At 45.8% G+C, this 72,089-nt stretch overlaps 2 protein-coding genes across 2 annotated transcripts; both read left to right on the top strand.

The window, feature by feature from the left end:
• The first annotated feature begins 21,290 nt into the window (after positions 1 to 21,290).
• Positions 21,291 to 56,909, top strand: oprl1 (opiate receptor-like 1). The gene is made up of 6 exons (XM_068306349.1): positions 21,291 to 21,491; positions 26,632 to 26,842; positions 47,119 to 47,206; positions 47,302 to 47,484; positions 47,576 to 47,666; positions 56,362 to 56,909. The coding sequence occupies exons 2-6, from the start codon at positions 26,634 to 26,636 to the stop codon at positions 56,907 to 56,909; spliced, it is 1,119 nt and encodes a 372-aa protein (XP_068162450.1). The 5' UTR covers positions 21,291 to 21,491; positions 26,632 to 26,633.
• An 11,017-nt stretch (positions 56,910 to 67,926) lies between these two features.
• On the top strand, positions 67,927 to 71,509 carry LOC137601879 (Ig-like V-type domain-containing protein FAM187A). Its single transcript, XM_068324340.1, has 5 exons — positions 67,927 to 68,115; positions 69,226 to 69,490; positions 69,740 to 70,100; positions 70,921 to 71,159; positions 71,259 to 71,509. Exons 1-5 carry the CDS (start codon positions 67,927 to 67,929, stop codon positions 71,483 to 71,485), a joined length of 1,281 nt encoding a protein of 426 aa, XP_068180441.1. The 3' UTR covers positions 71,486 to 71,509.
• The last annotated feature ends 580 nt before the right edge of the window (positions 71,510 to 72,089 follow it).

Consider the following 72,089-nt stretch of genomic DNA (forward strand, 5'->3'; position numbering starts at 1 on the left):
CAATACCGTCAATCGGCTGCACCGCAAACACAAGAAACGCACAAACGGACACACAAACATGGAGACATTTAACCACCGTCGCACACGGACACGCACAAATGATGCTCCCATGAGACGCCGGTGATAGATGGCTTAACAGTGTCACTCCAAGGTCTTTAACACACACACACACACACACACACACACACACACACACACACACACACACACACACACACACACACACACACACACACACACACACACACAAGCTCGATGCTATCGTCTGACCGGAGGAAATCCGTTTCAGACGTTAATCTTTTGTGACCAGCAGTCATCCGTCAGAGACAATCCGCTCCGGGACGTCCCCATCCAACTTTTCACCTTTCTGGCCTCCTTATCGCTCGGATATCATCAGTAAACAATGCGATCAGGAGCAGAGGAGCAGCGGGACCTCCTCCGATCAATCACTCTTTGGTTGGTCATCTTTACCTCTCGGTTAAATCTCAGTTAGTCTTCCTAACAGGATGCAACTGCAAGACTGAAGAAAGTGTCCGAAAAGATGCAATTAAGCCCCTCCTCCTGGAAGAGTCATGTGATTAACAAATGTCTCTTTACTTATGGTCACTGTACCATGGACTTACCCAGTGTAATCCAATCAATTTTTAAAAAAATATCGATCAAACTATGACAGCAATGGGATCTACATTCTAGGGGCAGGTTTCCTATCCAGGAGTCACATGACGACGGTCAGCCAATGAGGGGCCTTTGAGCTGCGGCGGTGGATCAAATCCAGACAAAGCATATGCAGTGTGCATCATCGCATCATACAACACATACATGAACACGGACGTGTGGACCCGTCTCATGAGAGCGCTCCATCAGCAGCTGTGTTGTTGGACCGACATGAAGCTAAACATATTAGCTGCTGAGTCAGAGGTGTAACAGCCAATCAGATTAGACCAGACTGTTTTTCTGCAAACACCTGTGTTCATCCTCCTGCTGCCAGCATCATCATCATCATCATGGTGGAGAAAATGACAGACGCTCAGCTCATATGTCAGAAATATACAGATAAACAAATAACAACATTCAGTGGCAGCAGGTAAACAGGAAGGAATCTTAGATTACGTAATGGAGACTTCCTGCTCCTATTCCTGATCATGTTTCTGTTCCTATCGCTACTCCGACTCCTGTTCCTATACCTGTTCCTACTCCTGCTCCTGTTCCTGTTCCTGCTCTTGTTCCTGTTCTTACTCCTGCTCCTGTTTCTGTTGCTATTCTTGCTCCTGTTCCTATACCTGTTACTGTTCCTGTTCTTACTCCTGTTCCTACTCCTAGTCATAGTCATAGTCAACTTTACAGTCAAATGAGCCATATATGCACGACGTACAGCTCCTGTTCCTGTTCCTACCCCTGCTCCTGTTCCTGTTCGGAGCCTTGTGGAATCCACAGCCTGAATGCCACACGGGGGGAGTGGCGGCTAATGCTAACGCTAACACTAACACTAACACACACAGTGAACAGGCTGAACGATGAAGGAAGTCAACGCTGTTCTCCTGCTGCTCCCTAATTCATGTTGATGGATGAGTAATCAGCTAATGATGTAAGCGTGGGAGCAGGAAGGACGAGTCGCGGGAGGCTGATGGAGGCTGACGGTGACGTATCGATCCGCTGACACGGCGTCGCGGATAACATATCGCTTCTCGTAAAGGCAGCGCTAATCTTCCTAATGCAGTTCAGCTTATTGTGATTCGACCTTTATCGTATGGATGAAGTATGTTTTTTTTTTGGAAAAGTTACGGATGCGGAGGAGACAGATGAAACGGCGTGGTACCATCGGACATGTTGGGGGTGGGGGGTCAGCAACAAATCAGACAAAAAAGGGAAGAAGAAGAAAAAGTGAAAAGACAAAAACTCTCATTTTAAGTTTTCTTATTTTTATCTAATTTTCTCAAAATCAAATCAACAAACAATTGATTCGTTGGTTCGGTCCTGTGTGACCTTGACGGACCAGAACCCATCCTGTAGATTATGGAGGCAGGAAGCATGAGAAGCTCCACTTTATTTAATTTGCGACTTGAGCTTCGGCGTTCTACATTCACAGCCCCGCTGCTGCTGAGGGGGGAATAAAAAGATTCAATGTTAATGTTCAAAACCTTCTCAAGCTATCAATTACTAGGATTAAAATGAAACAGGAAGCACCACTTCCTCTAATGTCTGTGTAGGTTCCCCAATTATCCAGGGTCATGGTTATCCAAAGCTGTTTAAATCAATCCACTGGACTTTAAGAAAGTTTCACCTCTCATCCGAGAAGCTTCTTCAATTCCAGTTCTTTACTAGAACTGAAGAAGACACTTCCTCTAATCCGATTCAAACCTGACCAATCGGGAAAGAGCGTTCAGACCACGATAAGAACTTAAATGTTCGGACGAAAACCACTTTTGAACTTTCGTCCATGTAACAGAATTATTAATGTTGAAAACGTATCCGTTCAACTAATAAGTTGTTCCCCGATATTCTGTTTCCTGATTGATAATCAATAAGTTTCTCATTTCTAACAACAGAAGCGAAAATAGAAACTTTTCTCTATTAGTTTATGAAACCAAAGACATGTGGAGCCAAACCAGCCTGTAGTCACATGACCTCGACATATGACCTCATCACACGACCTTGACACATGACCTTGTGACAAGATAATGTCACATGACCTCATCACATGACCTTGAGACATGACCTCATCATGACATGACCATGTCAAATGACCATATCACACTGTCTCGTCACATGACCTCCGCTTAAATCCATTGGCAGATGAAATGGCCCAACCCTAAATCGAAGTTTGAGACACTGATGATGACGATGACGATGACGATGACGATGACGACGACGATGATGACGACACAGTGATAGAGGAGGGAGGAGCTTTGTAGTCAGAGGAGAAACAACGATGTTAGCGAGGCCCAAGTCCTTCAACACGGTTCATGATTCAACTCAGGAAGCATGAGGAGGAAGAGGAGGAAGGAGGATGAAGAGGAGCAACTAATGAAAAGATGTCTCCCAACTTCCCCTGCCATGGAGGAGATGAACGCTGGAGTAGAGAATCCGGCGTCTCAGCGAGAACTCGTCCAGCAGCTGAAGTCCTTCCTCTTGAATGTCAAGGGCGATCCCACTCCAGGAGAAGGAATCTCACCTCCGGATTGGGATGATGAAGTGCTGTCGGAGCGCTGAGGAGAATGACTCACTCTCAATCAGCTAACCTTCCATCCCCTGATGAAATCATTCTCCATTTTCTTCCTCTCTCTTCTGATTAGTCTTCATCCACATGTCTCGCTCTCCTCCTCGGCGACTCGGCCTCCGGACGGCGGGATGAAGCCAGTAATTTGCTCTCCTGCAGCGGCGTGGCGGCGTTTCTGCAGAGATGAAAGGCTCTGAAAGGTTTTTCTTTAAGATGAGAGGATAGAGGAGGTGTGGGGGGAGGAGAAAGAGGAGGAGGAGAGGTCAGGAGCGACTGAAGGGCGGAGGAGAAGCTCCTCGCCAGAGGATCCAAAGACAGAATCAATCCCAACGACAGCTTGGACCCCCCCTCCCCATCGTCCGACTGTTTGATCCAGATCTTGATGGTGGGGTTTCACACCTACAACTTTGATCTGGATCAAACTGGAACGCGTGACAGTCCGGATGAAGAGGAGCAGGTACGATCAAAACCAGAAAGGAAGGTGAGGTGATCAAATGAAGCAGGAAGAGGAGGAGTGAGAAGAGGAGCTAATGGATTGATGAAGGGCGGCTGAGCCGACGGAGCATAACAGGATCTCTCTTTTACCTTTTATCCGGAAAAATTAGAGCAAAAGCTTTTCCTAGATTGCCGTCGTCTCCTTTAAACCCTCCATCATCAGAGCTGATAATTTCTCCTGATGGGAACGCCAAGGAGGCGAGCAGCGGGATGTGAGACAACAGGTCCGGTTGGAGTTTTGATGAACGGACGTAGCTTCTTGATTTCTGTGCATCTGTTCCTGGAATTCCCGGAAACATTCCAAACCAAGGCAGTCAGAGACTACAACATCCCTCCTGAATTCAACATTTTTTCCCTTGACCTACACATTTTTGTGCCACTGGCTTCCTGAAAATGTTGCTTTTTGTTTTGTGATTATATCTCATCAGGTTTCAGAGATATGTACCTAAAAAGGTATGAAAGTGAAAATTTGACCTTGACCCCGTCTTTCAGGGTCAAGGTTGTGATCTAATTTTCATCCCCTTGCCTCCCTGACAATAACGCCTTTTGTTTCGTCTTTCTATCTTATCTGCTTCCTGAGATATGTGCAAAAAAATGTACGAAAGTCGAAATTTGACCTTGACCCAGTTTTCTCAAGGTCAAGGTCATCATCTCATTTTTAACCCCTTTGCTGCCCGAGTAATGTGCTGTTTCTCTCATCTTTCTATCCGCAACGGTTGTGAAGATATTTGGTGGACGGGCGGACGGACGAACACAAAAAGTACCCTCAATGGAAAGGTGACGACTGGAGGGCACGCTGGGAATAACTTTCGCCCCTCGGTGGTCATGTGACCTGTCAAGACACGCGTGTCTGCTGTCAACACGCGGGAAGTGATTCCATTCATCCGTGTTGGATTTTCCCTGGAGGTCGACAGAGCTGGATGCAGATTTGTTTCTTTACCATCGTGGGACAAAGACTTCATGGATCCAGGAGTCACGTGATCAGAATCAACCAATCAGGAGACTGATGGGTTCAGGTTCATTAAGACAGAGGATGTTCAAATGATAATGTGTGTGTGTGTGTTCATACTGAATGTGTGTGTGTTGACACTGAATGTGTGTGTGTGTGTGTGTGTGTGTGTGTGTATGTGTGTGTGTGTGTGTGTGTGTGTGTGTGTGTGTGTGTGTGTGTGTGTGTGTGTGTGTGTGTGTTCAGTGTGTTTAGGAAAATGTTTATTCAGTTTGATGGAAAACAGAAGGATCAAATAGCTTGAGCTGTCAGACACACACACACACACACACACACACACACACACACACACACACACACACACACACACACACACACACACACACATTGGAGGCAGGGTTTACAGATGACATCACATCCTTGTTGGAGAACAGGTATTAGTTCATCATGAATTCTTTGTCTTGACATCCTTAAATAAAAATAAATAAATAGATTTCTTGTTATTACTTTATTTTTTTCCCCCAACAGAAACCCTGACTCAGCAATCTGTCGCAAATTTTCTTCGCAAAAATTTGAAGAACAGACGTCTTGAGCGTTCAACTCCTTAAACTTCAGAGAATGGAAAGATGTCTGAAGCTGTTTTGTCCTTCTCTTCTCATCTCCATCCCACCCTGATATTTGTCTCCGGTTGTTGCCATGGCGACACATGAATACCAGGAGACACTGCCAGTTAGCAGTAAATTGACTCTCGCACACACACATACACACACACACACACACACACACACACACACACACAAACATCAAACACGTGATGCCTTCACGTCTGTCGGTGACATCTGACAGGAAGGGATTCCAGAGGAAACAGATTTTTCCCTGGGGAGAGCAGCTTCCTGTTCTTGGCTCCGCCTCCTTAGTGACGTGTGGAACTCCAATTCACACTCTTGTTCACACCTGCGGGGAATTTTTGGTGGATATTTTCCGACTGTGGATTTTCCAGAATCTTTAGCTTTTAAATTTAGCCTCCAGCTAAAACTTGTTCATCTCACCGGCTGATCAACTATTTACTGTAATCAATAATCAGCTGTTGGACCGCATGACGTTTTTTTTTTTTACCACCTCAAAGAGAAGGATGACAATCCTGAAGGGAAATGCATAGAAAAGAGTTGTCATTCCAATCGTGTGCAGATTTTTCTACATACAATTTCCAAATTATGAGAGGAAAAAAAAAAAAAATCAAAATTAATTATCAGGAATTTCAATACAGATTTTTTTTTTTTTTTTGTGGGGGGGGGTGCTATCAGGATGATTTTCAGGCAATGACGCATTCAGGGAACCACCTGACATCTGTCTGAAACCGTCCAATACCTGCGTGTGGGAGGCAGCGGGTGAAAATGGATGTGTGTGATTCCGAGTGTTTCTGTGGGCGAACGGGGGGAAATCGATGTTCCTCGCTGTGGGATCGCTCGACGCGAGCTGAGACGGCAAAATTTGTGTGTCTGTACCCGCGGTGAGCAGGAAATCACTTCGGCTTTATGAGATCCGTGGGCGTCCAATGAGCTGAGAGAGCAGATTTATTAGCCTGTAGTTAATGGCGGCGGCGTGGGCGTGCGTTCGTTTGTGCGTTTGTAAGCACCTGTGTGTGTCAGGCGTGTCATTAACCGCATCTCCAACACGCCGCTCTGATATTTACATCCCTCGACCTCAGAGCGAACCTGTCCAACGCAACTGTTTTTGTGTTTGCTGGCGTATCGATGGCGTTTCTGTGTCAACACCGTCCTCCCGCCACGACTCCCCGCCGGCCCCTTTGATGAAGCCAATTTGCAGCCAATTAGAGCCCCTCATGTGTCACAGCTAATTGTGTGAGCCGCGGCTCGACTGACAGTTGAAGCACAAAGACTATAATTATTTTGTTTTTAAAATTTCACCGTTGTTGATGCTATTTAATGGGCCGGATTTTGATGCCGCGGCAAAAACAATCGTTTTATCCGACTGTCAGGATATCGGGACCGAGAAGACGAGAGTCTTCAAACATTTGATCGCATTTTATCCAAACATGCAACATGAAGCACGACAAGAATTATCATATATAAATCTATTAACTCAGCGCACACGTCACTTCCCCTACGGCATTAAAGAGTGTACAGAGACGTTTACCATCCCTTGTGTCTCGTCTCATACTTTGTGCTGTACTGTCTGTGTTGTACTGCCTGTGTTGTACTGCCTGTGTTGTACTACCTGTGTTGTACTACCTGTGTTTTACTACCTGTGTTGTCCTGCCTGTGTTGTACTGCCTGTGTTGTACTGCCTGTGTTGTACTGCCTGTTGTTCTGCCTGTGTTGTACTGCCTGTGTTGTACTGCCTGTTGTTCTGCCTGTGTTGTACTGCCTGTTTACTGTGGGTCAGAGAGGACTGCAATTTCATCTGTGCTGTATGTCTTGCATATATGGTAGACTTGACGATAAAACTGACTTTTGACTTTGACTATCAATAGTTGGAATAGTTGAATAGTTGGAATAGTTGACCTAAATGATCCGTTTGGTTTGGAAACACTCCCGTTTACCCGTTTTTCTTCACTGTGCTCACTCAAGAGGCTAGTTGAAGACGCTAGCCAAGGGCGCTAGCCGAAGACATGAGTACAAGACATGCTGAGCCTGAGGAGACTATACAAGAGTGTAAATATGAAACCTTTATTGATCAAATGATGAAAACGTCGTGTGAAGAAGGATGACCTCATGGGATGGATTACACCATCCGTCCTCTCCACCCTTAAAAGGTGTTGAAATCAATTCCCTTCTCTGGAGTTCATGCTAGCGGAGCCAACTCCTGGTTTGATTTGTGGAATAATGAAAGCGTCCAAAGTTCAGTCAACCCGATTAGCTCGGTTAGCTTAGCCTCGGTAAGGCGGTAGAGCTGGAGTATAATTTCTGAGTGTTTATTCTGGTGTTGAGACGTGAATCCAAACAGAACGGAGGGAATGTGTGTCTCCAGGCTTCACTTCCATCACTCCTCACCTTCTAACTCCGACAGTCGATTTTGGGATTAGGTCCAGTTGATGCTGCTAAAAACCAGAACCTCCAGCTTCTTCTGCTGCTGTCCAGATCCACCACATGTCCACGGCTTTAATATCCTTTGTGATTCATGCACACAGTTATGATATATATTCTCTCTCTCTCTCTCGAATCGGATGGAGTGGAAGCATAAATCAGCCACAGGCCGAGTGTTGTAATGAAATATACACGATTGGAGCATTTAAATTATTGATTTGAGTTCCTGATAGACAATATTGATTTTTCAGGTTTGGTGCAGACGTTTCTCCGCCTCCAGCCGGATCATCCTGACGGATGAGGCCTTGATAACGCTGAGCCCGATGGACCGGCCCCCGCCGGTACGAAGAGGGTAGAGAGGAACCTGCAGCGCCTGGTGGCCCTACCCCCCCCCCCACTGTCCCGCCCGGCGGCTGCCACGTCTCCGTCCCCGTCGGGGGTCGTGCCTCCACTAATGTCCTCGACGGATGACCCTGAATCTGCCCCGGTGGTATAGTGGGGGAAGCGGCGGGTAATGGGCGGAGCTGCTGCTGCAGGGGGGGAAGCGAACAGCAGCGCTCATTTCGCCTCCAGCAGGGAGGAGTAACTACTCCCGCATCAGGAGGGCGATGTCGCTGGGGGGTCATATCTGCTGAGCGGGTCTGTGTGTGTGTGTGTGTGTGTTGCACATGAGTGTGTCAGAAAAACACTAAAAACGCACAGCACTAAAAACGACGCCTTCACACATGAGCACCAATGGGTTTGCATCAGAACCTTCTCGACCAATCAGGAGGTGCAAAAGCATGTTAGGCGCTCTAAAGCCTCCATGAAGCTCCATCACTTCATCTCAATACACCAATCCAGCCCAAGGAAGAATGCAATCTCCATAAAGTTTGATCGAAACCCCGCCCCCTGCTAACCTCCTTAGCGATACGACTGATAGCGTTAGCTGTAGCCATCCACCAGGACCACAATCGGACCGACGTGACCCATGGGAACCTGGGAGACGAGTAAAACGGATCAGACAAGGCTGGATTCCTCCTTCACGTTCCTCGGGGAACTTTCCTCCACGCCGAACAGGAATGTTTCTCTGATAGAGAGAACTGAACTCGACCTTTTCTTCCGTCATCTCTCTCCGTCTACATTATTTATTTATTTTTTGCACGTTACATCGTGTCACGCTTGAAGACATTCTCTCTCTGTTTCTTCTCGTCTCTTCCAGGGCATCATCAGGAACGCAGTCCTGACAAGTTTGTCCAGTAATTGACTTGCGGAGGCATACAGGGACTTGTTAGCAGGGCCTCATTAGAATGAACAAGTGGATGATTTCTTTGTTTACTGAGTAACACCGCTGCCGTCGACCAGCTCATTACCTCTGCAGCGTTTTCAAGTTGGCTAGGAAACGTCAACCTTTGACCCCTTGCGTGAAGGAAAAAAAACTCGACGTGAAGATTCTTGAGCTCAGAGAGAAGGAAGTGATGCTAAAACAACAGCTGTCAAACTTGGTGGGAGAAATCAGCGGGTTTGGAATGATGGTGATCAAATCCAGGAAATGAACACCTAGATAAGACAGAGAAGAAAATCAAAGGCTCAGAAGGGCGGAGAGGCACAGGGGAGGAGCTTATTAGGGACACAGGTGCAACCGATCAATCAAGACAATCAAGCAAACGGCAAAGAAACAGAGGAGATGAACACTCATTTTTGTTTAGCAAAGTTTTATAAGCTGGATGCCCTCCCTGCCGCAACCCTCTGCATCTATCCAGGCTCGTAAGTAGATATTTTAAAGAAGATTAAAACGTGGAAGAATAAAAGATCAAACGTAAACGATTGTCAGATTGTCGGGTGTCGGATCCGAATTAAAAGATCAGGAAAAGACTTCGTGAAATAGTAAATGAGACGATGAGGAAATTCTAAATGAGCATTAATAATTAGAAATAAAAAGTTTTTCATCCCACAGCGAATTCCACTCTGTCTTAGATTACGTTTCAATAAGCTTCAAATTACTGCAGGCGTGTATTAATAGATGACACCTTCAGACGGAGAACCGGATCCGTCCGTCGGTTCTGATTTAAGGAACAACCTGTTGGCTGCGTTTCACCGATCAACACACCAACGCCGTCTGGATCAGATATCCATTACCGCGGCGGCAACGAGCGCAGAGTTCATGCATTTAATGAAATCGCTTTTCATCCCCCGGAGGGGAGGGGCCAATTGGTTGCTTCAGGAAGTTAAAATCTTTGCTGCATTGATTACCTTCTCTTACCTCCTCCAGCTGATGTGTGCTCATGCATATTTCATGTGTTCCTTGTCAAATGGTACGGCAGCAGCTTAGTCCCCCCCCCCCCCCCCTCCGATCCCAGCTTCCTCCTGCCTCCCCCCTCCGGCATTTGGTAGCAGATCGACCCCTGTAGGCCCAGGAGCGCCCCGGCGATACTGTGCATAGCATTTAAAAATTTTATGCAACAACCCCCGAGAGCGCCGGCAACCGCGATGAAGACAAAACACGACGGGCGAGCTGTTAAACAGACGTCATGTGATTCCAGTGGAGATCCGTGCTCAAGAGCGTTCGAGGCTACCCCTCCTGCAGGACGGACTAGTCAAACCAACTAACCAACTAACTAGGTTTAGAATAAACTAGGTTCTAAATCAACCGGGTTTTGAAATATTATTTAACATAAGCATTGTATTTATATTTATATTTGTAATTATTTAATTATTATTTATCTTTATTGTTCATGTTTACATTGTATGTTTGTACTTTACACCAATCCTGCTTTATGTGCTTTCAATTAGTCCCCCTTGGGGATTAATAAAGTTTTTTGAATTTGAATTTGAACTTGTACGTGTGTGATTAGCCTGAATTAGACTCCATAGCTCCTGGTGTCTTTTTATTTTCCATTTAGGGGTCAAAAACAGACTGATTATCATGACTTCCTGCTTGCCAGCATCCTGATTGGTGATTTGTATTCATGGCCACGCCCCTCACACAGCTTATCCAAACTCTTTTGGACCCACTTTTGAGTTGCTATCTGTTTATTTCCCAAGATGGGGTGAAATTTAGGTATCGACGCAATAACAAGGCGTTTGGATTGGAATCTGCAAAAGATGCAGGAAAAGCTTGGTTCTCGTTTGCCGGGCTGAGAAGCAGCGCAGCCTGTTGGTGTCATCGTGTCTGTCTGTAATACCTTGAGGATGCAAACACACACCTTTAATGAAAGCTCACGCATGCGTGCACACGGACACACCTGGACAAATTAACCCGACCAACCTTCAGCCGCACGCCGGGGATTCCTGGAAACCCTCCAGTCCTCTTTTATGCATCCTCCCCTGTCTTCCCCTTGCTGACCGCGATGCATCCCATCCTTCACCCCCCTCCACCGCCTCCTTCTGATGCAACACTCGCTCCAACCTCCCCTCCTGGACTCCCGTATCTCATTTTCTCTTTCTCTATTTTGCTCCTCCGTCACGTCGTTCTCCTTCATCCACCTCTGCTCTCCCGCTGCTTGTCTTCCTGTCGCTTCATACTAAAAAAACAGGGCGATTAGCGTTGACCCTGTGGACCGACGGATGCTTCACCAGCCGTTCCAAGTGCTTTATTTTCCTGGTGGAGGCTGGAGAAATCCCACGTCGGCACCGGAGCGTTCTGGTTTCCTCTCGGATCAGAAACAGCCGATCGTTGTGTCGCCGGGTCGACGGAACCGCAAACCAGGTCCTGGTTCGCTTTGGAAAGGAAAGGATTCACAGGCTTGACCTTTAACCCCTGCCAGACCTTTGGCTTTTGCTTTTGTTTGGTCGCCAGAGAATAGTTTTCTGTCATTCTTCTGTCAGCTCCAGATTAATGCAACGTGGCGTGGTGGACATCAGCAGAGGAATCCTCTTCCTGACTCCTCAGTCGGGCTTCTTCCAGGTCGTTTTTTTCCCGAGCTTCGGTTTTTAACCCTTTCAGGTACCGCGAAGCTTTCCGGTCTGACACCGTCTGACACCGGCTGAGGCGCCAGGTGACACGGGAGACGCGCTAACAAAAGCAGACATGTGTAAGATCACACGTATCCTACACTTAAATAAAGTTATGAAGAAGAATTACTTGTAGGCCACGCCCCCAGCGGGATCATCAGGATGGCGGTCGAAACGGGATAAACGTTTGATCCAAACCATCCCGGTAACCAGGAAGTCGACCCTGCAGCGTTTTGCCCCAGAGGGCGACGATGCAACACAAAGATATAGAGATAAAAAAGTAGTGATGGAGGGGGGAGACGGAGGGGAGGAAGGAGGGAGAGAGGAAGGGAGGACAGCCGGGGTGAGGCTCTGTAATCTTCATGCTGTCCAGCGCTTCAAATAGAGGACGGATCTAATATAGAAAGAGAGCAGGATCAAATCACACGGGACACTAAATGGATTACTGCAATATTTTTCAAAGGCAGGTTGCAGAACTTTAGTCCCACCCCCGACCGCCGCCGGGCCCCCCGGTTGGCAGACGACCAAATCCAGCCGGAGCGTCGGTCCCGTTTCATCCCGCTACGACGACTCCGCCGCCGCCGGTCTCAGAACAACACCGGTGATAGGGAGGAGATTTAGTGATACCATGTGACCTTCCTGAGGACCGCCTCCTTAATGAAGTGTTTATGTCGCCGTCTAAGTCGTCTCTAGACTGAATCAGAATCAGGACAGGCGCCGTCAGGAGGTTAGAGGCTGTCGGCTCACATTTCCAGCTCTCTGACAGGAGCTCTCCTGAATGCTGATTCGGGACTACGGAGATAAAACAAACTCAATCTTTATGAATAATTTTGACATGTTTTCTCCACTTAAAAGCTCCTGGAGGAGTCGCTTACGCCTCCTCTCTGAGACAGGCTGTCTGGATTGAATACTGTTATTTAGAGACACTTTGAATGCTGGGATACGATGTGGAAAATTTCTTGCTGCCTCACTGCTAACGCCATAACACTTGTGTAGCACATGCTAAAAGCTACCAGTGTGAAAGCACGTCTATGAGCGCTAACAGTTAAGCCACGCTTCAACACCTCCCGGCTCCTCCTGGGGCGTCCTGAGGCCAGAACCCCAATCAGTCTAACCTGGCGTCTCCTCCAGGATGTAGGGATGTATAACCCAGGGAAAAACCACTTGATCACTTCCAACCAAAAACCAGGGATGCTAAAGCATCAACTCCTTGATCGATTTAGCTGTACTTCAGAAAAACGTAACTTTTGGATCAAACTGTTGGGTTCAGTGATGACTTCCTGCAGAACTTTTCTCCCCATTGTTCTGGAGCAACAGATGAAGATTCATAAGTAAGTAATTCTGCACTATAACATTATTGTCCACGTCAAGGGCGAATAAAACACACTTCTTTGAATCTCTGTCACGCCGTGAGTCGAGTGAAACTGTGCGGCGACGTGGAGTCTTTACAAGAGTCTTCAGATTCCAGCTGTATTAAAACACATTTCTATAACGTTGACGCTCCAAGGAATGAACGGAAAACCTCGAACAGGTGACCTCATGACGTTGATTAGATGGATGCATTAACGGGCGAGGGTGCTGATGATCATGATGAAGAATTAGCTCTATGAACAATGAGTTCAGGGACTTCACTCCGCGCTGAAGAGCCGGACTCACGTTGATCAGGCGGAGGAGGGCTGGGATGTAAAATCCAACCTCTGCTTTGCTTGTTATGAGATTTTACGGAGCTCCTGTGAGGCTCCTGGAGGAGCTGAGGGCTCTCCAGCCAATGACATCAACAGGAGTGTCGTTACCTTAAATGTCTGTTGCTGGCGTTCTAATTTCCTGAATGGGATAAACAGCACTTCACATTTTACAGACTTGAGGTGTGGTTCTGAAGGAGGAAGAGGTTTTATCCTTGTTTGGATGTTCTTAGAAACACTTCCTGTATCCGGATCTGGATCCTGGTTGTCACCACAAGTCAGTCGCCTCCAGAATACTCTAGGCTCTGTTTTTAGTCAACAAAAACCAATCCATCTGTTATTTATTTGCCGTAAACCATGTTTGAAATGTCTGACGTTCGTCTTCTCTTTCTCAGTCTCAAGTTTCTCTTCTCAGAGACTCTGAGAGCGTCTCAGTTCTTCTTCAGTTTGGGTTGAGTCGTGTTTGTGCCTTATCACCGGAATTTGTTCCTGACTATCACTCCTCTCGTTGGGCGTCATGATCTCTCGCGTCTGTTTTCAGGAGTGTTGTCGGCAATATGACAGCGCTGGGTTTTAATAACCTGCTTGTCAGAATCGATCCCAATCTCAGCAGCCCGAATGAGAAGGGGCGGAGGGAACCGGGAGCTGTCCCGTGTCGGCTTTCACCTCATTGGTTCTCCTTGCTCCAGACGGTTCTATCTCTGTCGCTCTGTGAGCACGCTCCAGACCAAAATATTCCAGTCCTCATTTCACCTTTTCTGAGTGGAGGTGAGGAGAATGTTCCTGCTCAAGCAGAACAAATGATTCAGCATCGCCCGTTTCTACTGCCATGTGTACTGATTTATGTCCAAGAGACTCCCATGATGCTTTGCAGAGCTGTGCGCCAAGTTGCTTCTATTATCTATCCATCGCACAACAACGTGGCTCAATAGGTAGGTTGAGTATCCGCACGCGTAACCTTCCAGGATGATGGAGGATCGTTCCCGTCTGGTTCACAGGAATCTTTTCTCCGGTTCTAATCGTGCCGGTTCTCCTGGGTCTCATATAATCAGTCAGTCGCGTTCCAGTCTGGAGGATGGTGGTCATCCATCTTCCGCAGGTAACGCAACTTTTCCAATAATTAAAAAAAAAAAAAAGGCTTTTCAGCTTTTCAGTTTGTCTTTGTAACCTCAGCAGTTATCCTCTATTGGACCATCTCTGTTGGACCATCTCTGTTGGACCGTCTCTATTTGACTGTCTCTGTTGGACTGTCTCTGTTGGACTGTCTCTGTTGGACCGTCTCTGTTGGACCGTTTCTGTTGGACCATCTCTATTGGACCGTCTCTATTTGACTGTCTCTGTTGGACTGTCTCTGTTGGACCGTCTCCATTGGACCGTCTCTGTTGGACCGTCTCTGTTGGACCATGTCTGTTGGACCGTCTCTGTTGGATGTCAGCAAGGGAGTCGTTAACAACGGTTGTTAGGAGAGAACGCCTTTTTTCTCAGAAAAACAACTTAAAGTCTGGCAACAGTGTTTTTAGGAGCAGGTGGGAGTTGTCTTTTCTCCTGAAACAGCGTTAGATTCACTTAAAACTGGCCTGATACCAGTTTTTCCCCCCGTCGGGATCCTTTAAACAAATGTCTTCCAGATGTTTGGAGGAACTTGAAGTCTTTGACTTTTGTTGCTTCACGCCATGTGACCTGAGTTGGATGGAACCACCAGAAATTTCCACCAAGAAGCCAGAGAGGATGTTTTTGGGCCATGCCTTTACTCACTGTTTGTCGTTTTTGTAACACTTTATAGTAATACGTATATTCACCATCAGATGAAAGTTCCTGTGATGCATCCACTGATACCCTGCCGGCGGAAACGGGGTAATAAATCCTTCCCTTTCCACTAAAATCAACTGCTGTTAAGCTGATGGATGGATACCAGTCAAACCAGTCCAGATCATCCTGTCCGCAGCCTGTTTTTAACATCTACAATGGTTGGACTTGAAGTACATCTTCAGTTTTATTAACTTACTATAAATAAATGGAGATGTGCTTCTTAAAAAACACTCATCTTAATGAAAAGTGACACTCATGACAAGAATCCCCCTGATGCTTCTGCATCCTGTCAACCTGTGGTGGAAAATGTGTGCTCTCCTGCTGTCGCCGCCTGGTCTGATATGAACCCTGATTCTTGTCGCTCATGTTGATGAGCTGTCAACCAGGCGAACGCCGAAGCGCCATCGTTCAGAAACCTCTGTAGACTCAGGATGCATCTAATCAGCTGGAAGGAAGAAAAGATGGTGCTGATGCTGGGGAGGAATAAGTTGCTCCTCCTATAAGTGAAATTAAAATAAAAATGAAGGTCAAAAACTGTCTCCTGCATTATTTATTAGTCTTTGTGTCAGACACTGTCGTTTATAATGTGCTGTATTTCTACATAAATCAGTCTCCCTGTCGCACACCTTGCTTTTCTAAACAAGTATGTAATGGAGCGCCTCTTCACAGCAATCCAGCGCCCTCTGTTGGTAGGTAGGAGAACTACAGTGACAGCCATGCCTCCCTCTCCAACATACATTCTTCTACCTCTCTCTCACCCCAAACCAGTTCTATCAAAGGATTGCCCACCTTCATTGTTGGACCTGGGGGAGATTTCTTCCTGCAAAGGCAGGTATGTTTTCCTCATTTGGGGGGGTCTTGTCGGCACGTCTCAGATCTGGTCCACACATCTAAGCTTATCAGGGATCAGATCTGGGTCCGACCAGCAGGAGTCAGGAAAGCCTCGTCGCTGCTGAGTGTTTTGTGCCTCTTTTCTTGTTAGCGGTTGAGTCCCTGCTTGTTTTCAGGGAACGGTACAACCAAACGGGAGGAGGACGGCGCTTGTGGGAGGCAGGCTGTTGATGCAGCTGCAGATTGGACTTGGTTTCCATGGTAACCAATCAAAAGTGGGACTTCCATTGGAACTGTGGGAAAGTTTAAAATAATAACTGCAATAACGTGTTCTTTACATCCAACCGGTCCGAGTCCCTGTGGTCATTTATACGCCTGTAGGACTCTATAAGGATTAATTTAACTTCCCGCGGTCTACTGGAGACTCTCTCCAAAGGGGTGGGGTCTCAGGTCGATAAAGCATTTTTCTGCACCCTTAACCTTATTGAACTGCTTCTATTTCGGGGTGAAGTGTTCCTTTAACTACGCTGCGTTCTGCATCTGATCCGTCGATTTTTTTTTCCAGCCTCATTAGATTTCAAAGCGCTTCAGATTAACATGTATTAAAAAGCCATAAATGTGTTATCAGCAAACGTGCATCAGTGTCTAAGTGTACGCTTAATGCACTCCCTCTCACTCTGCTTTCGGTGTAATGACAGGACATTAACATAAAGCCTGGATTCGGATGCTGAGCACTTACAGTTCAGTCATTTGATCGCTGTCAGTGAATCAAATCAAATCCTGTTCAAACCCTGGATGGAGTGTGAAGCGACACGGCCAGGTTCCGCCGCTGCATCGCCATGCCAACGGGTCAACAGCAACTAATCAAAACCCATGACACCACATCCTTTGTCCAGGTCACTCTTTGTTTACCTACACTGACATAAACACAGATTAATGTCCCACGGGGAGGGAGGCGGGCCCCCCCAACACCGATATGAACGTGTCATCATCACTTCTGTCGCCTAGCAACAATGACATCTGGAGTTGATCATTAATTGTAGCTGAAGTCGTTGATAATGCGATCAAAGCGGTGCTGGTGGGACCGGTGAAACGTGTTGGGGTAGAGGTGGCTGCCGTAGCAACAAGGATGGAGCCTTCACCTTCGCCCCTCGTCTACCTGAGCGGTCATCCGACCCGGTCCAATTTGGACGGCAGAAATTGATCGCAGTGAAAAATAAAATCTACTCTACGACCACCAGATAATAAGGCTGGGTCTCTCAGTCCCTCTTCCGTTCCCTTATTATTAACTTCCATTTAAATTCCACGTCTCCAGACGCTCCCTGAAGGCATCACTTCACACCGCTGGGACGAAAGTGTTAAGACGCAGGAATTCATTGATTCTAATTCTAATTAATTAACTTCATTTGTCCATGAAGCGATGCGGTGTGTACCGGGGGCACAGAAGGAGGGACCTTGTTTTAGTGGCTCTGGACATAAATGAGCGCGTAATCAGCTGCCTCATGTCAGAAGCTGGTTTTTTTGATCACATGATGATTTCACATAAAACAGTGGTTTTATCTGTGAACTTGTGAAGCTTTACACAGGCCTATAAAGCTTCATAAGACTCCATAATGCTTTAAAATGCTATAAAATGCTTCATTGGTACATATATCAAACATAAGTCTCTATAAAATACGTATTGCAAGACTTTATAAAGCCATTTGAAGCGTTATAAGGCTACATAAAGTATTACTGGGTTGAATAAAGGATTATTGCATTATTACTGGACCTGACCAGAGGTCAACTTCACTGACTGCTTCTTCTGCTTCTTCTTCTTCTTCTTAAGATATGTGCAATTTCCTCCTGGATTAATAAAGTATTTATCTATTTTCTTCGCACCAGATGTGTGTTTGGTACCAGCAGACACCAGCATCAGCCTCATGTCTTACTCCTCCTCCATGCTGTTGAACCATCTGTCTGCTCCTCTTTGGTTAGCTAAACCTAGGCTAAACCCAACGCTAACCCTTTGATCGCTCCACGTGACCTTTCCCTTCCAAACGTTCCTCCTGGATCCGCCTCTGTGCTCCGAGTGTCTCTCAATAATTCATCAAAGACAGACGCAGCTCACAAACACACCAACAACCCTCCTTGACCTGCTCCTCCAAGATTAGCGTGAACGTTAGCGCCCTCTGTGGCCGGTTTGGGTCCGCACATCGTTCTCCTCAGGATGACTCCTCCACCTGTCTCAACACATATGAGCTAAAAACTGAGCCCCAGAGAGTGAGAATAAACAATAAAGACATAAGTTTTAACAAGAAAACTTCTGCCAAGGAAGTGATGGTGAGGCTCAGCCAATCAGGGGGCTGAAGGTTTTATTTACAGTATTTTCATTTAAATTTAGCCTCTTCATGGGGTGTTTTGGGATGTCGCCCGGCAGTATTTAACCAGCTGCAGCGAGTGGAAGTTTAATTCAGTGGCTGTCGACGGGTAGATTTACTCAGCTGTGGCTGATTCCACTGCGAGACGCTGTTTTCTACATCCTGTTTGGTTTTCCTGCACGCTGAACAAAGAGGATTTAACACGGTTTAAATAATGATTACAAAAATGATCTGGTTCTGATTCATAGGTGTGGTTTTTTTCTTTGTTACAGGAGGATTTTTTTTTTTTTAGTTCTTATCTTTATTGCCATCCATCCTTGATCCTAGATCCTGATCCTGGATCCTGATTCCTAACCCCCACCCAATTTAAATACATCCTTTGTTTAATATGACACAACATGATGATCACCGGTTCAGGGATGTATGGATGTCCAGCGGTGGACGGGACGCCCCTGGCCTGAAGAGGCATCCACAGCGGCGGTCGGTGTTTCTACTGATGATAGTGGTGTGCGCGTACACACACACACACACACACACACACGCGCACACACACACACACACACACACACACACACACCAATGAACACAGCACTCAGTACACTCTACGCGATGCAGCTGTGTCAGCAGCTCGCCGCCCGTTAAAGGAATATTTATGACAGGTGACTGCCGGGGGAGGAGCTGTAGGAACACTTTTATCTTCTTTTCAATACAAGTCGTATTTTACATTAGTGTAGAGGAACTCGTCTTCATCATGTGGACTCTATTAAAGTCTATTGTCATTTACTGAAGACTCTAAATCAGGACTGAGACTGAAGCGGTTCAGGCAGATCCTGGACCCAAATCAGAACCAACGTTTGGCCTCCAGTAACACAACTGTTAACAGATTCAGTACCAAACTTCCAAACTCTGGTTAGTATCGGATTAATGTGATATTTGATCCTTTAAACACTATTGTACTTCACCAGAATCTAAAATTCATCAGTCCCAGCAGAGCCATCAGCCGCCGCCACCACCATTCTCTGGAATCCAAATGCCTTCAACCACAATCTTTAGGAGAAGTCAACGAAATTTTCTGCTGCAATAAACAAACATGTTGTGATTGGCTCCCATACAATGACGTGCCCACGTTACAATAAACCGAATCACGTTTTATGGAAAACAGATGAGTTGAGCTTCCAAATATTCTGAATCATCACGCACAACTGAGAAAACAAGCAGGAGACGGTTGTTTTGTGAGTCAGACGACTAATACATGAATCTGATGCCAAGACGCGCACCTAGGAGAGACGCCCGTGGAGTCCTGACAGCACTGCTCCACCAGGCGTGAAGGTGAGACCTGCTGCTTTGAGGCTCGACCACACACAAACACAGAAGTTCATTAGCAGCAATTTGGCTGATCGGATCAGCCCAGGCCGTGAAGTAAAAGAAAAGTACCTCCAAGAGGCTCTTGACTCACTCCATTTGGCCCCCAACCGGCGGCAGGCTTCATTTGATGCTCTCAAGTTAGCCAAACCAAATTAGTTGAGCTCCAGGTTTCAGATGTTAGCATTAAAAAAAACCCCCAAAAAACCAAACTGAGATATTTTTAGATTTCTTTGATGTGCATGTTTAGTCTGAGCGAAGGAAGATGAACCTGTGTCTGATTATTAGACCGAGACCTCGTTTGATCCAGCAGTCAGGATGGAGTGTGTTGGACGACGAGGACTTTATTTATATCCTGTTTATCTATTTATACCCCACTCATTGTGCACATCGCTGGAACTCGATGGGGCATCTTCTGGCCCTCATTAGGCCTCAGGGAGCGGCAGGATGGGTAGACGATCATCTATAAAACCGTACCGGTCTGATCTGTGATGTTTTCTGCTCCAACGACACCCAGGATTTCTTTCTGTTTTGTGTCTGTGATTTAACCTCCAGACCGTCTGAAGGAGTTCGTCTCCCTGGAAAATTCAAACCTTTGAAAACAAACTGTCGACCCGAAGAGAGGAAATACTTCCCACAAGCCGGGTCTGGAGCTCTGGTGATGAGATTTGTTTGCAGACTTAAGCAATTAGCCCGCGAGTCACGTTGGCGTTAATGGTTCATTAATAGCAGAGAGGGTTGTCCTTCTGCTGTTCTGTTTTGCTGGGCTGACCAGGGATTGGTGGAGAAGGTTCATGAAATGATCAGCTAATTGCTAAAAGCTAAGGAAGAGGAAGTTGTGCCGAGAAAGGATGGACCAATTACTGGCCACCCATTTCTGGATTAAGAAATGCTAAATAATTATAAAAATAACCCGACAAGCTTCAAACTAGAACTAAGAACAAACGGAATAAGAAGACTCGTCCAGAGGTGAAGGGCAAAGTTTCTTGGAGTCACGTGGTTAAGGGTTAGCCTATCAGGGGACCGGGTTTGACAGGGAGAGTAATGAGGTTACAGTAACAGGTGGGACGTCACGTGACCCGCAGGTTACCTGCAGGTTCCTTTTTCACGCTTCAGTAAAACACGTGTGAGCGCACGTATGTCAGAGGTGGCTACACACACACACACACACACACACACACACACACACACACACACACACACACACACACACACACACACACACACACAATGGAGCATTACGATCCAAATGCGCATAAAGAACGTGGAGAAATAGCGGAGAGACGAGGGAGGGGAAGATGGGGGGGGGCTCATCGATCTGTGAGAGAGAGAGAGAGAGAGAGAGAGAGAGAGAGAGAGAGAGAGAGAGAGAGAGAGAGAGAGAGAGAGAGAGAGAGAGAGAGAGAGAGAGAGAGAGAGAGAGAGAGAGAGAGAGAGAGAGAGAGAGAGAGAGAGAGAGAGAGAGAGAGAGAGAGAGAGAGAGAGAGAGAGAGAGGAGCTTCTGGCTGCATCTTCATCCCGGCAGACCCCTCCTCTCCTCTCTCACCGTCTCCCTGCCAGCTGATGCTGACTGGAGCTCCAGCGGCTTCTCCCCGAACGGACGGACGGACGGACGGACGGACCGCGGGGTTCTGGGTGTCGGTAACACCTGGAGGAAACATCTGAAGGTGAAGGAAACGAGCCAACAGGACGCGGACGGAGAGCGACGCGGTGCGCAGCGACGCGGGGCGAAACGCAACAACTTCCAGCGGCTGCGTCCTCGGGGCGGTTTGCGGGGAGCGACGCGGAGCTGCCGCCGTCACGGAGGTAGGGTGTCCGCCCGCTGCTGCGGCGCTACCGTTCGGGGACGTGCGCACACGTAGAGGCGCGGATGCGTCCCGGGCCACCCCGGTGCGCACCGCCCGACCGTCTGCAGGCTGTCACCGGGGATCCGATGACAGGTCGGCACCGCGCAGACATGGCGCGTGGCGTTTGCGTGACGTACCTGTCGTTTAAAGTGTTGTGCGGTGTGCGGTGTGCGTTTGGAGCGGCGCGTTTAAGTCTGTTTGTACACAACACACTTGCTTCATCCCCCTGGTGCGTTTGCGTGACAGGTTGCCTGGGAAAAAAAGATGTTTGACAGTTTGGTGCATTCGAGTGTGATTGGATTGAAACAGCTGATTCAGTCTGTCTCTCTCTCTCTCTCTCTCTCTCTCTCTCTCTCTCTCTCTCTCTCTCTCTCCCTCTCTCTGTGGCTTAGGTGTTACTAATGTCATACTTTGCATCAGGTCTGTAGTGATGTGAGTTACTGCCACAATGTACAGGAGAATTCACAGACCAGTAGACACAGACCAGTAAACACAGACCAGTAGACACAGACCAGTAAACACAGACCAGTAAACACAGACCAGTAAACACAGACCAGTAAACAGACCAGTAAACACAGACCAGTAAACACAGACCAGTAAACAGACCAGTAAACACAGACCAGTAAACACAGACCAGTAAACATAGACCAGTAAACATAGACCAGTAAACACAGACCAGTAAACACAGACCAGTAAACAGACCAGTAAACACAGACCAGTAAACACAGACCAGTAAACACATACCAGTAAACATAGACCAGTAAACACAGACCAGTAAACACAGACCAGTAAACAGACCAGTAAACACAGACCAGTAAACATAGACCAGTAAACACAGACCAGTAAACACAGACCAGTAAACAGACCAGTAAACACAGACCAGTAAACACAGACCAGTAAACACAGACCAGTAAACACAGACCAGTAAACACAGACCAGTAAACATAGACCAGTAAACAGACCAGTAAACACATACCAGTAAACACAGACCAGTAAACACAGACCAGTAAACAGACCAGTAAACACAGACCAGTAAACAGACCAGTAAACACAGACCAGTAAACAGACCAGTAAACATAGACCAGTAAACACAGACCAGTAAACACAGACCAGTAAACACAGACCAGTAAACACAGACCAGTAAACATAGACCAGTAAACAGACCAGTAAACACATACCAGTAAACACAGACCAGTAAACACAGACCAGTAAACAGACCAGTAAACACAGACCAGTAAACACAGACCAGTAAACAGACCAGTAAACAGACCAGTAAACACAGACCAGTAAACACAGACCAGTAAACACAGACCAGTAAACACAGACCAGTAAACACATACCAGTAAACACAGACCAGTAGACACAGACCAGTAAACACAGACCAGTAAACACAGACCAGTAGACACAGACCAGTAAACACAGACCAGTAAACACAGACCAGTAAACACAGACCAGTAAACACAGACCAGTAAACAGACCAGTAGATGTTCTGGTCCTGGACTCTGGGTTCAGGTTCTTACTGGTCCAGTATAAACACGGCGTTAGCTGTTAACATGCTGGCGGCGGTTGTTGACATCCAACACGGAGACAGGAAGTGGTTAATCCCTGTTCTCCAGTGGGGCTCATGATTAAAACAGGAAGCCTCCCGTCTGCAGGGAGCTCGCCGTCATGAACGCCGACCTGCGGATTGGTGGAAACACCTGATGACGGGCGGAGGTGTGTCCCAACGCACCTCCAACAGGAGCGCCACGGCGAATCTGTGTGGGGGAGAGGTTTACGTCAGCCAGCACTCAGAGGCCTTTAGAGGGAACTGATGAAACACGTGTGAGGATGACAGGTGACAGAACCCCCCCCAACAACCCCCCCTCCAACACCCCCCTCCCGTCAGTATGTCACATGATCAGTGGGCGAGCGTGGAGGACGCTGCTGGATGGAGGTGGACGGGTTGTGTAGAGTTTAGCAGGTAGGACCAGCCCACAGGAAATACTGTGTTGCCGTGGCAACCACATCAGATAGATTCTATGCATTTCAGAATATTCGGACGCGCTACAAGGTGTGATCGATGAATGTGCGATACCTGCTTATGCATCAATGGAAACACGAGTGTAGCTAACGATGCTAACAATGCCAACCAGTGTTGGATTCTGTTGTTATTCATCAAGGGGGATCAAAACAGGAAGTTCGCTGATGTCACCACTCTGATTTGTTTCAACCACATTCGCTCCCCTTTTCCGAGCAGTACCTTCAGAAACAGTTAGGGGGCGGCGTAGCTACAAACCCGACGAACGCTGCCGTTTCTTCACAAACCATGATCTGTTGATGCGTTTTTAGATTCTGGTGTCGGCGTGAACCCATGACCTGATGTCCATGTGGACCGTCAGACGCCACAGAATCCAGTTCTTTACGTCACTGTTAGCATTTGGACGACCACCAACAATCTGAAGGCTTGAGGAAGAGCAGAGGCTTCATGTCCCCCAACAGTTTACCTGAACTCTATGGACTTATTAACTGTTTGCGTTACACTTCCTGCGCGGCGGCGCTCCCTCCGCCTCGGTCTGAGCGCAGCGCGTCCTTCTCCTGCCTCCATATTTAGTGAGCAGCATCCAACATGAACTCGTCCTCTCTGAAGATTCCAACGTATTTGTTTTTCATGACTGCTGGAATTCCTCCTGATTGGTTGTCACCGAGGCGCCGACGGCTTCAATAAGATTGACTTCTTTCACGCATGAAAAAGAAAACATTCAGGTTGTTAATCTCAGAGCGTCCTGAGCTGTAACTTCATACTGACGTTCCCAGTGAGGAGAGAACGTTCCGAGCTCGACGTCTTCTTGACGTGACGTAGAAGTCGCGTTTCCACACGCTGACGCGGATCTATTTTGATTCCATCCATCAGATGAACCCCAAAAAAGCAGCTGAACCGGGCTCTGAACCCGATGAGTCACATTTGCCGCTGGTCGTTCCTCCTTCCTGTCGAGTTGGTCGACATGTTAGCAGCGAATGCGCCGTTTCATTCCTTTGGGTGGACATCACCAGTGGAAACGCACAATCGCCGTGTTTCCATCAGTAGCGTCAAACACATCATCGCCGCCTCAACGCGTCATGAGAGTGGTACGGCGGCCCACCCAGAGTGGCATCGCAGCCTTACATGGACACACACTTCACAGTTGTGTAACGGCATGTTTCTTCAAAGCCTAGGAAGACAAAGCACACACAAACACACACACACACACACACACACACACACACACACACACACACTGCAGCAGAGATCTGACTCGGTTAAACAAAAGCCTGTGTTTTGATGGCGAGGGTGTAGGAGCGGAGGAACGTAGGAAGAGAGAGAAGAGAGATATTAGTGCGTAGATAACCCGTGTGCATGGAGCCTGGCAGCGACCCCGGGGACGTTCAGGAGCGCAGCAGTTCTTTTACTGCTTTGATTTGATGAATATTCATGATTAGAGAGGAGGGAAGGAGTTCACAGGAGTCGCTGCTGCAGCTGGAAGGCTGTTGCAGAACCGCAGTCTGGTGTCGATGGAGGCCGGGCGGTAGATCTGTAGCCACCGATTCAGGTCCACGTCTGGGTTCAGAACTGTCCCCGGGCCGGATGGGGTTTGTTCCTCCATCCTCCACTCCTCTCAGCCGCTTGCAGAAGAATCTGATGATTATGGATGAGGGTCAGGAGGTAGATCGACAGCTGCATCGAGTGCCTCGTTGAGGATGTGGCGCCTCTTCACCGCCACAGACGCCGCATCCACCACTCGTCGTTCATTTTCTGTCCTCGTGTACGAGATCCCAGATGCTTCTCCTCCTCCACCGTGCATCAAGTCATTCCCAACCTGGAGTCTCGTAAGAGGAGGTACCGACTCCCGCCTCCGGACTCCTCACCGTGTCTCCGAAGCTGGAATCACTGCGAGAGTTTTAAAAGTCGAACTGATGGAATGACGTGGTGAACAGTGCTGCACAGATAATCGCTGTGATTCCATTACGCAGACGACATCGGCATCGCCTCGCTTCATCTCTGAAGGAGTGACCGAAGGCGTTGCCGTAGCGATCGGCCTACTTTACAGTGAGAAACAGGAGGGACGACTGAGGAGGAGGGAAAGGTCATGAAGATGAGATCAACACCTTTTAGTGACTATCGATCTGTCCATCCTTCACAACTGGAGGTGTGATATGTTCACAAACGTTAGCCTAAAAGGCTAAAATGTTCTTGCCTGGGGTGCTGCCAGCTGCTCTCTCATTGGCTAGCGTGGTGATGGATATAATAACATAAACATCCACATTTAAATTCATTCACTGCTGATAAAAAGCTTTTATTCCCAGAGCATCCGATGAACATGAATATTAAATTAAAGCCTTCGTCTGGACGCTAACATCTTCTTCACGAGGCGCAGTAACACCATATCTCTTCCTTTCTCTACCTTCATTCCCTCAACCTTTCCCTTCCTTCTTCTCCATCAACCCACTTTTTCCTCTTCCTCTACTTCCTGGCTCCTTCTCGCTTCTTTTTTGTCTGTTGATCCTCCTCTCCTCATGTTTTTCTTTATCCTTTGTTATTTCCATCCCCTAACCTGTTTCTTTACCTCCCCCTTCCCCACCGGCCGTATTTCTACCCACCCCCCCTCCTTTACCTTTATTCCCATCTGTCGTTCCTGCTTCCTCGATCCACCCCGCTGTTGCTGAAAGCAACCTTTGTCTGTAGCAGCAGGAAGTGGCGCAATGTCATTTACACGTTAGCATGATGGGCACAAGTGTGTCTTTACTGTAAATTATGGCCCCATTTAGGGTAACATAAGCGATGATGCTTCAGGGCAGGTGGTTGCCTCAGGAACAGTATGGAGGTGTAGCAGTGTGCTTCTTTTGGCGCCAAGAAAATCTAAGGAAACTATGACCAAAATTCCAAACTCAAGATTTCACGACAGGAGGCCAAGAACCGACGAGTGACGACACAAATTTCTCTGTGTTGCTAAAAAGTTGTGCAGATTATTAGGTTTACAATTAATTGACCATTTGAATATTGAAAATCTACAGTTTAGCGATGTCACGTCAAACCTTCATCTAACCACACGTCTCTCTCCTTGTTCCTCGCTCTCGGCTAGAGATGGACTACCCGGAGGACTTACTGCTGGCTGAGCTCAGCCACCTGCAGTTCTACAACAGCTCGTTTTTCCAGAGCAACTTCAGCGGCGGCAACAACGAGACCGACGCCCTGCTGCCGACGGGGGTGAAGGTCACCATCGTGGTCGTCTACATGATCGTCTGCGTCATCGGCCTGGTGGGGAATTTCCTGGTCATGTATGTCATCATAAGGTGAGAAACCTATAATGTTTGTAGGACCGAGTACGAGCAAGGCCGGTACTCAACACTAGTGTCTAGAAAAGTCCTTAAGCAAGGGGGTTTTCCCCGGAGACAATCTTGCGTAAGCCATGCTTCCAGGTTTTCCGCATCTTCTGAGGCTTCATATTGTGAAACGGTTCCTCTGTTGCCATAGCAATAAAATACTTAAATAATGTTTTTATTAATTATGCAGTCTAAACCTACAAAAATCACCACAGCTGCTCCATATTACTCCGTCTGTTACTTCAGTCCCTGACCAGCATCAGTTCCATATCCCTAAGTCTTCCTGAAACTTGTGTGAAATGTTGGAAAAATTGGGTTTATTGGTAAGAATGTCCCAACAGGCGGCTTTTTGTAACCTGCTAACATCATTTCTGTGTTTTAGCTGTTAGCATAACATAATGCTAGCGTGTGTTTCTGTTGCTATGAGAGCCAGACAGCTGTTAGATGGTCCAAACCTCCAGTAGGTAGCTCAATTTGTCCGTGAAGCATTTCTCTTCATGCTTCCATCTCCCTGTGGCACTCCTTAACCTTTCTAAACAAATCCGTAATGGAGCCGTCCTCTCCAGGTAGGAGACCTGAAGGTACAGCTCTTCTCTGTTATTGACCTGTACCTCATCGGGTAAAGCATAGAGTGTAAATCCCTGCGGGAGACTTGAGGCTTAACTTATATAGACGTTGAACCAAACTTCAATCATGCATTTAAAATCCGAGCCGACTGTGATGGTTGTAAATCCTTTAAAGCATTAAAGAATCATCTCAGACTCGGGTCACAGCATCTACTAAGTGCCCAATACTTAACGAATTAGGCCCAATGGGACTCTGAGAGGCTCCACATTAAGCTGATAGATTGTGGGTAATTACAAGGAGGGTAGTAACAGGTTTAGGAGTTCAAGTCGTCCTGCAGTGGGATGGCTGCCCAACCGTTCAGACTCTGCAGGAGGAGGAAGGAGGAGAAACCAAGTCTGAGCAGCAGATTTAACGTTGACAAAATACTCACACTGTTGTAAAGCAGATGGATGGAAGGACATTAGCACAAACCCACACACATCGCACTTCCAGCCCATTGTGTTCACATAATAACTAAAACACCACACAACTCCCCGAGGAAGGAAACACACTCATAGTTGTGTCGCGCACACAAACACACACACACACACACACAGAAAGAAAAACCTCCGCAAGAAACGCGTAGTAACCTCGAGTCGCACACGTATTTGTCACGTGTGACGACGACTGATGGATTGCGACAACTCGCTTTAGTCACGCAGCAACAGCAGCGCACGGGCGGGGTGAGCCTTTGTCACCGTCGGTGAAAGTTCACCAGCTAGCGTTAGCGGCTAATGTAAAGTTAGATTGTTTTCCGTTGCTAGGCAGCGGGAGGGACGCGTCCCAATCAGGAATTGAATTTGGACAGTCCGGTCAAGTCGGTCTGTGGCGTCCCGGGAGAGCCGAGGGCAATCACGCCTGAGCAATTCAAACAGATGGTCGAATGCAAAACACGAGGGACGCAACAGGAGCGCGATGGTCGTTTGTCTTGGAACGCGATGTGTGTTCTATCAAACGACGCCGGTCAGCAGTTTGTCTTGGCGTTGGATCCCTCAAAACCAAAACGACCGGATCCTCGTCGGCGGAGCTGAGGGTCATTTTGCGACCATCTGTGGAGAAAATCTGGCTTTTGAACAGCTTCTGGCACCGGAGGTAATGAGGTTGCGTCCTCAGAAACTCTTCACACTAATCTGTCTGGGTTATTTGGCATAGCGAGGAATCCACTCGGAATCGGGAAGCGAGCGTCTTAACAGCTGTGATGTTTCTGCCTGATCATTTTACAGTGCCTTGTGAAAGTATTGGCCCTGCCAAGCCGTTTTGACATTTCGCAACACTCCAGGCTTCAAACTTAAAGATAACAAACTGAAAATATTTTTTCAAGAATCAACAACATGTGAGACACAATCGGGAAGTGGAACCAAATGTATTTCAACATTTTAGCTGAGAGAACAGGGGCCAAATACTTTTGCCATTGTTTGTTAGGATCGATTGCGTGATGTCATCGGTAGGAACCACAAAACCAATGGTGGCAGAGTTTACCGTAGACGACAGACGACGTTCCTCTACGCCAGAAGGGGAGGAGTAATCCTCTGCTATGGGGGCGGAGCATCAGACGCCACCCAAGAAACGTCACAAATGACCAAGAAATGTGGCGCCAATCGCTGCAGCGACCACGCCCATTTGTGAGACGAGGAAGAATTTGTGTTTGATGCGACAATGGGGGCTCGTAATTGAACGTAATTAGGATGAGGTCGCCATAGCGATCACCAGGATACACCAGAAGCTAGCCGTTACAGTCGCTAGGATTTCGGTGTTTCATATCCAGATTTTTGTGATTTTTAAAAAAAAAATTCTTTATTTATTTTTTCTTCCCAGTATTGTAAGTAAAAGCCTGCTCGCCGTGTTCTCGGTGACATCAACCTCTTTCAGCACATCGAGCCAAAACGTCCATGAGTAGTCAGACAAAAATGAAATATTCATGTTTGGCTCACAGACATAAATGGACTGAATGGGTAATTATGCACAGATGGTCTGAGCGAGAGTGTTTGGAGTCACAGCAAACAAACACACACACACACACACACACACACACTGATTCTGACCTCCTATTTGTCAGCTCTTGAATGGATTTCAAACTAAACAATCATGGTGTCGCCCTCGTCATCGGAGGTCGGGTCCGACTTCTTTTGTGATCTTCATTTATTTACATTTTTTTTCCCGAGGATAAAATGTCAGTTGGACGTAAAGGTGGAGCCTGTAGGCATGCTGCCGTGCGAAGGTTACGCTTACTGGTTTTATTTTATGAAAACAGACGGGATAAATACGAACAAAGACAACAACGAAGAGAGGTGAATAAACGGAGAATGATAGAAATGAAGGGCAAAGACAAAGAAATGTGGAATGAAAGAGGAGAAGGGAGAGAGAGGGGGTATCCATCACATTATCTGATCATCTTTCATCTCCTCTTTCCTGCTCACAACGTTCGTGTGTCATCCCTATTCATCCAGAGCCGTTCTCATTATGCCGATGATGACTGTTTATTAGTTAGTTTGTGTCTCCGTCCGTCAAACCGGTTCGTCTCCGACGTCACGGTTTTGATTTCGACGCCCACCCGATCGCACTCACGCAGCGAGGCGGCGAATGCGCCACCGGGTGTCTGGGAGAATAAACGCCGCAGATTCCCGACAGCGAGGGGAAGTCAGGCGTCGTTATTTTCCCTGTCAGTTATCCCTCAACTGCTGGAAAACCCGATGGCGTGGAAAGAAACTCCAACGTGTGACCGTCGCTTCAGAAGCTTGGTAGGGCGGCCTGGAATTTCAAAGGCGATTTGAAATCCATCCAACGCCGGATCATTTCAGGCCACGTTGTAAAGACCTACAGACAGGAAACAGATAAATGGTCCACGACATGGATGTATGTACTTCCTGTACAACCACTGTACTTCCTCTACAAGTGTTATTGTATGTTTTTAGCTGGTTTGATCGTTTCGACGATGTTTGTCGGGTAAACTCTCCTCTATAGATTCGAAGGTACTTGTTGCTAGCTGCCGTTTAGGTCTTCAGGTTGAAACAGTCGACCGATAATCTGCCTCTGCAGGTGGAATAATGACCTAATGAGAACATGCTAATGCATCTACCTGCTAATGGATCCATCTGTACCTATGTGTGTGTGTGTGTGTGTGTGTGTGTGTGTGTCCGCGCTGCAGGCTAATGACGCCGCCTTCCTCCTGCCTAACGATGGCGGTGAATTATGATTCCGTTTGCTCTGCACAGCAAATTAGTCCGCTGCACTGACAGCAGAGACTGTCCAAACACGGCCGCCGATCACATGACCTCTCCGTCTCCGTGAGATGGGCGAACTTTCATCTGCGTATTTTACAAGACTCGCTCCGTTTAGCGCTCTCGTTGCGAGCGAAGCCGCACCTGGTGGTGAGGTGGACAGATGTTGGTGAGATGACTTGGATGGCCTCCAACAGTGACCAGAGTCGACTCACCTGTTGAGCAGTGATACAACCTTACATGACATCCGGGGGAAGCAAAACCCCAATGCCTCCTGGTCCGAAGGAACTCCGAAGGTTTCAAGAATCTGTCCAGCAGACATGACAAAGACAGTATTCATGGTCCCCAGAGGATCTAACAGAACGTCTTTGTTGGTTCTGCTCCCCAACCACCAAATCATTCCAAGGATGTTTCTGGTATCCGGCTAATCGACCTTCCCTACAGTCCCAAACACACCTCTGGCGTTTCCGGGCGTCCAGTTGATTGGATATCTAACCGCGTGGCTAGCTAAGCTAACAGCAGCTACCACTGGTGGTTATTATGGGATGCTTTCGTCCATCTGGAGTGTGAATTTGACGGGTGTTGACCCGGCAACGCTGTGAACTCTTGCTGTTTCTCTACATTAAGAGCGTTTCCCGAGCCGACCTTTCGGAGGACGGAGGAACGCCATTGGATGAACCGTTATGGATTTCTTGGGGATGTCAGCCAATTCGAGTGTTTGTGCGTCTTTGTCTCCTGGACCTGCTGAGCTTCAAACGTCTCATTCATCGACCCGGTCTGACCGTATGTTAAAATGTGATGAAATGTGCTCGTCCTCAGATGCACGGCAGCAAATGAGCGTTAAAATGTAAACCCTGATGCGAACGAGGCGCCAGATGGGCTCAGAAGGACATCCAAGGTCAGATGATTTTGTTTTTCACCTTCTTGCTGCGCGTTCAGTTTTTCAGACGAGCATTTGGGCGGAAATCATGTTGTTTTATTAGGATAGCGGATGTTACTCGAGTCGACCCAGCTGTTTGTTTTCTCTCTTATAATAAATTGAACGCCGCTTGTTTTCACCTCCTCTCCCGTCCTTTATGTCTTTAATCGAGGATAATAAACGGAGTCAGGACTGGTGAATGTGTTTTGCTTTCCCTTCGTTCTCTAATCCCTCTCGGCCTGTTTTTTTTTTTTAATCTCGGGCTGGTTCAACAGTCGTAATGAGATCAGGTTCATTATCTAAAACTGTGTCCAAGTCAATTACGACTGCAGCGGTTCCACGTTCAGACGGCGAGCATCCGGACGGCGCCAATGTCAGCAGGGTTGAGCGTCGCTGCCGAAGGGTCTCGAATCCCAACACCTTCATTTAGATCCGTCCCGATCCCGTAAGGTCCGTCAGACGGTGTTCCGGGAGAGTCCGATGAGGGTCCCATTTAAATGTGGACATATCCTCTAAATGGAATGGTTCCTGAACCTCCCAGTGATCAGTCAGCTGGTTGAAACATCATCGACCAGTTCGGCGTGATTGTCTCTGGGTTTTACCTCTCCGCTGTGTTTCCATGTGGAACCAGCTGTGTGAGCAACTCAACGATTCCTAATTAGAAATAATTGAAGCATTTTTATGCTTGTCTGCTTGAATCTTGAAGCATTTATTAAAGTCTGCAGGTTCTAATTTCTTCATTTTTATCCACCAACTGACTGAAAGATTGGACAGGATGAAGGAAGTTGGTTCTAAAAATCCAAAGCCCAGCATATATATATCATCAAGCCCAAAGACTCCTGTGGTTTCCACTTGTTCCCACTGCTTAATGGACCGAGTTTGACCTCCAAACTCGGCAGCGAATGTGAGAACAGTCTGACTCGCTCCTCGCCGAACGAGGGGAAGGTCGAACATTCTTCGCAAGATTTTTGTTGCTCCGTCGGGGAAATGTTTTAGTCCTGACCAGAGCAGCTCTGATACCTTTTCCATTCTTTTGGCGCTCCGATGTAAGAACAACAGATTTAATGAACCCACGCCGCATCTGACACAAGATCCTGTTTGGAAGTTTACCGACAGCGAAAGAAAGATCCAAAAGATTTGTTGTTCTCTGGATTCCTCCCAAATTCAATCAGATTTCCCATCTCTGATGCCAGTTTGGGATAGAACCAGTGTAACTGGTTGTGAATCCAGTCTTCTGTCTGGATCTGCTCCAGAATTCTCAGTTCCTTCTCGACCCTGAGTCCATGTCACGCTTCTTAGCGTTGGGACACCATGGGCGAGTCGTGGTCGAATAAACCGAAAGGAAGTCACAAACAGAACCGATGACTGACACCAGAAAACTGTCCCACTGTTTTTCCGTCGCTGCTGACAGACGTTTGACGAGACGATGAATCGGTTACGTAATCTGCAGCGACACCCGGAGACGTTGGGAGCGACTTCCCCGCCGCGCAATGGAAAGACATGTGGTTCGGAAGAAATGCATCATTTCTTCTCACCGGCAACAGATTAGATTTAGCTGGAAGGCTGATCCATCACACACACACACACACACACACACACACACACACACACACACACACACACACACACACACACACACACACAAAGGGTAACGGCGTATGCAATCATCCCTGCCTCTGCCAGCCTCCCCCCATAATGAGGGTCTCATATGGTGAAAAGCAGCCACACCATTTACCATCAGCGGGGCTAATTTCTGCCCGGACGGCATCAACGCGGCGCCCTTTCTACCCCTGATTGCACCACTTAGCCTAAAGGCAGAACCCGGGTGTGATTTTTTTAACAGCGGCCTGTCGGGTTGATTGTGAACGGATGGAAGTAATCAGATGTAAAACTACAGCAGCGAGCGACCGGTTAGCGAACGAGTGGACCGCCGACTCAAAAACATGCTAGCAGGCAGGGGGGAGGGGGGTATTATGAAACCCACCTGATGACTTGGGACTCTTCTATGTGTGTATGTGTGGGGGGGGGGGTCTGTGTTCTTGCAGTGGATTCATTGAGTTTACCAGCTCTGAAATGTGATTGGTTGGTCCAGGATGTTTCCAATCTGGATGGATGGATGATGAATGGATGGATGAATGATGGATGATGGATGAATAATGGATGAATGATGGATTAATGAATGGATGATGGATGGATGGATGATGGGTGGATGGATGATGGGTGGATGGATGATGGGTGGATGGATGACAGATGGATGGATGATGGATTTGTGGATGGATGGATGGATGATGGATGGATGGATGGATGGACAGGTGATGGATTGATGGATGATGGGTGGATGGATGATAGGTGGATGGATGATGGATGGATGAATGGATGATGGGTGAATGGATGATGGGTGGATGGATGGATGGATGATGGATGGATGGATGATGGATGGATGGATAGATGATGGATTTGTGGATGGATGGCTGTATGGATGGATGGATGGATTTGTGGATGTATGGACAGATGATGGATGGATGGATTATGGATGGATGCATGGATGAATTTGTGGATGGATGGATGGATGGATGATCCGGGACCCTCGTTTGACCTGATATTCAAAACAAAATCAGCTGTTCCATCCTAACACACGATTTTGCTTTTCAGATATTGTCAAGACACACACACACACACACACACACACACATACACCTACACACATACATCTACACACACACACCTACACACACACACCTACACACACACACACACATTGGGTTCCGTCCCATTAAACCCAACGGGTGTGTCTCCACATGACGGCCGCAGCGACGTCTCGGTGACCTCCTGGGCGTCCCTCCGTGACGTTTCCTTTCACCCTCAGCTGAGTCTAATTAGAAAAATATTGGAATTCATTAAAATCCCATCAGTGGTGTTTGTGTGGCCGCATGCCATTAAGAGGCAGACAAACAAACAAACAGATTAAACCACCGTCCGTCTGCACCCGGGACAAAGAGAGAGGACGGCAGAAAGAGGTGGAATGAAGGTAAAGACTCCACCGTTAATGAAAGGTCTAAGGGGGGGGGGGGGCTTTAATCAGGTACTTGTTGCTGTGAACAGGTGAGTTGAAGAGGGAGGAGTGACCCGACAGACGATGGCTGGACCCGATTTGTTGGCAATGACAGGAAAAAAAATATGACAAAAACGGAATTGGGTTTCCAGCTGAGGCAGAATTAGATCATTAAAATGAAGGAGAGGGTGTGAATATAAATGTAACGCCAGGCTTTAATGAGACGGCAAAGAAAGGGAAGGAGCTGGAAGAGGAAGGGAGACGCAAACCACAGCAAAGATATGAGACGCTAATTAAAAGGTTTCCCCTTTGACAGTCGCTGTTTAGCGTTCCTGAGCGTGGAGAAACCCGCGATGAGGTCATCAATGGCTAATTAATACGATCGATCACTTTGTGGGAGATTTCAGACCCGAGATCAACGAGAACCGCAATTTGTAGGGGATGGATGGATGGATGGATGGATGGATGGATGGGTGGGTGGGTGGGTGCAAAAGAAAAAAAGCCTCAATAAATATCCTATTAATGTTGTTCTTCTCTCTTCTCTCTCTCTTTCTTTAAAATCTGCATTTAAATTAGCGCCATTACTCATCCTTTTAATACCTTATATACAATTTATGACTCGTGTTCCCATAGCGATAAAGTAGACCCACGGATCGCAGGAAACCAGCCGCTGGTTGAAATACTGCTGCGTGAGATGAACGCTCATCCATTCGCCGCTAAACGAGATCAGAGGAAAACAGTTTGCAAACATGACGAAGGAAGAGCGAGTACGAGGGAGACGAAATGTAGCGGCGCGGCATGCTGGGTAATTTAATAGTTGATGCTGGAATGCTGAGGGGGAGGACGGGATGAAACGAGAGTGTGGAAGGGGAGCTGGGGAGGACGGAGGCAGAGATGAAGGAAGTGGGGAGGGCGGGCGGAGGTGAAGGGGTTAATTGGTAGTTGTTGGCGTGGAGGGGCAGAAGGAGAATTGATTTTTGAAACCGCCGGCATTCACGCCTCCTCTACACAACAACGCCTTTTACATCTCTGTCGATCTACAGGACGTAAAGAGACTGATGGCTCTGAGTTGAGACTGCATTCTGGTGCCATATAAGGTCACAGGAAGTATTAGGTACCTGAATAAAGGTGCTGGATGGATAGGCCCACCCACTCAGTGTGGGAATGTTTCCCATTGGATATTTTTTTAGACCATCTTCCACGCCAATATGTAAAAAACCACTGTTGTGTGTCCACCAGGGCAGCAGGGGGCGCTGTGACTTTTCACAATCCGACGCCAAGGAACAAAAATCACAGCAAAAATCCACATCAGAGGTGGCGAGCAGACTTGAAAGTCTTCTTCTTCTTTTATCATTTGGTGATGAGATGCAACCAAACAACCTCCCAGGACGAGTTGACATAATCCAGAACAAGATGTCTCCACTTCTGTCTGTCGCAATTCTCGTTGCCATGGAGGTGGTCGCATCCATTCCAATGGGAGCAGAAAACGGGAGCGCAAAACGTGATTGATCATCCTTCACCCGCGTATTGGACCCATTTTTCAGGAGCTGCGTTCCATTTTTGACACCAAACTGGCGACTCATAAATCAAAGTTTTAAACTCGGTGGAGAAATTTCCCGCCTCTGGAACGAGATCTGGATCTCGTATCAGGCGTGTTAAGCTAGGAGATCAAAACAAGGTCGTATCGCCTCTTATTATAGAACGTCTTTACGGCTCTGCTCTGATTTCTTTGTTGGTCTGATTAGCGACGGAACCGTCGGGTACCGTTTATCGCTACAGGAAGCCCGACTAGCAATCAGGCTAACGCTTAAAGACGTACGTCTCGTTTTAAAGCGTGACCCGAAAAAAGTATGACTTGGCACGAAAAGACAGTTTTGACAACTGCCTCCTCGTAGATAGATGTTCCTGATTATCAGTAGATAAACGGGCCATACCCGCCCCCACCCCACCCCCATCAACCCCCCTCCCCCCGCCCCCACCTGCTCCAGTATGTAATTAGAAGGGCTTTGAATTTATCCATGGAGACACGGAGCGCTATCAAACCATATCCAAACTAATTTCACACTTGATTACAGCCGTGCCCTCAGAACAACACTGAGCTGATAGGTATGATGGCGGCTGTGAGGGAATGATGAGTCAGATGGGGGTGGGGTGGGGTGGGGTGGGGTGCTAAAGACAGGATGACCCCCTGAAATATGAGCTCGGGGACAACAGATAAACAAACAACACAAACATCTCGCGCCGCACTCAACAGTTGATTGTTTATTTTGTGCGTTTCCACAGCGACGGGCCCATAAATCGCGAACCCAACGCGTCTGTATTTGGTTTTACATGACGGCATCTTTTAAAATGCGAGCTGTTCCTTTTAACGTCCGTCCAAATGCATTGTGGGTAAAGGTAAACTTCTACAGAAAATTGGACGAGTAAATGAAGCGAACAAGGATGTATGAAATGGATGTGACGCTGCTGGACCTCTTAAACTATATGATTGAACGTTGCCATGGCGACAGGCTTTGGAGAGTGATGCATTCAGTAAACTAAGTCAGTTTGTTCACTTCCTCTTCTGCCGGATGTAACTTTGAACAAACTCCAGCCGTATGTTTCAGAGAGGATCCATGAATACTCATCACAGAACATCACCCCCCCCCCCCCACACACACACACCAAACCCCCCAGGTGGGAAACCATGAACATGAAGCTCAGTCAGATCCGGATGCTCATCCAGGTGTCCTCATGAATAACTGGGAATACAGAAACAAGCTGCTGGAAGTTTCTGAAGAAAATTTGAAAACTCACCAGAAACTTCCAAAAAGTGTGACATTACCTTACACACACACACACACACACACACGCATGAACTTAGATCGACGTTTCCCGACTGACAATTTCGGCACATGGATGCATCCGTGAGGGTGTTTCTTACTTTTTGCATAATTGCGAGACGACACAGCTGGAAGCTCAAAGGTTTCTTTCAATTGACTGAAACTGGACTAAAAACTGAATGAAGTGGCTTCAAGCGATGAAGACGATCCTGTGAAGGACCTCTGACTGGGGGGGGGGGGGGGGGCGACGCTAGATAAAAACCGAGCCGGACCGCTTCCAGCTACATCCCTCATTACATCCCCTTCTCACACATGAACCTACGCTTAGCTTGTTGATCAAGAAACCAGAGCGACATCCAGCTAAGAGAAGCGCAGCAGCACTAATGACCGTCTGAGGGCTACAAAACTAATTAGCTGCTCTGCTGCAGCGCATTAAACAGCATGCAAAATGTCGCTCTGGCCGGTTTGATGCCGACACAGTCGGCGATCTTTAGCACAGCTAACAGGTCGAGGCACCAAGAAGGTTTTCACCCCCGCTGTCAGTCAAACGACGCTCCCCTCACCTGGATAAGACCAACACCTGATGAAGACCTTTCATTTTCTATTAATAACGTAGAGAAAGTGTTAATAATAAATGTGGAAATTATCATTATTAATCCGTGTCCCCGTCTAAAAACATGAACGCGGCCGGGTGTCAAAAGACGTTTTTGCGTAAAATGTGCAAATTGATAAAATAAGCAAACAGATGGAATTTGACTGAGCTAACACTCGAAAATGCTTAGATTTGAAATAATGGAATCTTATAACTTTGATTATTTAGACATATAAAAATTGATTAAATTATGCATATTATAATTAATTTTAAATGCATAAATTTAAAACGAATGTTTGCTTTAAAATAAAATCAAATAGATGTGAAATGCATAAAAATGAACTCTGTTCCTGTGAGTGAGGTCTTCTTGGATGGTTCACGTCCCATTTAGAAACGCAAACAAACAGGACTTGGATTGGCCAGTTTCACTTGAAGTTTCTCCACCTCCGTGGATGTTTTCGGTGTAGCTAAGGCGGGTGGAAGCAGGTGTTGTTGTTGTTGAAGTGAAAGCCGTGATGCACCTAATGGCTTCGCCGACCACCGAGTGCATCGTTACCTCCGCTTTGCAACCGGAGCTGAGCGCGCGGAAGAGGAAAAAGAGGGGTTGAGGGGCGGATAAGTACTGAGCTGAGGAGAGAAGGTGATTTACTGGGTACACGTTCCCCTGCAGCGACCAGGTCTTCAACAGTCACCTCATTGAAGATAGTTTACCTGCTGGTGGCAAAAAGCCTCCCCTGTAATTTCACATGGAGTCCAAAGGTTTCACGATGATGCGCCGCTTTGGCCGGGTGACAGCCGCAATCACGAGGCCAACGCCGTAATCCGTCTGATGGAGCTGAGAGGAGGGTCGGCCTCTCGGCCGCCGCGATGAAAAGGCTGTCAAGTGAGGACCTGCTGGCTGACCAAGCACACGCCGGACCCAGATTCATAGAAAAACCATTCATTATTTACAGGCTGCTGAGAAGCGCCGGAGCGGAGGGGGAGGCGTGTGTGTGTGTGTGTGTGTGTGTGTGTGTGTGTGTGTGTGTGTGTGTGTGTGTGTGTGTGTGTGTGTGTGTGTGTGTGTGTGTGTGTGTGCGCATCGCTGACAGTGGCAGAACCTGTGACAGAATGGCAGGTGAGGCGCTAATTAACACCTCATCCCAGGGTACAGCCTCCATCGCTATGGAATGACTTTCACGCCGATGAGGCGCCGTCGCATTGACTCATGGGAGGTCTTCCCGTAAAAACGCTGGGTTTAACCCTTCCTGTTGATCTTTACATGTCAATAGACTTTGGGAACCTGGCGGCACAGCACTTTTTCGTTCGACTTTATGTAACCCTTTCACCATCGTCTCTTGACATGTGAAACCCTTTATTTTACTATAAATAATGACTTGAACCTATTCAAACTCAAACGTATACTCATATGGTGAAAGAGACATCTTAATGTAACAGTCTAGGATAAAATTATGATTCTCACTTACTTAAAAATATATCTAGAGGCTAACGGGAATACTTCTGGAATTTAACCCTTAATAATAATATAAACTACTCAAAAACACCATTAACAGGAAGCAAAAACACACAAAGACTTGATATCAGTTTCGAAAACATATTAAAAAATAGTTCAATACAAATACCAACCCTTATAGTGAAAAATAAATAAAATAGAATATAAATATAAACACAAGTACCCGTGCTTTTTGTGTTAAGTAATTAGTTTTAATTTTTGAGTGCACTCTTTAGTTAAAGTTACTTTCGCAAGCTTGCATTTCTATGATCGTTGGCGCTTTATAGTTGGAGCTCAAGAAGACTCGCGAGCAGAAGGTGTGAGCAAAGGTTGCACGATGTTAAATATGCTTTTAATAGTGTTCAAATACAAAGTTGGCTTTGACTGTTGGCTTTAGCTGTTTTGATCATGTATTGATCACAGATGCAACCTCAGGTACGTATATTGGCAGAAACCAAGAAGAAAATGCTTCCTATGCTGGTCTGAATCAATTCAATGACATCCGATAAACATTTCAAAACAAAAGTCAGGCGTCCAACAAATGAGTTCACTCAAGTAATCATAGCATTTCGATGATTTAAGCCTGGATTAACCGCATCATCATTATTATCATTATTATTATTGATTTAAAGGTCAAACACAGATTAAGGTTAAAGTCAGTCATGATCCCACCCTTCAACTATCCTTAAACAACCCAACGGAGCTTTCTTTATTTTGACATCTTGAACAGACTAAAAGTCTTCTGTGCTTTGAAATATCTTTGCCGACAGATCTGTTCTGTTCGTCGTAACATTGCCTGAGATCTGAGGCAATCTGAAGATAAAACAATTCTTATGTTTGATAGGAAAGAGGATCAAACTGTAATAAAACATTTGCCAAATGTTCCACAGCAGTAAGAGTGGTTAGAGATGAGACATGAACTGAATCAATCGCAAGCGATTCTTCGATTTACGTCCCGTTTGATCTTGATTTGTTCTGTTGTCTTGAACGCTTGAATGAAAGCGTCTGATAACATTTGAATTGGAATCGGAACAACTCCGCGTTTACCGCTTCCTCCACTCTGCAGCTTGTCTCCAGCCTAATTCAATATTTGAATTATAAAGACTTTGTGTGGAAGAAAATGACTCCCAGCGATCTCAACACAATCACGGAAATGTTCCATCTATATCTACAAGGAGCCTGAGGCGTTTTTGACAGCCACTTATCCGGCAATGGTGTCCATTAAACACATTTTACTTCCAATTTTTAACCATTTACTACCATAAATATTAGTAATAATATCCTGCAGCAACTCTTGGCTATCAACAGCACCAATTTAAGGAGAGACTTTTCTCTGAAAACCCCACCGAGACCTCACTTTATGTTCCAACCTTCTAAAAGCAGTCTCCGGTTATAAATTACCAGCCGGCCTCATTAGACACTGCCACCCATAAATCACAGGTGGTGCTGTAATGCTGATGTCATCCTATTAATCAACATTCAAAATTTATTTTCCAGTTTTCAAGGATGGTTTGTTTCTTTATGTTTTAAGGATGTTCCCCTTTTTTCCTTTTTCTTTTTGTTTGTGGAGACCAGATGATAGAACTTTTATTTATGTGTGGATGGATAAGTTAAACAATGATGGTTTATTCGGTTCTGCAGCTTGTTTGTAAGAATCATAGTGCGATGAATAGAGAAGAAGGTGACGGAAAGTTTTTCTTATTGTTTGTGACACAGAGACGGATGAAAGCAATAATTAAAAAGAGCAAAACAGCAAATTGAACCGAGGGAAATTCACAAGATCAGAGAGGAAGACAAACCGTTTTCATACTCTGACCACACTTTATATGAGGTTGAGCAACGAAGACATTCTGACACCAAAGTGTTTCTGACACCAAAGTGTTTTTGAGACCAAAGTGTTTTTGAGACCAAAGTATCTCTGACACCAAAGTGTCTCTGACACCAAAGTGTCTCTGACACCAAAGTGTCTCTGACACCAAAGTGTTTCTGACACCAAAGTGTTTTTGAGACAAAAAGTGTTTCTGACAACAAAATGTTTCTGACACCAAAGTGTTTCTGACACCAAAGTGTTTTTGAGACCAAAGTCTTTCTAACACCAACGTGTTTCTGTCACTAAAGTGTTTTTGAGACCCGAGTCTTTCTGACAACAAAGTGTTTCTGTCACTAAAGTGTTTCTGTCACTTAAGTGTTTTTGAGACCCAAGTCTTTCTAACACCAAAATGTTTCTGACACCAAAGTGTTTCTGACACCAAAGTGTTTCTGTCACTAAAGTGTTTTTGAGACCCGAGTCTTTCTGACAACAAAGTCTTTCTGACAACAAAGTCTTTCTGACAACAAAGTGTTTCTGTCACCAAAGTGAGTCTGTCAGTGTTTCTGACACAACTGGCGACTGTCTTTCTTCAGGGTGCACTCAAGCCCCTCAAGCCTCTTTCTCACTTCATTATTTCAGGACATCTGAGCTTGACAGCCTGTTAGACCAGTTTAATTTTCAATGGTAACCCTGCAAAGAAAGCATAAACTGAACTTCTGGTTTAGCTGGTTAAAGAAATGTAGAAAATGGAGTTAATTTATGTGATTGGTCTCGGCTCGGATTGTTATGTTTTTTTACAGTTTGAGGTTTCATTACATATTGACCAGTGGTGAACACACACATCCCCAGGGAAGTCAAATAAAGATATGTTCAGATAGTTCCAACCTCTTTGCTGCCTCTTCTGTCTGTTTCTGATGGTTTATAGTCACCTATCCAGAGTTACTGCTCAACATCCTGCTTATAAATGGAGAATCTGGAGATCCTAAACGCTGATAGGCTTTTACTACATAGCTTTATGCAAATTTCCACGCTTTTCGCTTTGTGCCTGTCATGTAATTCACATCACCCAGTGCTAATTGCTGCTCTGCATTGGCTTAGCGACTATTAGTCTTCATGTTCATGTGCAGCGTGCGTTCATCATCACATGGACACGCTTAAAAATCTAAACTGCAGTGAAAGCTCTGCAGTCTGAATTCCTTCCAAGAGCGTCAGCTCAGGTAGATGAACCGAGAACACGTCGAATATCTAATGCGGACCTTTGTTGCCTGAAGCAGAAGGAGTCCTTGAAGTTTTGCAGGTAAATGAAGAGTCTAAGAATTGAGAGAAATGTTGTTTGGAAATATAGACAGCACAACATAATGTTCACAAAATGCTTTCGGTTGCAGAGTTTCAAAGGAAAATTTCATTCTACCAAGGCTGAAAAGCCACGGCTGGTCGTTGACCTCCTGCTTTAGTATTTCATATCACACTTTTCGGAGTCCTTGCTGCAGAGCCACCTGAACCATTACTGTTGAGTGTTTTGTCATGAGCGAACAGCCCAAAGCCTTGACTCACCGTTACCCTCCTGCTCACCATCGACCTCTACCACTTGTTCCGTCTTCCACTTGTTCCCTTTTCCACTTGTAAGAAGATGAAAAAAAAAAGATTTTCCTCAGAACTTTTATCATTTCTTCACATTCTGCCAAAAAACCCCCAGAGTTCCAGGCGTTTCCTTTACATCTTTATGGTTCATCAAAGGGAAGGTAGTGACAAAGTCCTCGTACAAAAGCCTCAAGCATTTTTTAGTCGGTTGCTGATGATGAATGATCTTTAATGAGTGGATATTCTGGTGCATTAATGAGGAGGAGATTTCGGCAGTTTTGAAAGTCTTTCGAGAGAAAAGGTCAGAAATAATGAGTTTACCAAAACAGCAGTTTTTCTCTGCAGACGGCGAATGGACAGGGAAACGACAAACACATCATTTGAAACTGCGGCGGTGGCGATAAACAGAATAAACTCCTGGAAATCATCTATTTTTCCATGAAATGCTTCGAGCTCATCAGTTAACGACATCATCACGTATTTGCGTTTATTTCAAATCAAATCAAGAGTCAAATCAACCAACTTTTGTTGTCGTCTATCAGTGAAAAACAGACTGAACTCTTGCTTAAAATCAATTCTTGTGTTGTCAAACTCTCTGGATTGACGACGTGATCGTGATTCATTAAGGTGAGCAGGAACCTCCATTGTCATGGTAACGCTAATGACCACAAGGTCCAGGTTAGGCGATGATGGTGGGCAGGATTTTATTCCTATTCACTTTATGTCTTTTGGAAACAGGAAATGGTAGTCTCATGTTATAAAGTCCATTTTCATGCATCCAATCCAGTCAGGTGAACAGAGCGAAGACCAATGACACGCCTCCTTCTCCTCCATCACCATCAAACACTCCGACCCAACGTGGCGGTCTGCTTGAACCGCGTTTTCCCATCTCCTTCCTTCGTCCATCAAAGTATAGCCGTCTGCGCCTCCAACTCCAGCATTGGGGGAGCTCAACGAGTTTGCTCATCTCCATTATCTCCATGGAAACACACCTGGAGGGAGTGGGCACCAAACCCAAACTCTGCAGCACAGAAAAAAGTTTTCAAACCTTGATTTGCGTGACTGGGGCGTGGGGGAGGGGCCTGTTGAAGGCAGTTTAAACTCTTGGGACTGTCCAATCACTTGGTGGCTCTTTCCTCCAGAACTCTACCACACATTATTCATACATTACTGAACTCTTATTGACCAGGAATATTAATATACGTTAATAATAATGCCTGCATGGATGTTAATATAAAAAGAAACGATTGTCGTACAAAGAATTAGAACACAAACAGCTGGACTGAGTCTTAGATTTTGAACTAGCAGTGATGATTTCTGGGAGTTCTGTCCTATCATTTAGATCAATAACCAATAATACACACACATACACACACGACTCGAGTGTGGCAGCTCATTTAAGCCCATACAGCACCGACCGGCAGTTTGTGAATAATTCAAAGTTATATTAATATTTGAAGGCGAACAGCACGGCAGATGAAATAGATATCAGATGGACCCCTTTCATCCCTTTCCTCCTCCCTCCTTTAATGGAGTGAAGGAACGGAGCGATAAGAAGGAAGAGTGTCGGAAGCACACGCGTAAGGAGAGGAAGAGGGAGGGTTTGATTTTGTAAAACAAAGACAGGAGTCATCCTCAGACGGAAACAGGATTTCATCGTCTGCATGGAAAGGTTACCAGACGTTGTGTTACGGCGTATTCCTCAGTCCCCCTTGATTTTTTATAAGCTGACTTTGGGCAGGACGCCCCTTGAATCTACTTGTGGACAGGATAGCACGATCAATCGTTCAGCATACAGCTTGTGATCCTTCTCCTCTTATAATTAACCCCACCTTTGGAAAACAAAGTATTCGCTGGCGCTAATTTAAGAATCTTGACCTCATCACCCTCAATTTTATCAAAGGCTTGAAATATATTTCCTGAGTGTCCCGTGGGATTATTCATTATTGGCTTTAATTAATTGCAAGCTCGGAGTTGCACGGAAATGTAAGTGAATGGTTAAGCCTGGGGGCAAGGGGGGCAAAAAAAAGGAGAGACGATGTTGAGGCAAAGAAAAATAAATCGACTGTCTCACAATCCAACACAACTTTGTCTTTGGTGAAAGGGCTGCGAGCTGCAACAAGCTGGTTTTAATGAACAGACTGGATTTAGCCCACGGGACGGTACCGCGTTATATAAAAGGACAATGACGAAGTGAATAGAGAATTAGACAGAGATCTGAGGAAGTAAAACGCAGTAAACCCTCTTAAACGGGTGGATAAACGTGTCATGCTTATTTTGAAGATTTAGAATTCCTTGAGCACCGACAGGGAGTGAACGCTAACGGGACCGAGGCCAAGAGATTAGTAGTTTCAGCTGCGCTTTAGGAGGAATTAGGTCTGACAGCTCGGCTCGGACGGCCGTGTCCGGACCGGGGAGACGCTTTGATCTCGCGTGAGACGTACGACCGAAGCCCTGAAGCCCATCAACCGGATCAGATCAATTTATTGCTTGATTGACCAACAAAACAAATGAATAAAATCTATCGCAACAGGTTGAAAAGATTCGAGTTGAGCCATTGAAACGGAAACATGATGGAGTCGCTTTGAAGTGACGAGTCGTATTAGCTTAGCCTCACGCACAACGACAGCTGGGGATTGTTGATGACCAGGTTTTGACGTCGTCAATCCGACAAGTAGACAAAAACCTCCTGTTTAGACACAATACCTGATTTTCACGATGATGACAGCTGTTTGGATCCATCCACGAATTTCGCCATTGGGAATCGGCGGTTCCGGAGAACTCTCAAAACCACCTGTTCCCACAAAAAGACAACGTTCTCGTTTTTGTGTCCCACAAATGAGTCATCACCTTCTCTTTTCTCGTTGCCACTCTACGAGTGAACTGGATGTTCCTGCAGTGACGCTAATGCAGTTTTTACTGAACAAATAGTCGTGAAGGTCTCACGTCCCAAACGTCTCCAAGGAGAGCATCAATGTTCAGGACGAATGCTCATCTGCTGCTTAATCAGGGCTACATCTTCCCTTTCTCCTCTCGTCCGCCACTCGTCCCTCTCTTCTCCACGTCTGCCAGGAGCCTCGAACTTATTATAATGCGATTATAGTTCGTGAGCGACAGAGAGTGAAGGAATTGGACAAAGAGAACGAGGGTAGAGCAGGGAATAGATATGAATATATCTCTGCCAGCAGACAAAACACCCCGTTGAGAGGTAAGATGAAAAAAGACAAGATGTTTGGTGGAAGACAAAAGATAAATATAAATGGAGGAGCAGCGGGAGTCCATTGTGGGGAGATGGAAATAATGAAATATTCTCCCTGAAAATTCTGCTGCCTTCAAGTCTTCAGCATGAAGAGGGGAGGATGATGGGGTGTAAGAGAGAGGAAGAGGAGGAGGAGAGGAATGAAATTGGAGGAGATAAAGCCTGACATAGTGCCTAGTTATCTTTGACTATAGCTAATCCAGCTAGCTAATTAACCACCCAATGATGTCACACAGTTGTCGACGCCTCGCTTTAAGTTTAACAGAGGGCTCTACTCCAGAAATGCTAATGCTAGCTGCAAAGATGCTATCTGTCACTTTTTAGCGTTTAGCTTTGGCGTTTGACCTCAGGTGAGAGGTCAAACCCACCTGTCTTGCATTTGATTGTGTGGATTGGGTTTGGAGGAGCGTGGCCACACCCAGAGTGGTGACATCATCATCGTCGTCGTCTTCGTCATCACGCAGCTGTTCAGTTCAATCCAGTAAAGGTCTGGAGTACTGAAAACCTCTTTCAAACGCTGGAGAGGAAGGAGGATAAAGAGAAGTCAGAGGAAGGTAAAGCGAGGGAGCTGAAAGACACGGATGTGAAGGAATAGATGAGCGAGAGACCCCGGAAAGATGAGAGGCGGTGAAGAGGAAGATGGAGTCAGAGGAGAAGGAGAGGAGAAAGGGAAAGAGGAAAAAGGAAACTCTGTGAGGAGCAAAGAGGAGGAGAGCGAAAGAGCCTGAGGCCAAACGGAGTGAAAGTGGGAGGAGAAGGGAGGAGGAGGTGGACGAGTTTGTTTCATCTGAAGCAGAACGTTTGATTTTTGTGTAATTGATTGGAATTGATCAAACTGATTGATTGAATGATTAATCACGTGAACAGATTCCGTTTTTACTGTTTCTCCCCTCAGATACACGAAGATGAAAACCGCCACCAACATCTACATCTTTAACCTGGCGCTGGCGGACTCCCTCTTCCTCGCCACGCTACCTTTCCAGGTAGGACGTCAGCGCTGGCGTGTTGTCAGCTGACGCGTGACATCATCACAACACGTATGACCCAAAGGTTTTCATGTGTTCTCCCTCGTCTCCAGGGCACGGACGTGTTCCTGGGGTTCTGGCCGTTCGGGAACACGCTGTGCAAGGCGGTGGTGTCCATCGACTACTACAACATGTTCACCAGCACCTTCACGCTGACGGTGATGAGCATGGACCGCTACGTGGCCGTGTGCCACCCCGTCAAGGCGCTGGACATGAGGACGCCGCATAAGGCCAAGGTCAGTCCAGAGACGTCCACGGGTCAGAACCGGTTTAGGGAAGAAACGGCTCTAAATACATCATCATCGTCATCATCATCATCATCCTCAGGTGGTGAACATCTGTGTGTGGGTGTTGGCCTCAGCCTTTGGGGTTCCGGCCATGGTCCTGGGAAATGTAGAGGAGGAACAAGAGCACAACAGTAAGTGACACAACCACACACACACACACACACACACACACACACACACACACACACACACACACACACACACACACATGCACATATGCTGGGAATGTCACACACTGATAAAAATAACCTAAGAAGAGAATTCATCTCATTTTTCAAAATGAAAATGAATTTTTTTTACATTTTTTACATTTTTTTAAATTTAAAAGCTTGATTTTTTTTTCAGTAAATTGCTCATTGGTTGAAGAAACAAGTCCAGCAAAACTGTTCATCGTCATGACAACAGCCACGCCCATTCCTGGCTGACACGAAGCCCCTTTAAAGCGACTAAAAACTGCTTCATATGTTGAAAAGCAATGACAAGAACACATTTTGGTACGTTTTGTCTGTGCTTTTATTTAAAACAAGAATTTTTGATATCAGAAAATAATTAAGGAGCTAAAATTCTGTGTGCTTATCGATGGTTCACAGACCTGTGAACTGCATTTATTTGAATTAAATCAGAGCAAATTGGCTTCAGAATTTTTAGACGCTCCTTCCAGATCTCTGATAAATAGACGTATTAAACTATTAAATCCGAGCCTCTGTGATCTTTTGATAACAGCATTATGTCAGTATTTAATTATCTTGCGAGTGATTTTCTTTAAGCGCCCCCCAAGGTCATTCCATGCAGACGGAGTCGTCTGAGGAGGAACAGAAAGCTTTTCTTAACGACGGGCGAGCGATAACGCAAAAAACGAAATCAAATGAGAGTCCCGGCGTAATGTCTTGTCATTCGCCGTTCGCCGTATCAAACGACGTTTCTGCTCATCCGACATCAGGGGGGAACAATTTTCCGTTTCACAGAATCAATATGAAAACAAATGAAGGCTTCCTGGTGCCGCCGTTTGAAGAACAATCGCCTCCCCTCCGCCTCGTGGGTGAAATATTACATATATGAATATGTAAATGCAGCACATGTATGATTACATGACACGGAACACAGCGGCTTCTTCTGGCTCTGGGTTCAACATCATTTATTTCATGTTTTCTTTTCATGCCTCATTTGTTTTATTTGAGACTTCCTGTCATTTCTTTTTTCCCTCCTTTGTGATTCGTCCAATTAGTTTCACCTGTTCCCAGTCGTCCTGTTGGGTATTTAATCCGCACTCCTCACCTCCTTCACACCTCTGACGCCTCCCGCCTCAGAGCTCACTTTGAGTGTTCTCAAGCTCACTCAACAAAAAACACCATGAGGAAATGTTTGCTTTAAAGGAAAAGAGGCTGACGGGTGTTCTTTGAGGATGCTTCAACCCCCTTTGATTCTTTAAATAATGCACAACGCAGTCAGTTTGTATTCGGTCTCTAGATAGGTAAATAGATCAGTCAACCTTTGTTTTTATAGCATTTAATCACGTCAACAGACATTTCAAAGAGTTTTAACAGACAGAGAGACCCAACAGAAGCCTCCATGTGTGACAGCAGCGGGGGAAAACTCCCTCATTGAGGAAGAAACTCCAGGCAGGACCCAGACTCTGGAGGGCGGTCATCCGCCTTGACTGGTAGAGAGATACATACAGAGAGGCTTTGTTAATCCAGAGGGAAATTCACATCTGCTCACAATAAATACATAAATACACACAACAGTTACTCACTAACAAAAGACCAAAGACAGACACAGTGAAACAGTCCAGGTTCACACAGTGAAACAGTCCGGGTTCACACAGTGAAACAGTCCGGGTTCACACAGTGAAACAGTCCGGGTTCACACAGTGAAACAGTCCGGGTTCACACAGTGAAACAGTCCAGGTTCACACTGTGAAACAGTCCAGGTTCACACTGTGAAACAGTCCGGGTTCACACAGTGAAACAGTCCAGGTTCACACAGTGAAACAGTCCGGGTTCACACAGTGAAACAGTCCGGGTTCACACAGTGAAACAGTCCAGGTTCACACAGTGAAACAGTCCAGCAGTCCAGGTTCACACAGTGAAACAGTCCAGGTTCACACAGTGAAACAGTCCAGGTTCACACAGTGAAACAGTCCAGGTTCACACAGTGAAACAGTCCAGGTCCATAGAGTGAACACACACAATGACGTCTTAAACAATTATTTGATTTAGTAAATCATTTGTCAGTGAGCTCAGCCGTCCGGCTACACTTCCTGTAAATGTTCTGTCTGAATACAGAAGAAACTAATTTTCGTCTTCAGGACACAAAACCGTTTTGCGTGCATGTTAAAAGAAACACTCTGATTCTTTGGGAAGAGGCTGAATCTCATAAAAATATGTTTCTGCTGAGAGCTCTTAATCACGCTCTTCATCACATGAGATAACAGCAGCCTCCGTCTCTCAAGTGGACTTGTTTCATTTCTTTTCTTATCTGCTCATCAGTTTCTCCTGACTGGATCCAGCTGGGTTCTCCTTCTCGTGTGTGTGTGTGTGTGTGTGTGTGTGTGTGTGTGTGTGTGTGCATGTGTGTATCTGTGTATTTCCATAGGTCATCTCTCATATGTTACTGCACACACACACACACACACATACACACTAACACACGAACACACACACACACACCATCTTTCAAAGTGACGTATTTTTCCATATCGGGCCGGTCAGACGGGCGACTAGCGCCGACCGTATGGCGTTTACAGCTCCGCTCCAAAAAAGGCCAAACCCTTAAAGATGTGCTCCGTCGCTATGGTAACAAGCACAGCGACTATGCCTTGAAGAGGCAACACGTGAAGTTTGTACAAAGCCGGATAAAAAATGCGAGACACGTCGCCAGGAGGTAAACCGGGTCGTGAATTAACGCTCGTAGCCCAACGTTCCTGCAGCAGCGGTTCTCTCTTATTGTGTTCAGCAGTAGCTTTGTTGAACAGTTCACTCACGTGTGTTATGACGTTCTTGTTTATGACATGTTTAAGTGAAAGAATTTAGTGGTGTCATTTAGTAGAAGCTTACAGACAAAGGCGGTTTACTTTAAGTGGATCACCCCAGAGATGATGACTGATCTCCTTTCGGAGTTATAAACAGATTTAATACGAAAATAAACTACTTTTATCGCAGGACTGGAAACGTCTTCGGCCAATCCCAGAATCCTCTCTGCTTTTTCAGATTTTGCCGGTTCAGGTTCTCGTCCGTCCATGAATTGATTTGTACCCTGACGACCTCCGCTCACATCCATCAACACATCACACACTCCATGTGTGTGTGTGTGTGTGTGTGTGTTCGTTTTTCCGTGTGTGAATGAACCGGTCGTGAACGTTGGGAGTTCTGCATCAATAAGTCGGCGGTGACCGATGAAGTGATGCGTTCAGGAGCTCACTATTCCGCGGTTAAATGGAGGACTCTGCTGTAGCTAGCAGTGGAACAGGAGGTTTAGTGGTGGGATATTGATCGGGTCTCAGCCTGTGGCTACGGCCTAATCCTATAATCATTTTTATTAGTCTACTCTAAAGCTCAGCTTCGTCTGCAAAAGTCTTCTTTGCTCCGCCGCCTGAATCCTGTCCTTTTTCCTCCTTGTTTCCATAACATTGGAATCATCTTTTTCTCAGTAAACAGTAAAACAACATCATTGATCTGATCGATTTATTTATAAGACGTCTTACGGCAGGTTGGGTCAGAAGTAGACGGTGCAAATCATTTCCTGTCGTCCCGGTCTCACCTTCACCCCGGCGGTGTCGACCACCACAGACGGGGACATTGTCGTCTGTCAGGGCGAGGACGCCGCTGAAGTAAACCCACTTGTTCTCAGAGCCAGATATTCGCTCTCTCCTTCACACCTGCTTTGTTCTCCTTGAAACGGTCGATCCGGTGTCATCGGTCTCTCCAGCGCCCGTTCGAATCACTGCTCCCAGCGAGCTAACACCCTTCTTGTTTGCTCTCTTAGCTTGTCCATCAACTCCTGATTGATTTCTCCGTTCAGTCTGGCTGATCGTAAGAAGAAACCGATAGATGATAGAAACGGCCTTCCCCTGCTCTCAGACACGTCTGGTTGGTGTGTTTGTCGTCTGACAAATGATAAAGGTTCAATTCATCCCTTCCAAACAAACATCTGGAGGGGTAACTGGGGTCAAAAGCTTTGCCCACGGGTGAAGGGAGGCTCTAATTACCCGCTGTAGCCCTTAGCTGCCAGTTTCCTGTCACTGAAGCAGAGATCAATGCTTTTTATTTCACATAAATTATGTTGGCTCGGTATAATCTAATAAAATGACGCTGATTCCATTCTTCTAGGTTTTTAATCGCTCTTTTTATCGATGCTATGAAACCTGTATGCGTTTTTTCAGACACCCCCCCCCCCCAACCGACCTCACATGAACCTTCTCAAAATAGTGAGTCATCAGTCGGCGGCGCAGCCATAAGCAGCTCGATGACGGCGACCGCTGTTTGCTTTCTCCCAATATCCGCCATCAGCAGGTGTTCTTTGTTCCTCCAGGCGGCGGATGAGGAAACTTGATAAACAATCTTGTGTTGGACGTCCATCGATTCCACCTTTGCGTTTGTGGCGTGCAGCACACGGAACCGAAGGCCTCCTCCAACATCTACTTGTGGTTCTTCTGTTTCTATTCATTCTTTTCTTTGGAGATACTCCATTAAAGCGCATGAAGTTCGGTCTTATAAATACAGCGGCGGTCCTCTAAGGATGAAATCCTCCAAGAGTCCTGATGCTGCTGCTTCTCCACCCTTCAAATCTTCATGGAGCCTCTTCTGTTGAAGTGATTCCAGAAGCAAACAGATATGCTAATTCAACGCCATTACAGTAACAATGCGTAATTAACGTTGCTTGTGCTGCTTCATCAACTGCGAAGACCTTCATATAATGATGTAAAGGGTCACGTACCATTACTTTGGTCGGTTGATTATTATAGAAGCTCTCTATAGTAAGAAGAGGGCGTTATCTATATGTCATCATTATTGTTCCATCAGTCCCTGATGCTGGACTCATCAGGATGCGTTCAGGCCGGCTTTTATTACTGCAGCAGGAGGAACGGTTTTCTGGATCTGATCCCAGAACCTTTCTCCCTTTTTCTCTATAATAATCAAAAAGTGTGAATTCTCCCCCCTTTATTGCTTTTCAATCGCTCCTACTATCTTTTCTTGATTCTTTTGCAATCCAACAACTACCTGAAGACATCCTTAACAAGCTCTTTTTTTTTGTCCTCCTTCCACACATCTGCGTCAGATTACCTGAGAACTCAGCCCTTCGTGTTGGTGATGCTCGTGTTCGGTTAATCCAACGTTACCACGCAGGCTGCAGCGGGATAACTTCACACCTCCGTTCGCCGTCGTTCTAACCATCTGTGCAAGAGACGTCAGGTGACCTCATTAGTCCTCATCTTCACAGCTTCCTGTCCTGCTTTTGCAAAATAAAAGTGGGATTTCTGCCCAGATTCTTGCTGAGTCTTCGACTGCTGGAGGAGACTGAGCATCTTGAATTCGTTCCATAATTGAGTCACCGGTTCCTGACGTTCCTGACGTTCCTGACGTTCCTGCTCCCTGATGACTGCCTCTGATAAAAGTCTCCTACAGATCTTCCTCTTTCATTGGAGACAGTTTCACACAGACTTTTCCTTCATCAGGACCGTGACAGCTCTCCCAGCCAGAGTCATGGTAATCCATCAATTCCTCATCTTGACTGGAATCCAATTCTTTTCTCTTATTTTGAATTGAACAGGTCCCAAAATGGAGCCTTGGAGAACTCCACATTTTGGTTTTCTCTCGCTGAGATGAATGGATCAATCAATACTTATCAATAGCAGCATATTGATGGTTCTGTGTGTTCTATGGTCCAACTCATCCAGTCTTTTGTGTTTCAACTTGTGAACACAAACCAGAAGCACAGGTTTGGACGCAAAGAAATAATCTGGCGTTCCTATGACGCACCGCTTCCAAGTGTGTGTGTGTGTGTGTGTGTGTGTGTGTGTGTGTGTGTGTGTGTGTGTGTGTGTGTGTGTGTGTGTGTGTGAGTTTTCTGACAAAGCAGATTCAACTTTTACGACAGCTGAGCTGTACAGCCTGAGGACAGACACACACAAGACATCCCAGAATGCACAAAGCGAACAAGCCCAAGGCCGAACACTCGTGGACGGTGAACGCACACGGAATAAAGCTACAGGCGTGTGCCGAGTGGAGAAAATGTCTGCAAACAATCAATAATATTGATTGTTAAAAACATGCAAGGACAAGAACGTTCCTACAAACGTTTGTAAGCTTGGAAACGAAAAAAAAAAAAAAAATCCTTTTTTGAAATCTGAAAGTGGAATTTATTCAAACCTGAGCTGAAGAGGATGCGAGGAAGAGCCTAGCGCTACATGCTAACAACACCGCCACGCCGTCGTTGCTGTGATGCCAGGCATATTGATGGCGTATTGATCACCAAACACATCCCCTCCATGAGCTCCCCGACAGGGGGAATAACTCTGACCACCGACGGCGACTTTGATTCCACTTTGCTGGACATTCAGCACGTTTCAGAGGAAACAGCCTGAGGCGGAACATATTTCTAAATCCCTACGAGATGGGATGTCAACCCCCAACAGGTTGAGGTGACATCACAACCCCTTTTAATTTTAAACTCATCTCGGTGGTTAGCCTCGGGGCTAAGAATGTTTATGTGGCTTGTCATGGAATGAAAAGCTAGTATGGAGCATTAAAATAAAAAAATAAAAAAATTCTTCCCATGAGCTCTGGTCAGGAAGCTGAAAATGTCTCCATCAGAGATTCTCTTTGACCGTAAATGACGGGTTCAGCTTTATCAGCCAGGAAGTAACACTAGCGCCTCCTACAGGATCATATTTAAACCTTGACATCTCTGACATCCGCTTCAATCTCCCTGGCGGTCGCCATCCTTTGCGTGAACGCGCCCTGAAATAAGGTGGTGGTAAAAGCAGGTAAAAGTGTCTTGAGAAGCTGATGGCGGATGTTTGATGGCGGTTAAAAGGTTTAATGCGTTCAGGTTGGAGGGCGAGCGGATCCAATCAGCGCCAGGCCACACTTATTGTCCTCTGGTAGATAACGGAAGATAAATAGAGGGGAAGAAATGAAGGGGCGAAAAAAATGAGATGTGTAAGGATGAAGGGAATAATTGAGAGGATGGTGGTGTTTTTCTTTGATGGAAAGGCAGAAGAGATTAGTAGGAAAGGAGAGATGAAAAGAAATATAAGAGATTCAGTGAATGGGCCGACTGGTGAGAGTCGTCTTCCACTGAGGACAAACACAAAGAGGACAGAAATGAATCAGAGAATGGATGATTGGTCGGGAGAGAAAGCAATAAAACAGACAATGAGAACGGACGAAGAGACGACAGGAGCAAAATGAACAGATGACAAGAGAAGACGTCGATGAACGGACGACGGTTTAAGCAAAATTAACAGGGGAGCGAAAGGTTGGAAAGTGGGATGGAATGAAGAGGAAAAACGGTGGTAGACGAAACGCAACGGAGGGGAAAGAAGTAATAATGAAAGGGAGCAAAAGAGAGGTGGAGGATCAGCGACCGTGACATGGAAACCAGAAAGGAAGGAAGGGAGGAAATGTGGAAAAGGAGGAAGCGATGGAGGGATTCAAGGATGGAGGAAGGATGACAAAAAAATATACAAGAACACTTGATGGAATACAGAACAAGAAACACTCCCTCAGATGAAAGGGTTTAAAAACACTTGTGGTGTAACGGTGCGTTTAAGGGCAATCGGAAAAGTGTGACACGGAAAGAGACAAATTTGAAAGCTTGGCTGAAACTTATTAGAATATTTCAGGTGCATCGTTTAATTAATTGATGTTGATAGTTTGTGGGACGTCAGTAAACCCGGGTGACATTGTTAAGTCCGCGTGACGTCTCTTCACGCGGTCAAGGAGTCGGATTCGTTTTTTCCTCTCCTTTATGATTCATAGGTTCCTGCATGTCGGAGAGGTTTTCCTTCAGTCGGGTTTAATTTGGACAAACACGGTGAATTTATTCAGTTGAATCTTAAGGACGCGGCGCCGCTCTTCTGCTGTGATAAAGGCTGGAAAAGAAGTGTGTCCTTGTTCAGTTTGCACGGGGGGGGGGGGGGTGGGGGGTCATTTCTGTTGGACTGAAGGGCAAAGGCTGCAAACAGAGCTGCCTGCATGATGGAATAAAATATCACTCTGTCAAAAAAAACCACGACAGCGAAGCCTCTGAACTCACAAATAATACAAGTTACCCAGAATACATTGTGCATTTGACATGTACTGCACGTTACACATACTGCACTATTACATATACTGCACATGTTACACAGATTACACAACTGCATGTGTTTTAAATTGTAAATTTCTTAGTTTGGGATCAATAAAGTATATATTATCTTATCTCACACAATTGCACACGTTACACATACTGCACATGTTTAGCTGCTTCATGATGACAATATACAAGCAGCTCCATTACGACTTGACTCTTGATACCCTTTATTATCATTCCTAGAATGAATGCAGATGCTTCCTATTTTCATCGTCTGTTTTAATCACTGCCTAATCTTCATTTCTAATTGTCATTTGTCGCTGTCTATATCATACAAAGTGGGTCTTATCCCAGTTTAATTGCAGAGTACGTGAAGGTTTATTTTTAAATCACTTCCTCCTCAGTGAATCTACTTGTTGGTTGTTGATCAGGAGAACTAAACCTTCCAGTTGTCGACTTTTTCCTCGCTCTGTGCTGTGATTCTTTCTCACCCAGTTCTTTCCTTTCTCCTCTTCCTCCCTCCATCTATAGGTGTTGAGTGCATCGTGGTTTTACCCGAACCGAGAAGTCACTGGGATCCCGTTTTCGGCACTTGCGTCTTCCTCTTCTCCTTCCTCATCCCCGTGGCCATCATCAGCATCTGCTACAGCTTGATGGTCAAGCGCCTCCGCAATGTTCGTATCCTGTCCGGCTCAAAGGAAAAAGATCGCAACCTGCGGCGCATCACCAGGATGGTGCTGGTGGTGGTAGCGGCGTTTGTCGTCTGTTGGACTCCCATCCAGATCATGGTTCTGGCTCAGTCGTTGGGGTTCAACCTGAGCAGCTTGTTCACGCTGGTCTTGATGCACTTCTGCATCGCGCTGGGCTACGTCAACAGCAGCCTGAACCCCGTCCTCTACGCCTTCCTGGATGAGAACTTCAAGCGCTGCTTTCGGGAGTTCTGCCACCCGTCGCCGTTCCTCCTGGACACGCAGCAGTCTGGCAGGATGAGGAGCATTGCCAGGGAGGTGGCGGCGGCCTACAGTTGCAAGGCTGGAGATGGAGGTGGGCCTGGGGGAGGGACGCCTAATCCCGCATGACTAGGCGTGGAGCTCCCCTTGGTGGGGGTAGACCCCCAGCAAAGGAGAGAGAACCAGGGGTCAGGGAACTCCAACACAGAATTGACTCAGATTACAGCTCTCTAGCGGCACGAGCCCCCCCGTCCCCCAACTAGAATACTTGCCTGGGGTGGGGGGGAGCTAGATGAGGAGGTTGGGGTTGAAAGAAAAAGAATTTAGGAAGAAGCAAAGCAATGATGACCCATGGGAGCTTGGATGGAGAGGATGGTGGACTTCCTGGTTGGAGGCGGGGTTTAGCTGCTTGAATGAAATAGATGAAATGTCCTTATATGGATATGGGTGTTTAGGCATGGTAAGAGACCCAACAACCTACAGCCGACATAAGACAGAAGATAAGGCAACTATTAATGACATTAATTGCAGCACCAAAAATAATTGGCTTCATGGGGTGAACTGGACCAACTTAGACCAGAACCCAGTGCTCTGGCTGGGTTTGAGGAGGCGGGGGTAAAGTCTAGAGATTAAAGAAGAGTAAATAAACAATGACAGAAGGAGCTGCAGATACCAAAATCCATAAAAAACCATCTTTGCGACTTTGGCGATTGTACAATATCAAAAAACTTTGGAAGCACGACTTGTGGTGTCTGACAGGAAGGAGCACAAACCGAGGAGTTGCCAAGGACGAGAAAATAACCTTCTGGAGGAGTGGAAAGGAAAATGATCATTCCAGTTAATTATTGATTGACAGTAATGGTTGATGTGGGACTGTGTCACCAATGGAACACAACGGACTTAATGCCTCATACTTATCCCGGTAGGGGGTCTTTGTGGTGGAATATACATGATGATAGTCCATGATCCTCTGTCAGGTGATTATTGACACCAGGCCTTCGCTGTATTATAATCACCAGGGGGAAGACGGAGACGAACAACGTGCTACATGCTAATTCCGAACAATATTTTTAAACTGTGTTGATGGACCCAAAACAGGTCACATGAATGTTTCTCGTAGGACTAACTTAAGCCTGAGGAATCTTGACCCAAGACAAGATTCTAATAGCTTTTGTGGTATTTGACAACTTTGTAGTATCACTTGTGGGGTGTTCAAATTTTAAACTTTAGGGTGAGGGGTAGGAAAACCTGATGAAGCAGCCAAAGTTTAACAGCTAATTGGAACTTTAAAAACAACCTGGGCTAGCATAATCCATCCAATAAATGCCTTTCTTTAAACATTTATATGAAGCTGAGCATAAACTGCAAAGGACCAATGGAGGAAAGACAGGGAAATGATGGAGAAAAAAATAGGACATGTGGAGGAAGTTCAGGGAAGAGACTTTTGGCTTTGCTTAATGGAAATCAAGAAAGATCATCCAGTAAATGTTTCGCTTTAGAAAACATCTGAAAGGCATAATTAATCAATTGATTGCTCATCTTTAAAGGAATAAAGATTCCTATTTTGAAACTTACACACCATTTGGCATTTCCAAACATCTGTGGTTAATGGTGAGGGATCTAAAAATGAATACAAGGACGTTGACATGACAACAGTGTGACTGCTGAGCTTTAATTAATCTTTTTTGACTGTTAACAACATAAATCTGCTTAAAGAGAGAAGGATTAGATTCCACGTGGGAGAACTCAGACATCCGCTGATGTAGCTCAGTTTCACCTTCCTTTTCTAGACAACTCTGTAATGGAGCTGGAGCCTGGTGCCCTCTGCTTGCAGGAGATGATAGATTATTGATCAGGCTGCATTCATCACCAATAGTTGGAGTCAGTTTTAGTAGCGATGCAGCTCTGGATCAACTCATCGTCTATAAAGATGAGGAGGAGGAGTAACGCTGTCTCAACGCTATTGAGAGAACCGGTCCAATCACAGATGTTTTGGAAATGACGTGGATGTTCTTCCCGGTTGTCGCTGCTGTCAGGTTTGGGGAACCACCGGCTGAACCGAGGGCGGAGATGCCGGTGGGTTGCGGGTGGGGCTGAATGGGGGTTTATCAGTGGGTCATTCGGACTCACCACGGCGACAAAGCAGGAGGACGGGGTCACAGTGTTTTGACCCCCCTCCAAGGGACAAAGGGGCTCTCTCTCTTCTTAGTGTCTTAAAGTGGAAACCAACCCTGAAACAGAAACCACATCCGATAGCCCTTCTCCGGCGCAGTGGTGGAAACCAGACTGGCAGTTTTCACATGTTCACAGAAAATTAAAATTTAGTTTACCACATTTCCATATTCCCACTTGCTTATGGTACAGGAATCAGGATGTGGATTCTCTTTGGGGGTTGCCATCCTCTTTAATTTTGTATTTATCTCTCCTCATAGATTTTTGGTCGTTCTGTATGGTCTTCTTTGAATTAAAAATGTATTTTCTGTTAAGTTTTCTAATGAATAGGATGAGTTCTGGAGTGTTGATGACATTCGCTGTCTGGAAAGATTCAGTTTGGTTATCGGCATGTCTGTATATAGGTTCTTAGTGATGTCTGTAAAAAATTCAGCTTGTATAAATGTGTTCATTTGTCTTCTGTCTGTTTAGAGGAACAACTGAACTTACATTGCCTTAAATATCAAGTGGAGTTTGTTACTGAAGCTGTCCGGCTGGATAAACGTGTTCTAATGGTGCTTCGCTGTGAGCTACGGATCTGTATTCATAAAGCCTCTGAGGACAGAAGTGTCTTTCTGCGGAATAGTCTTTAAACTAAAGGCTAAGTCCAGCACTGAATCCACAGGGGATAATTTAGGGAAGGGGTTCACCTTCACCTGCTCACCATGTGTTGATGGAATGCTTTTCTGCTGCAGCAATTCTCCCAAACACCAGAACATGCAAAGAAGTTGGTGGGTTTGGGTTTGGGTTAGCGTTATGGTTGGGGTTAGGGGTAGGGTTCGATTTTGGGTTAGATTTACGGTTAGGTTTGGGGTTAGAGTTCCAGTCAGGGTTGGGATTAGAGTTAGGGTAAGAGTTGGTGTTGAGGTTTGAGTTAGGGTTAGAGTTACGGTTAGGATTGGGGTTAGGGTTGGGGTTGCGGCTGGTGTTGGGGTCAGGTTTAGTGCATAAAAACTCAATCAAGTCAATTGTTGCGTGCAACTTGTGCAATTCAAGAGATTTCAAACTGGTTCCAAAACGTTTCATTCTCATCCATTCTTAGGCTGAAATGTTCTTTTTAAGATAAAAGAGCTAGCTTAAACTTGGTCTGAGGAAGCCTGAATGGGTTTCTGCAAACGTGGATTCATCTAGCAGACTTGTGCTTGTTCTTGATGTTCTTGTTTATTCATGGGTATCCCCACCTATATATTTGAATAACCTCACTTGAAAACCTCACGCTGTCATGCTTGGGGCGTCTATCCTGAAGTTTGGCCCGCTAGCCGAGTTAGCTCCGGTCTTCACATTTCTCCATGTCTGTCACTTACAGAGCCGTTTGGGCTTCGTCAAACACAGCGGTTTATACTCTTTGATTGTGAACAGCCTTCACGTTGTTGTGTTGGGAACCCTGATGCTTTATTCACCAGGACCAAACTCACGAAGCCGGCGTCCACCCGGATGGGGAGACCGTAACGCCAAAGCTGCCTTTGTCTCCATGTACATCCGTCCCCCACACACGGAGCCGTTACAGCTTTGTTAGACACAGCGGTTTATTTTCTTGCGACGGTGAAGAAAAAAACAAAGAAACAAAAGTCTGATATTATTGTTTTATCACGGAATTTCCACGGGTTCCCGCTAGTTTTATTTATATTTCAAATCAACTTTTCTTCTGGAGACGTTTGAGTTTTAGAAATGTTAGGTGACCTAGCGTCACCTGAATTTCCCTCAACACAGGTGTGAGTAGATGATGGAGGGTTTCACTCAACATGTTCATTTCCAGCCAATCCCCCACTAGTAGGTAGAGTGGAACAGGGCTTCCCTGTTGGGTCTTCATATGAAGCCTATGGTACCATGTCCTCAGAGTGCATTATTGCACATTTAATGTTGTACATTTGAGAGCACTTTGCTTTTGTGTAATATTAAAATGTGGCTAGCTGTTGATGACACAGGGTCAGGTGACCCAAGAAGCAAATGCTATCTAGTAGGTGCCCAGAAAGGCTACGTCCACCATGTCCCAGAAAAAAAAAGTCTGTTTTTCACTAAACCTAACAACAACTGGAGCTTCGTTCTCCCTGTGGCACACTTTCCCTTTTAAAAAAAAAATCTGTAATGGAGCTCCGGAGCCCGGTGACCTCTCCTGGTAGGAGGACTGCGGATAGAGCTCTACTTCACTCTTTCTCCCTGAGGAACACCTCAAACAGTGAATCACAAATGCTGCACTGTGGGCCTGTAATAATTTGGATTCCCATTAAATTCTACAGGACTGTTCTTGTGGCTGCTTCCAACCTCTCTGAAAGATTTCATCAAAATATGTTGATGACTCTTGGAGTAATCCTGCTAGCGGTCAAGACGTATTGATGCTAGCTTGCATGAGGTCAGGATTCTCGCCCTACCTCCGTCGTTTGCGATCAAACTCTGTTCTGAGACAGGTTTATGAATACCGGTCATCTTTTTATACAACCTAGCAGACTTTGTAGGCAAAGTGGCTGCAGCCTGAAGGACTTTGGGTCAGACCTGAAGAAAAACGCTCTCTGTTAGCTGTGAGGTTCTTAACTCTTTCTTGTCACTGTTAATGATTTGTATTTCCTTTGACTGTTTGGTGCACAACCTATAAAGGACTTCAAGAGGGCAAAGCGTTATCGTAATATTTCACTTATGTAAAAGTATAAAACATAGTTCCTGTCATCATTTAGCATCTGTTCTCTGGTTGTCGTTGGTGTGCAAAGACGAAACGCACCAACCTCAACGGCGCCGTTAGCTCCGTGCATCCGAACGCAGGGAGATCCCCTCATCCGTTTACATTTTACAGACCACATGAATGTCAAATGAAAAACGTGTTGAAAATCCTGATCAAGGTAGAAAAAAATGTGATGTTGATGTTGTTAATATTATTATTCTTGCTATCAAAAGAGAAGCCGTGTTGCGTTGGTGTTCTTTTGCTGTGCGGGACGCTGTCCAGTCTGTATCTACGTGTTGTGAACCTGCATTCTGCTCACGGCTCGAGTCACGAAACCCAACAGGTCACGGTCGGAGCGTTAGCGCCATGCTAATCATAACGTAGCTTAATTATGTGTTCAAATATTAACCGACACTTTCTAGTGATGATTTTAATTTGTTGGGTGGTTCGTTGTGATTGCTTGACGTCACGTGACGAAGCTGTTTGTATCACATGACTCTGCCTGGAGGTTCTTTAACTTTCTGTTCTGCAGATGGCGGATTGATTAGCCGGCTTGCTGTCGATGCGTAAAGACTTTTTTGCTGAAGCTTGAACTTTAAATTGTATATTTTTCTCTGCATATGAAACAAATCAATAAATGATGGCCATGTATGAAACATTTACAGTTTGCTAGCCGTCTTTTTATAGTTTGTTTTTGCAGATCGTCACGTTAAAAACATCACATGTTCTTCTGTGCAGCGATCACATTGTGCAGCAGATGCTAGTGGGCGTCTTTGCACACATGTGTGAGAGGTTGGATGCAATACTGAATATTCGGATGGGGTATCGGTTAACACCGCCGCTGCAGACACGCAGCAGACGTCAGCGGCGAAACGGTTTCACGCTTTAGCATCCCCATCCTCCTGCTGTCAAGCGCCTGCTGATGGAATGACTCTAACGCTCCCTGCTGCAGAGCTTTTGTGTCTAAAAATGATTTTGTGCTCAGAGGAGATTCCGTCTGGTTGGCTTTCATCAGCAATCTGAGCAATCAGAGGCTTTTTTTGAATGTAAACAATCAAATTACCGAATGACAAAGGAAAAATCAGCAGCGCCTTTCTTTTTGTGTTGCAGATTTACACAGATCTTCTCTTCATGCGTACTTCCAATGTTTGATGACATCGTAAACTGGAGGGTTTAATTCCATTTTTTTTGTGTTCTTGTTTTCCACAGTAGAAGATTAAATAAAACACAAAATACTGAAACTCTCCAGTATTTATTAGATTGTTATCCAAACCTTGTCCCGTCCTTGGAAGTGTAATTAAAACGTTGAAATACATCCACCTTGGAAGAGACGTTTGTCTGCTGAGAGTCGTCAGTCATTCTGTTTTCTACCAGACTTCCCTCCACAGAACTCCTTCCCCTGCTTCTACCTGCTCCTCCTGTCCTTATGCGAACCTCCCCGTGCTCCTTACCCTCCTCTCTCCTCCAGACGTACCTGCACCTGTCCGTTCAGGAGATGCTTTTATCCAGAGTGCTTCCTCTCAACTCCTGTTTTATTCATACGTAATAATTAATATGTTATAAGCTGTCTAGAAATAGACAACATTTTGTCACTTTTTCATCATGAACGGCAGCTCGTCTCTCAAACTCCTCACCGTAACCATTACATGCTGGTTGGTTTTGGCCGATTTTGTCTTTTCCAGCTTCAGAATTTGAACGCAAAATTCCTCCAAATTGAAAACGTAACTAAGTATTCTTCCAGTAACAAATTCCTGAATCTTTTTTTTGACGTTATGGACAAACACAAGTGTGATAAAGTCATTTCAAGTGCTTTAACGCTTAGCCCGCACATCACAACCTGCCATGTCCTCCTCTAGCCAATCGCGTGTGACCTGCGACCTATGCTTTTTCTCTGCTGTCGATCAACACGGTGGTGACATCCACTTGCAGCCTTCGACACGTTGGTCAGTCTCAAGCAGATGTTTTGTTGTCATGAAGTCATCCCGGCGCCATACGCCGTTCCTCGCTGTCGCCTGGGAGAAGTCTCCCCCCTCAGAAGGAAGCACCTAATTTGCTGGCTGGCTTCCTTCTGTGATTTATTCTCTGTCAAGGTCCAAGCACCAAATACTCGAGCGTCTCTCCACAATGAATGTAATCTTCCTTTAATTCTCCTGATTTTTCCTCTTATTAATTTCTCCTGATTGAACTTGAGGGTTTCTGGGAGCTTATCTGCAGGAAGCAGCCGCCCGCCCGCCGCCGCCGCCGCCGCCGGCCATCAGAGCAGAGGCCGAAGCCGAGCTGTTAAAATGTGTCCTAAAACCAAATCAATGAAAACAGAGAGCGAGAGCCCCCCTCCCCCCCCATCCAGAAGAGATGGAGAGAAAAAATGAGCGTTTAAAGAGCTCAAATGGCTCAAAGCATGTTGGGTAATTTACCTGTCACACCAGCTCATTAGGATTCCGCTCGTAGTCAAAGGGTCAACGCGAGCGTCACCAACGCCTCCCCCCCCCCTCTGCCAGCTGGGAGGATGGAGAGACATTTCTATCCTGACCTTTGACCTCTTGTGAAGTCATTTTTTTTTCCAGTAATTGTTTTGTTTTGTTTTTTCTCATTTAAATTCTGTACATTTGTAGAAATGAGCCGATCACAGGAAGGAGCGGCGCCTCCGTTCGCTTCTGATGTATGATCTCGGTGTCTTTGTGCGGCTGCAGGAGGAGGCGTGAGGAGGCGTGAGGATGCAGGAGATCCTTTCACATCCTGGGGGGGATGCCACTGATTCTTTGTAGGGGGGGGGTTGGGATGGGCGCGGATAAAGCCTCAACAGCTGATTAGATTGGCTCCCAGCCTCCAGTGTGGTGCGTTCTATGCTGTGATCACATGACCTCTGCTCTGCTGGAAAACAATGGTGATGGGAACGCTAAGTTGACGCCACGAAGGAAATTACAACAACGTAATTACACGTTATTTCCAGGCAGCGTAACAGGGAGGGGTGGGGGGTGGGGGTGGGGGGTCGCACCCACCGACATGTTTGCATCAAGTTGTTAGGAGATATCCGCATCGACATCCATACTGACCAAAACACGATGATGTCGGACACAAAAATGTACGTTAGCAATTAGCAAATATGCAATTAGCACGTCTAGAAATAGCAACAGTGATGGGCTAATTAAAAATAATTAGTGGCACAGGGGAGAAGAGATGATTAATGATGAAAGACAAACAGGAGGAGGCAGAAGGAGGGAACCGGTTTGATGGAGCTGCCGTTAACGGTTGGCTTCACCGGAGCCGCAATGAAGCGCTCGTCATCTCGACTTTGTGAGTCCAGGGAAACTTGTTGTGTCTCCGTGTTGTCCAAAAGCAGGGTGGTAGAGAAGAAAACCCACAGCTCTGGCCACGATTCAAAATAAAGAAATGCTAAATGCTACGAGAAAAAGTTTTTTTTTAGTTTTTTTTTTTTTAATATAGTTTTGATGAACGCTTTTGCTACAGCTTGATGCGCAAATCCACAGGCGCACCGAAAAGCCTTTAGTTTTCTCAAAAACCGACAGTGCGCCTTATAATCCCGTGGGCCTTATTTGTGAAAAAAGTTTTGAAATAGGCCATTCATTGAAGGTGCGCCTTATAATCAGATACACCTTATAATCCAGCACACCTTTTATATGAAAAAGGTTTAAAATGGGCCATTCATTGAAGGTGCGCCAAATAGTGCGGAAAATACTGTATTAACATCCACCTACTACCTGCTACTTGCTTCCTGCTATTTGCTACTGGCTACCTGTTACCTGCCTGAACAAATATCTTCCTGTGGATTTAATTCTGGGATGGGAAAAGTTAAAAAAAAGTTAGAAAATATAGTCTGTGTGACCTTTTTGGGTTTTTAGAAGTACACAGTAGAAGTTAAACAGTCAAAGTACAGAGTAGAAGGACACAAAAACATCTTGGAGTCTTCCGGAGATTTAAAGCGTTTATGAAGCTGCGCCTGGAAATATTGTTAATGTTAATATTATCAATGATCTATTTCCTCATCGGTATCCCTTCACCTTTAACAGGATAGGTCTCATCACTCAGGACTCACACGTCCTTCTGCCTTGATGACCTCATCACTGATGTCACCGTCTGATTCGGGACGATCAGAACCCTGAGTTAAAACCTAAGTAATAAACGAGTGGAAGTCCATTCCACTGTTATCAGGAGGATAACACCTGTGAGCATCCATCCGTCCTTCCTCCCCGTCCTAAAGACGGTGTTTGTGGGTGGGGTTGATTATTTGTTTGCAGCTGCTTCGCCTCCAACACCACTTCTGTTCTATTAAGCTGCTCCATGCAGGACTCCATCATACTCAACGGCTGGAGGATGTTGTAACGACCTCATATCATTGTCACAGCCGGCAGATAATCGTCTCTCCTCTGCAAACAGAGCGCCGTCTGAATCCGACTCTAATGACAGAACCGTGAAAATGCCTTTGTCGGGCCCTGGAAGGACAGTTTGGGTCGCGGCGTGCCGCTGTTTGCCATCGTTCCACACGTCCGTCATGCTGTGGTTGAGTGGTTTTCCATTCGGCGCGACAAAATGAGTTCAAAAGAAGGACGCGAATCATCCGTGGCGTGCAGGGTGAAAAAAAACCCCCACAATTACACAAAAAATACAGACATAACAAAAATAAACAGGCACTCCAAAAGAACATAAGACGTAAGCACACAGGAAGAGGCGATGACCAGACCGCAATGACGAAATATAAAATAAAATTTGGACACTTTCTTCTTTGGGTTAGATGCTAACTGTGGCTAGCTACTTCCAGTTTTCAAATACCAAAATGATAAATAACCTAAATTTAACAATATAATTATTTTCTGATAGAAGTGCAGAATTCCAGGCTGTTTTCTGTTTTATTAGCCGGCAATTTGGATCAGGGCAGCTCAGGTGTCTCGTAAAGTTCAGACCCAAAGTGATAAATATTGATCAGCCCGTGCCTCTCTGGGATCAACATGATATAAGACAGCTTTATTGATCTTTAGGATTCAAGTTGCATGCAAATCAGTCGTCCTGCCCGTCCAGACCAAACAGCAGACTTCATGTTCGGCAGCGCTTCACCGGGGAACGCCGCATCCCGGGACGATCTCATTACATGTAATGGCTGCAGCTGGAGAACATTCATTGCATCTTAAAGAACAGCGTAAGCTTAAAACGTTAAAGGCAAACAGAGGACAGATCAATAGATGGAGTCTGATGGTCCAATCAAAACCCGACTCCTGAATAAAACATGCAGACAGAAGGAGGGAAGACGATCATTCTTGGATTTCATTCCTGGAGAGGTTTGAACATTTTACTGCACATGAGCAGAAAACAGACGTTTTGTTTCATGTTTTAGTTTTTCGAGCTGATTTGTGTTCAATTCAACCATCAGAAACCGGTTCTTTCAAATGCCTTCACCTAAACTGAACTTCATATCAATTTTTTTGTGTCATCCCATCCAAGAACCTTCGACTGTTCGCCATCAGCTCATGAATATTAGTCAGCAACAAGTCAAGAGTTTATTTTCATGCTAAATCTAAAGAATCTTCTCCTATTTCAAGGAAGTGACATCTGATAATATCTAATAAGAAGGTCTTCATCTTCAGACAGAATCAGAACGATCACCACCACCACCGCAGGTCTGTTTCATGAAGTAGGATTAACAAACCCTGAATAAAGTGGTGTAAAGATAATTTCCCCACTGTGTGGATAATAAAAGTGATTTAATAATCTTTGATCTTAATCTTAATAAAACCTGTGGCTCTGGTTTGACTTAACCTTAACCTATAAACTCAGGGTTTGAGGTTTCACAAAGGCTGCTCAGGGTTCGCTTTATCAACCCAAGAGTAAGTTGACCTGGAGTTTAGCAGGTGCTACACAGAATGAGAGGTCATCAGCCTCGGTTGCCATGGGTAACCACTATCCTCCAGCAGAAAAGCCATCAAAGTCACCTTTGATGTATAGTGGATATATTAACCCCTTTCCTTCCCAACCGTCGTGTGAGCGCCCCACAGTGACCCGGAGTGAGGAAGGCATGTTTCTCTGCTATCGTTATCTTTGCTTTTGCTTTTATTTTAATCCTGGAGAAACAAAAAGCAGTTTATAGAAACAAGAACAACTAATTCTTACCCACCCCGACTCCATCGGCCACTGGATTTTGTCTTTAACTGACAGAGGCCGCGTTGCTCCTAGCAACCACATCAGGTTCTAACGGTCGTGTACTGGGAGCTTCAGTTTCTCCCAAGAGACGCTCACGTTTCAGACATTTTGAAGCTTTTGCTGGACCACCTGATGCCTCGTCCGCCCCCCGATTTCTTCCTCCTCCTCCTCCTCTGCACCGGGGTGTGGAGCTACGAGGTTCCAAGGGAAAAGGAAGACTTGTTTGCGACCAAGCCTTGTCCCGCCTTCCTCACCTTCGTCAATGCTGCGTACCTGGCCGGCGCCACCGTGGAGCTGCCCTGTCACTGCAAACCGATGAAGGTAGAAGGAACCCACCTGTCAAACCCGATGTGATTGTGTGCTTTTCTTGGATATAAAAATCCACAATCTGGCATTCCATCTTAAAGGATAGGTTTTATTTGTTTGAATTTGGTTAAATTATGGTTTGATATAAACAAATTATCCTTGAACCTAACAAAAACTAAATACATGTTATTTGGGAAGAAAAGCTGCAAACACAGAAAAGATCCAGAAAAGAGCCATAAGAATTATCCTCAATGCTCATTATAGAGCTCATACAAATCAATTATTTATTAAATCTAATCTGAAAATACATGACATCATAAGCAATAAAACTGTACAATTGATCTATAAAGCAGCCAATAACTATTTACCACAAAACATACAATATCAAATACAGATTAATGAATCCAACTACCAATTGAGAGGAAACAAGAACTACTCTAGAAACATTAAACTGGGGTCAAACTCTGGAACAAACTGAATAACGAAGTTAGGAGTCTAGGAACTCTTATCTGCCTTTAAAAAAGCTTTTAAAAGCGTGACTTTGCAAGGTTATATTTCTGATGCAAATGATGGTTAAAGTACTACATTGTTATGGCTAATTGAACTTCATGCGTCATGCCTGTGAAAAATTGTCACTGTAACCTCAGTGCAGCAATTGAGACGTTGAGCGGTAGCCAGATTAATAGTCAGCACGTGTAAGTCTTCTCAAGAACTGACAAAAGACGTGTGCAAAGATGCACGCCTACTGGCCTGAATGGACGATTTAAAACAACGATGCACCAAAATAAAATAATTTTCTTTTCGGATGTTGTTGATGTTCCAACACTGATGAAAGTGGAGTCTGCTGTACTAACATGTCTGGAAAGAAAAAAATAAAATCAATAAAATCAATAAACGAATACAAAATTTTCTTGAAGTAAAGATGAAAACTGGTCCACCCTAAGAAAGTCTTTTAAAATTTACAGTAATCCCTTGCTTGTTCGCGCTTCAAGATGCACAACTTCATTACATCGCAGATTTTTAGTAGGTAGTCACGTGATATCGTACACGCATGCTATTGGCTGACAGCATCCGGAAGGCCACCTGAGGATTTCAGCCAGTCATGAGGTTCTGTGTGTGTTTCAGTTCCAGTCAGTCGTGTGGTTCTACAAAAAACATCTAGGCAGCTTTGCGGAGACGAAAGCCCTGACTGATTTCCATGGCAACAGGCTGCTGGACCTGAGTCGTGTACCCCACGCCAGCTCGCTGCAAAGCCGATTCTCCATCCGTATGTTCAGCCTGCTGATCTACAGGGCCGCTCCAGAAGACTCCGGCATCTACATCTGCGGCTCCGCCTACTCCGACTTCTTCTACGCTTATGATCTGGACATCCAGGAGGCTCGAAGGATCAGCTTCATTCCGAGGTGATGACACTAACGCTGCCCAGTCCACATTCACATCCTTAGCATGACACATGGACATCCCATCATCACATGAAACACGTTCAACATGTTAGATGTTCATATCACATGGTCACACCGGGAGAAGCAGAGACATGTTCGAATGTCCTTCCATCTTCTCAGGGTCTGCCACCTCACGGGGTTTACCCCTGAGAACTAAAATGGGTGTGTTCTCTGTGATGGTTCTAGATCAACTCCAGAACCGACACTGATGAATGCGACCCACCCTCAACAAAACAAAACAACCGTCACCACAGCTCCACCGAAGTACCAGGTCTTCACCAGCTACCGGCCCTGGTCGGGCTGCGATCGATGCGGCGTGCCCGGAGAGCAGATGCGAGTCGGGATCTGTTACGTCCGGTCCAACAACCTCCACAAACACTACAGACGGGAAAACCAGACGGTTGCTTCATGCAGATCGGGAGGAGTCCCCGTGTCTTTTGGACTAGCGAAACAAAAACACGTCGGAGCCACGTTGGAGGTGAAGAGTTGCCAAGTGGAATGTCCAGATGATCCAAAGTCCTCCAAAATGTCACGACTGCTGAGCTTTCTAGGGTACAAGTAAGTACTTAAAATGTGTGTAGATTTGATCTGGTATGAAACACAGGAGTGTGTGTCTGGGGTTAGCTCAGCGATTAGCAATTAGCTCGCAATCAAAGAGTGTCTGAATGAATGAAAGACGGCCGAACTGGGAAACAGGTTGGATAAAGGAACAACAAATGAAGCCCATTACCGTTTAGATGCTGTGCGTGTTTTCAATGACAATTACATCTTGTCCTGAAAAAATTAATTGACACGGTCCGTAAAAACGTGCCGCAATAACCATTTGATTTTTATCTAAAATCCAATTTCCATCCATTGGAGAGTCTTAATGTTTATTACACGGCTGGGAGGCAGGAGGTCGGATGAGCATCCACCAATCAGAGTTCCATGCCCCTCCTCTGGGGTCTCTATCAACGCTTCCAATGGATGTAATCCCAAATTTGGAAGCAATTTGGGAATATTTTTGTGACTCATTTCACTACTGCGTCCGTGCTTATCAGTTCTAGTCATAATTCTGAGTTCTCACGATATTAAAGAAGGTGAATGTCCATCCCTTCATCTGGATCCGCTCCAAAATTCTTTCTTTCCCAGTGGTTTGAGTATAATTGTCAGAAACTACGACCCTCCATCTAAATCAAGGTAGTATTGGGTCATCAAGGTCAGCCGAGAGGGTCGTCAAGGTCAGCTGAGAGGGGATTGACTAGGGGGTCCTGGGGATGCACTGTGGATCGATCTATCGATCTATCTATCTATCTATCTATCTAGTTTGGGAGTAACAAAATGAAATGGGTTGGAAAGCTGACGCGGGTCGACCAGAATTTGTTTTTTTTCGCTGCAGTTCCAACTCCCAGTCAGCGGAGGTGCCGGTGTTTTACCTGAACCACCCTGCAGACCACGTCCTGACCATGGGCTGTCCGGGTGCCCGTCCGGGCATAGCGGTGGCTTGGGACCGAGGATCTACACCGTTATACCGATCGGAACTCTCAGCGGAGAGTAAACCAAAAGCTGCGCCCCCCAGGCTGGTGGTCGATTCTGGAAACCACCTGATATTTAACCCCGCAGAAACTCAGGACTCAGGTATCAGACGTGTTTGAAATCCACTTCCTGTTACGTCACGCGTGTGCTTTTAGATCCTTGAGTGTGTAATTTGATCGAGAAATCCTCTTTGTGATTCAGGTGTCTACTACTGCTGGCTGCGGGGTCGCCAGGCTGCCAAGATTCACCTGCTGGTTTACGCCCATTTGGGGCGTAGGCAGTCGGTGATGTCACACCCTGACTTCTGGCCGGCTGTGAACACGGTGCTGATAAGCTACGTCGTCATGTTCGTTGTGTTTTGCATCCTCCTGATCTGCAGAGCCGCATTCAGACACCTCAGCGACGATGAAGAGACACATGTGGACTGAAGTCCGACATGTACTGGTACCCCAAAAAACAAGGTAACGATGATGTCATAAATATGCGCGTGAAACTCACACGTGGATGAATTTGATTTTGATCTGGACAGTGGTGCGATTTTCTGTTTGTGTTTTGGATTTGACACAATTTGAATGTTAAAAAAAAACAAACTAAAACCATGTTCTCCTACATGTTTACACAAGAAACTGCTTTCCCCAATGGTACAGAACATTATCGGAGACATTTTTTAGCTCCATTAGCTAAAGGATAAATGCAGCGCTAACATCGTTTCAGTCACGCAGTGATTTCTGGACGTTTTTTCCAAAAACGTCTAATTTTTCAAAACGCATGAATTAATTTCTAATAGAGTCCCCGTTCTGCTTTGAATCTGTCGCTGGTTTTTATCTGAAGACGGATGATATTATCCCCCCGTTGCGTCTCTTACAACCAAGTGCAAATCGCTCTCAGCTGCACAGCTTCTCTTTCTGAGAGCTGAGAGAAGATGATGATGATGATGATGATGATGTGACGACGAAGAGGAGCAGCAACGAATGCACTGGAAGCTGGAGTGGTTGATGAGAAATGAGATGATGGTAGAAAAGAACGAGAAGG

This window comes from Antennarius striatus, chromosome 2 (genome assembly GCF_040054535.1).
Source record: "Antennarius striatus isolate MH-2024 chromosome 2, ASM4005453v1, whole genome shotgun sequence".
Taxonomy (NCBI): domain Eukaryota; kingdom Metazoa; phylum Chordata; class Actinopteri; order Lophiiformes; family Antennariidae; genus Antennarius; species Antennarius striatus.

Excerpts from the sequence above, each read along its gene's own strand:
- oprl1 (XM_068306349.1), top strand. The coding sequence starts at position 26,634 with ATGGACTACCCGGAGGACTTACTGCTGGCTGAGCTCAGCCACCTGCAG. Across the intron at positions 26,843-47,118 it reads GTCATGTATGTCATCATAAG|ATACACGAAGATGAAAACCG; the intron begins GTGAGAAACCTA and ends TTCTCCCCTCAG. Across the intron at positions 47,667-56,361 it reads GGAGGAACAAGAGCACAACA|GTGTTGAGTGCATCGTGGTT; the intron begins GTAAGTGACACA and ends CTCCATCTATAG.
- LOC137601879 (XM_068324340.1), top strand. The coding sequence starts at position 67,927 with ATGCCTCGTCCGCCCCCCGATTTCTTCCTCCTCCTCCTCCTCTGCACC. Across the intron at positions 70,101-70,920 it reads CTGAGCTTTCTAGGGTACAA|TTCCAACTCCCAGTCAGCGG; the intron begins GTAAGTACTTAA and ends TTTTCGCTGCAG. Across the intron at positions 71,160-71,258 it reads CGCAGAAACTCAGGACTCAG|GTGTCTACTACTGCTGGCTG; the intron begins GTATCAGACGTG and ends TTTGTGATTCAG.